This window comes from Alosa alosa, chromosome 12, assembly GCF_017589495.1.
Source record: "Alosa alosa isolate M-15738 ecotype Scorff River chromosome 12, AALO_Geno_1.1, whole genome shotgun sequence".
NCBI classification, from domain to species: domain Eukaryota; kingdom Metazoa; phylum Chordata; class Actinopteri; order Clupeiformes; family Clupeidae; genus Alosa; species Alosa alosa.
This window is the reverse complement of record NC_063200.1, coordinates 7,472,571-7,544,659: the sequence shown is the minus strand read 5'-3', so window position 1 is coordinate 7,544,659 and position 72,089 is coordinate 7,472,571. Positions and strand designations below refer to the sequence as shown.

General features: G+C 45.1%; 2 protein-coding genes across 5 annotated transcripts; one reads left to right on the top strand and one right to left on the bottom strand.

Annotated features, from left to right (window-relative positions):
- Positions 1–26,302: 26,302 nt before the first annotated feature.
- Positions 26,303–33,349, bottom strand: rnf170 (ring finger protein 170). Its single transcript, XM_048259970.1, has 7 exons — positions 33,276–33,349; positions 32,493–32,657; positions 32,226–32,304; positions 31,672–31,780; positions 30,402–30,475; positions 29,879–30,019; positions 26,303–28,352 (listed from the first exon to the last, which is right to left on the bottom strand). The coding sequence occupies exons 2-7, from the start codon at positions 32,630–32,632 to the stop codon at positions 28,077–28,079; spliced, it is 819 nt and encodes a 272-aa protein (XP_048115927.1). The 5' UTR covers positions 32,633–32,657; positions 33,276–33,349; the 3' UTR covers positions 26,303–28,076.
- A 236-nt stretch (positions 33,350–33,585) lies between these two features.
- hook3 (hook microtubule-tethering protein 3) lies at positions 33,586–68,798 on the top strand. Of its 4 annotated transcripts, XM_048258755.1 has the most exons (25): positions 33,586–33,941; positions 44,898–44,983; positions 45,701–45,773; positions 45,923–45,973; positions 46,257–46,389; positions 47,737–47,804; positions 47,925–47,987; positions 48,477–48,560; positions 49,815–49,877; positions 51,970–52,133; positions 53,752–53,892; positions 54,311–54,512; positions 55,395–55,505; positions 56,122–56,206; positions 56,425–56,494; positions 58,508–58,648; positions 58,965–59,052; positions 62,140–62,145; positions 63,121–63,155; positions 63,279–63,361; positions 63,451–63,551; positions 64,016–64,120; positions 64,811–64,882; positions 65,458–65,594; positions 68,044–68,798. In XM_048258755.1, the coding sequence occupies exons 1-25, from the start codon at positions 33,885–33,887 to the stop codon at positions 68,057–68,059; spliced, it is 2,235 nt and encodes a 744-aa protein (XP_048114712.1). In that variant the 5' UTR covers positions 33,586–33,884; the 3' UTR covers positions 68,060–68,798. The 4 variants fall into 4 exon arrangements, with proteins under 4 accessions (XP_048114712.1, XP_048114714.1, XP_048114713.1 ...); XM_048258757.1 differs by lacking the exon at positions 49,815–49,877; XM_048258756.1 differs by lacking the exon at positions 62,140–62,145.
- Positions 68,799–72,089: the final 3,291 nt, after the last annotated feature.

Below are 72,089 nucleotides of genomic sequence, written 5' to 3'. Positions count from 1 at the left end.
CCTAATACCCCACTGGACTGCTAATTTCATTATGCCTTTTTGATGAGAAGGGTCTGCTGTGTTTCTTAGTGGGTCAGTGTCACATGAAATGAACTGTAGCGGCTTGCAGAGAGAGTTTCTAAAGCAGAGGGGTTGTGTGTTTGGGGGGATGTATCTGTTGTTATAATTATCAATGTAGAAATAATAACAGATACATCCCCAAACACACAACACACAAATGTTTATATTAAAAACATAAAAGGGCACGATATGTAAACAAGTTTTCTTTCCTTGAGTTTGTATTGATTGAAATCTGTGTGCATAAAAGTGAGGCATTGGCTAAGAGAGAAGAAATCAAGAGTTCAGATGCCTGTGGGCTAAGGTGGCTCTGCTCAAAGGAGAGTTTATTGTTGGCGTTTTGACAGCTTTTTAAGATAAACTGCCCCCACATTCTCAATCTGTGTGTTTTCCTGGGACTTGATGAGAAAACCATATCAACTGTGTAAAAGCAAAGTAGAAATGAAGATGTTTGGTTTCTAATGAAAATAAATGTGTTGAATGTTGGACTCAGGGATGAGGGGAACCTTATCCTCCACCCAGACAGATACTCAGTCATAATAACAACACATTGGTATTCTAATGACAGTCAAACTCAGACCAGTGAATATTTTCTACTCTAAGTTTGGTTTGAACTTTTATTTTATTTATAGCTCATTTTGTTTTTTTAAAAACTAAAAGCTAAAGCAAAAGCAACAATGAAAAATCCAGAGAATCAAAATGATGGGTTTAGTTAACCCTGATATGAGGACAAGAAGTTATCATCCACTGAGCCTGTAGCTAATTTGGGTCAAGGTGAGATGTGATCTTTTTGTTGGCTGATTGTCCGACTTTTCATGGCATGATAGAGAAATTACAGTAGTTATCTTAACAATATTCACCCAAAACAATCCATCCTTATTCAACTACTGTATATATCCAAACATTGTAACTCTGTTGCAGTTAGGCTACTTGTATATTGCAAATAAGCTTGTGGTTAGCTTTTTCTGGCCAACAAGGCCGTGTCTGAATTAGCCTAGTTGCTGCTGGAGAAGACGCAAAGCCATCCGTGTATGTCTAAGATCACACCTAATCAATTTCAATTCTGTTCAGATGTTGAAGAGCATCACCTTAAAAAGCCAAAGATAATGAGAAACACCGAAAGAGTCTTTTATGAGGTTACTTTATGTCTTAATCCCAACACTTTGGAAATTTAAATATTCCTTTCTATAAATACCTTTTCATGTGTACCTGAGGAGCAAGCTTAGCTAGCATATTGAAATCATTAGCTAAATATTTGCCTTCAGTACTGTTTCTTTTTTCAGATAAACAGAACAACAACAAACTTTATTCACATCAACTTCAAAACAAAGCTCAGCTATTTGACAGGCCCTTTGCTCGAGGAAGACAAATTAATGGCCCGTAGAGTTTTTCTCTCTCCCCCCTCTTCCCTGCTCACCCATTTACAATACAGTTAATACTCTGGACCTTTAAATGATCTCATTACTGGCTTATAGTTTGCCTGCAGTGACGCAAACCATGCATGTCTAATCCCCATTATCATTATCAAGACGAGATGGCTGGCCTTGAGGACTCTGTCATGCATACGGATATGGATGACGTCTCTGGTTTTAATATCTGCCTCTCTGAATGGCATCACCCAGACGGCTTACACACTGACATGGACGAGCGACGGGCGAGTCTCGTCCTGCGTCTCGTCCTGAACGAGTGTTTCTCGCGTTCTGATTATGGAGATAAGAGCAAGGGAGCAGGGAGAGAGGGAGGAGAGGAGAGCAGCAGATCCTGATAGCCTCAGACAACGCAGGGGTTGTCCACCTGCCTGCCTAACACCTCCATCACTGGACCTGCTTTGCTCACTGCTTTTTGCTGTTCTTGTCCATGTTATTGTAGTGGTTCATGAGCAGCTGATACAAGGCAGACTTATCGCCCGCACGTGCGTTTATCGGCGAGCGGACGACATTCGTCTTGCATGGCGCTTTGTTTGAGAACATACCAGAATGTTTATTATAGATAGGCTCTAGGAGACTATTGGCGGGAGGCTGTCGGGACCGTGTCCAGCATCTGCTGTCCCAGGGGGGGCAGTGGGTTGGACAGGGTCCCTGCTGCAGATCCACCAGAATAACTTAAAAGGAAACGAGCAACTTTGAGATCATCCAAATGGACGAAGGAACCAAAAAAAGACCAATAAAAACAGCAAAGCATATTTTACTCTTCACAAAACAAACCCATTTGTGCTGTGATTCAGTGAGCTAAAGAGCGATGCTGTAAACAGCAAGGGCGTAATAAATACCAGAATAAAAAGTGATTTATTGTACATTCACTAAGAACTCCTCTTCCTCTTCCACTTGAACGGCCTTGCATCTGTGAGAAGAGCAATGGAAACACTTCAAATGCTTGTGTATAGTCAATGTGTAATTATTACGTAATGTGTATGGATCCGTGACCCCAGTTCAAGCAGTTAGGGCAACTACCCAATGTGCCCATCTCTCTCTCTCCCTTTCTCTCTCTTTCTCTCCCTCTCTCTCCCTCTCTTTCAATTCAATTCAATTCAAGAAAGCTTTATTGGCATGAACGTTTCAATAACATTATCTCTCTCTCTCTCTCTCTCTCTCTATGAGTTTGCATGGTGGCAGTGTTTGTAATTACCTCAGCAGACGTGGTATCTGTGTGGCAGCGTGCAGCAGTGGGGGCACGGACCTCAGAGACCGGGCCACACGGAGGCAGTTCCCCCTGCTCCAGGCAGGACTGTGGTCAGCATGTGTCAGGATCATTAGCGGCGACGAGAGGGAAAAACAAGGGATGGGGCAGGAGAAGGGGAGGAGAGGAAGAGGAGAGGAGAGGAGAAAAAATGGGGGGAAGAGTGCAGAGTTGGGTCAGTAGGAAGTGACGGAATGAGAGAGAAGAGGGGAGGAGAGGAGATGGGGAGAAAGGAGAGGAGTCGTTTGGGAAAAGGCAAATAGGACAAAGCTTGGTTAATCTACTTGAATGGAGTGATAGAGGATACATATGAAAGGATAAGAAAAAGATGAGAAAAGAGAGAGAAGCTCAGTGTGCAGGAGATTATGAACTGAAGGCAGGGAATGGGGTGATAGAGGCCAGAAGAGTAGAGACAGAGAGATAGAGGGAGACATGAAATAGAATGAGAGAGAAGAGAGAGAGGGAGAAGAAGTGGGGGTGGATGGATAGCGTGGGGGTGGGGGGCGCAGGCTTGGCAGACGGGCTTGTCTGCGGCTGTGTGGGAACATGGGGTTGAGGGCCTGTTTTAGCAGAGATCTGAGATGCTCCAGGACATGCCTGAAATCACATTAAGTTCACACTGGAGCGGGCGGCCAGCGCGCCGCTGTCCTGGCCTGGCCCCATTAAAAAGATGAAGGCGCCTGGCGGAGATGTGACCAGGCTGCCGCTGACGCGGAGGCTTTAAAGGCAGCGACAGATCTGACAGGGGGGGCTTTGAGACGCGCCGACGAGCACAGGTACACGCCACAGCACAAAGAAGGCAGAACAAGGAGGAAACAGCTCATCCAGGCCTTCGTGTCTGCATGCGGGAACACCACTATCTGGCATCTAGACTTGTTGCCTAATGTTAAGTGGTCACACACTCAGACACACACACACTCTTTCTGTCGCACATACACACAAACACACACACTTTCTCTTACACATAGACACAAACGCACACTTTCTCTCACACATAGACATTCACAAACACACACACACACACACACACACACACACATAATATACTCACAAACACACACACCCTGACATTTTCTCTCATTACGCACTATTCAGCTGTGTTTGTGCCACACAGAGAGCAAGTGCACGTCAGAGCCATCAGCGCTCCACGTAGGCTGATGAAATGAAAGGGAAAAGATGTCATTCCCCTCACCTAAACTCCTGCCCCCCTTCAGCCTCCATGTTATCTGAGCCGCACGGTCCATGAAAAGGAGACATGGAAGGAGAAAAAACATGGAGGACGCGTAAGGATCTAAACTTAACACAACCCCATTTCACCCTGCCAAAACAAAGAAGAGGGGAAAAAAGGAAAGATAGAAGAAAAGCCCCCCCCCCCCTCCCCACAACTACCACCACCACCACACATACACAATACATATACCCCCCCCCTCTCCCCACCCCACAACTACCACCACCACCACACATACACAATACATATACCCCCCCCCCCACCCCAACTGCCCACCACCACACATACACATGTATATACCCCCTTATCCCCTACCCACAGCTGCCACCACCACCACACATACACAATACATATGCCCCCCATCCCCCCGCCCACACTACCACCACCACCACACATAAACATATCACCCTCCCAGTAACTACCACCACCACCACACATGCCTGCACACACACATAAAAACAGTTCAAGAGTTCACAGAGATGGACGCTAGTTTGGGGTAGCGTCTGGATGCCAGAGCTGTGCTGTGTTGTGATGTGCTGCGCCGTGTGTCTTGCAGTGGTTAAAATAATGAAGAATGGGATATTTCATCCCTTCTGTCAGGACTGTGGTCGCAGCGCGGGGGAGAACTAGGGCAAGCTGGATGCACATTGGACTGTGGATAATTCCGCCAAAACCCCCGACCCAGGAGTCACTGAGGTGTGGCCGGACGCCGAGGATTTAATTGTACACATAACGTAAATTTGTTTGTCCTCCACCAATAAAGGCGAGCGTCGTGACACAAATATAGATGTTTAACCTCTGGCAAAATGCTGCCATGCACTTGCACACACACACACGCACACATGCATGCACACTTGAGTTCATTTTCACATCTCCTTGTGCATTCATGCCATCATCGAGTCCAGGAGTGGAAGTGCTAATGACAATCCAAAGAGAGCAGAGAGGGAGACGGGGGAGCAGAAGTGTGAGAGGGAGAGCCGGGATCGCCCCGTTGTTTACCATATGAAGGACGCGTTCGCCAATACAGCCTGTTTGGGCCACACTTGTCACATTCATCTGCATGACCTCATGAATAGCCTCTTTCTTTAACCTGGGGGAGAGTTCTCTGAAAGCCAGTAGAAAACACACACACACACACACACACACACACACACACACACACACACACACACGCAAACACTCACAATCATTTACAGTAACACCGGCTTGTGACACGGGGTTCAAAAGGGAACTTGACACAGATTCATTTACAAGTGCTATAGGTTGCAAAGTCATTCATATGCAGCACAGTTTAGATGATAATCCCCTCCCCACTCCTCGACCATTCAGCTAATTAAAAGACATGGCCCTTCCTCCCCCCCCCCCTCGGAGCCATTTTTATGCAATCAGTGTTTTGTGATAAAACGGCCTTCGGGCGGCAGCCAGAATAAGCACAGGGCTCCGGCTCCGAAGCAAAAGGTTAATGCAAATAATGAACCCCCACAGGGCCCGGGTGAGCTTTCCCAGTGCTGGTGTGTGTGTGCGTGTAAGTGTGTGAGTGAGTGTGTGTGTGTGTGTGTGTGTGTGTGTGTGTGTGTGTGTGTGTATGTGTGTGTGTGTGTGAGGTGTGTGTATGTGTGGCCGAGATTAGACTAGACGGGAGCAGTGCTCCAGCCATGCTGACCTGCTGCTGGCACTGATGCCAAGGTAGTAAGGTGCGAGTGGTATGAGGTGACCTTGGTGAACGCCGACAAAAAACAACAAATGGGGGTGGGGGGGTCTACAGAACTAGCATGTTGATGAGCCACCAGTGTCTCCTCTCTCTCTCTCCTCTCTCTCTCTCTCGCTCATCCCCTACCCTCCTCATCCCTGTCCAAATAATTCCCCCTCGCCAGGTTACCTGTGCCGGGGCCATAACAGCCGTAACCCATCCGACAGTCCTCCGCTTCGGTGAGATGTCACATGTGATGATCCTCCAGAGGACAACATGGAGGCCTGACATTCGGTCGTCTCGTGCTCGTGTCCCAGCACGTCTATCTGAGATGTTAACCCACCACATAAATGTCAACGGTGGCCATGGGGGAGCACTGATGTTAGGAGGGCCAAAGCATCCTGGGCTTGAAAACTGATGTCTTTTTTTTCTCTGCCTCTCTTTATTTTGTACTAATAGCTCAGCAGAATCGAGGTCCGGGTGGGTAGTTAAGTGCAGGGTACAAAAGGCCCTGAAACGCAAACTGAAATATTAAAATTTGCTTAAATGTAAGCACTTAATAATTGTCCTAGTTTCTTCAAATATTCACATAATCACCCACACACAGACAAACAAAAAACACACACACACACATTTAGGTATTAATAAATAATTCAGCATCAACATCCACCATAGCCAGTGTGTGCTCACAGTTACTATGGCAGTTACCGTAGCAACAGAATGACACAGACTGACGCAAAGGCACAGATGCCAATACATATGTTTGGTTGTGACATTACAAGTGTTCAGTCTTGGGCTGGTCTGTGTAAACAACTACAAACTTTTAAAATGAAGCAGAATTTCCTCTCGAGAATCATTCACTTATTGAGCCAGAAACTGACAGGCCAGGTAGACAAATATCACTACAAATAATTATTACAACTGATATAGACCCTTTACAGCAGAAAGATTGATGTGATCTAGTACGTTCTAAAAAGGAACCATCTAGTGTTTTAGTGCTTTTAAAAAAAAAAAACTGTATTAAAACTGTATTTCTAGTAACAGCAAAAACATCTACTACTAAAAATGCTACTAATGTAAACATCCGAAAAATGGTTGGTGGTAAATGGTCAAACACATCCCAACCTAACGACTGAACCAAACACATTCTTAAAGGAGTTCCTCCCACCACTTACTTGGCAGTCGGATGGTCGTGACTCACCCCTGTGTAATAGTCTGCATGGGTGTGGATTGCTCCAATCAAAGGCCATTGAGAGTTTGGTGACGGTCTGCGTGGCCGGCGTGCCACCCAGTCGTGTCCACCCCTCCATACCCAACTCTCTCAGGCCGAGGAGTAGAGCCCCGCCATACTGGCACAAGGAGTGCCACAGCACCAGGGCTAGCTTTGACTAATCAGCAATTATTCCAATTAAGCAATTATTTCAATCTTCCCAGCTGTAATTTATGGGTTGAAGTAGAATGGGGTTGAAGTAGATCCTTCAGTATTTCCGGCCAAAAATATTCAACTGAACACAGACATTTTTCTGTCTGAGTGATGGGAAGTGAACGGGGTGACTAAGTTAAGATTTTCCCCAAGTGCATTTCATAAGTGTGTTGTTAATGGCCAACTGTTCAGCACAGTGTGGGGAATCGCCATTCACAGAAATAGCTGGAATTTCCTACAGAAAAATGGGGTAATCATCATCAGAGGAAATTGGTGGTGGCAGTCAGTCATATGTACTGTGGGAGTCCATCGAATGGGAGTCCGTTGAATTTTCTTTCTTAAGTGTGTGTGTGTGTGTGTGCATGTGTGTGTGTGTGTATGTGTGTGTGCATGTGTGTCTGTGTGTACAGTATGTGTGTGTGCATGTGTGTCTGTGTGTACAGTATGTGTGTGTGTGTGCATGTGTGTCTGTGTATGTGTGTGTGCATGTGTGTCTGTGTGTACAGTATGCGTGTGTGTATGTCTGTGTGTGTGTATGTGTGTGTGTATGTGTGTGTGTGTGTGTGCATGTGTGTCTGTGTGTCTGTGTGTGTGTGTGTGTGTGTGTGTGTGTGTGTGTGTGTTCATTTGACACATATGAGATTTCTGTCTTGCCTTAATCCATACTTTCAAATAGTACTGGTACTGGCAATGGTTATGTCTTTAGTAATAACTAAACATATTATGGAATTATTATAATTAACATATGGAATTTGCTTCATAGACAACTAATACAATTGAAAAGTTGATCAGGTAGTACAAACCAAGTGCCAGGCTTTCAGGCAATATTCTACACATGTGAAAAATGATTGGTGTGTTCATTTTGCTCTTGTCATACAGTTAACAGCACTGGTTTTATTGTGACGTGTCAAAACAGCTTGATGCCCAGGAGAGAAGGAAAATATGAGAGCCTCTATCACTGTGGCAACTGATGCCAATATCAGCCGGTCCATATGAGGGGAAAAGAACATTCCTTCTGCATCATTGCACCCAGAATAAACGAGGAGGGGAGGAGGAGGGACTCTAAATGTCATCGGTGATACAACAGAGGAGGTGTACGACAGAGCGAGAGTGAGCGTAAGGGGGGTAGTAAACTACTGACGATGAGTTTGAGATAAGCAAGTGGGCGTGTGTGTGTGTGTGTGTTTGTGTTTGTGTGTAAGTGTGTGTGTGACTACTACTATTTTCTGTAGTTGTACTTGTACGTCTTGACTGGGATTTACAGTGGTTCTAGGTCATTACAGGGATGTATCAATCTGTGTGTGTGTGTGATGAGAGTGTGTGTAAGAGCTAATTGCTTGTGTGTACTGTATGTGTGCAAGAGAGATAGAATTATTAATGTGTGTGTGTGTGAGAGAGAGAGAGAGAGTGCATGTGAGTTTATAGCGTCTGTGTGTGAGGTGTGTGAATTAATAGTGTGTGTGTGTGTGTGTGTGAGAGAGTGAGAGAGAGAGAGAAAGAGAGCGAGAGAGAGAGTTTGTGTGTGAGTTAATAACGTTTGTATGTGAGGGTGTGTGAGTTAATGGTGTGTATGTGTGTGTGTGTGTGTGTGTGTGTGTGTGTTGGCTGGGCTGTGCAGTGGTGCTGGCTCGTCAGCAGGAGTGTAAGAGTGACTCAGCGTCTCTCCTGCCCACCTAACATGAATCAGTCTCCCACTCGCCGGACAGCCCCGGCCAATCAGAGCGGCCGCTCTGCCACTGCTGTCGTCAGAGACCCACTGCTGGAGCGGCCTCCTCACTGACACACTTCCTGTGGAGAGAGAGAGAGAGAGAGAGAGAGAGAGAGAGAGAGAGAGAGAGGAGGGGGGGGGGGGAGGAGAGGGAAGGAGGGAGAGAGGGAGGGAGGGAGAGTGAGTGGGGAAAAAGTGAGAGAACACGCTCAATTCAGCCTGGGCTGTAATGTTGCTCTCTGTGCGTATGAGTGCATGTGCGTAACAGTAAGAGGGGGAGAGAGAGTGGGGAGGGAGGGAAGAAGAGAGAGAGAGAGAGAGAGAGAGAGAGAGAGAGAGAGAGAGAGAGAGAGAGAGAGAGAGAGCAGGATGGAGAGAAAAAGCGCGACTTGCTAAGACTTGTGCTGTGGCAACTGTATTGTTTAATGCCGGGGCTGCCTTGGCTCGGGCTCAGGAAAAGTTTGCCTAACAGGCTTCCGAGAGCGGGTCTGAACACTTCAGAGTTAAACATAGCCCATCACAGGCTCGCCGGGGATAGGTGGCTGCTATTTATACGCGCTGAGCGGCAGTTTCCCTCCACTGGGGGAGGAAGCACCTTAACAGCTCCCAGTGAATCTTCCGCCGCGAGGGCAAAAGTCATGCCAAGTGCCCTTCCTTCTATTGTACCCGGCAACAATCCTCCTCCCCCTCCGCTCCTCATACGCACAGCACTGGCCAGGTTGGCTAAATTACAGAACCTCTACGGTGTCTAATTACAGACAAAAACATAAGAGGATAGTTTTCACGATGTGAGAGTGTACATACATGCGAGAGTGTTGCGGTCAGTAATTTAACATCACCAGCCTCCAATGCTTGTTGTTTTTCTCATTTTCATGGCGGTTGATTCCATCATCCCTTTACAGTAATGGTTTCTAAAACTGACCCAGTTGGCGTGACCCAGGTGGCGTGACTGTAAAAGTGTTTAGGAAACACAATTGCTCAGCGAGAGAAAAAAGTGCTGCTCTTTAATATCTGCTGACAATCAGATCAAGTGATTCTTCTGGCACAGAGTCTGAGGGAGGGAAATTGTTAAAAATGCAAAATGAAGTAAAAAACATGAGCTAATGCATGCCAGTTGCTGGTTCTTCGCAGTTCTTTACAGATGGCGCATCTTGACATCTGTTTGTGAGAGGGAACACTAAAAAATATTACTACTGAGAGGGTTCAATATTATTTATACGGTGGCACTGAGCAACAGGAAGTCCGTATTTGAATAGAGGCTTCTGCCGAAACCAATGGCCGCCTTCGTTCTGGAAATTTTGGTAACGTTTCCGCAAATGTCTCATGCTGGTGGCACAGCGTTTTTCCATTAAGGAGCGCGGAAGTCAAACCGTCGCCAACACGCTTCAGTTTGCTGGGTGCGGAGGCGGCCGCATTTCCAGTCAATAAGCAATTGACCTCCCCAAATTCTGAATGAATAAATTGAATCAAAGATGAAAGTCACTGCAGTGGATAACAAATTGGCGATGCAAAATTGAACCAAACTGGGGAGACAAAGATAGAGAGAGAGAGAGAGAGAGAGAGAGAGAAAGCATCGGCCTGTATGTATCCTGTGGCCGAACAGAGAAGCAGTCTTTGAATCTGCATATGCTTAATAGTTGCCCCTCTTGCATAATATCTCCCTTTACATTGAGCAGACTGAGGCCATTGGGCTGGAGACCCTGAGTGAGAGGAGGTGGCTCTCTGTAGCATGTCGGAGATGCTGTGCGTGACACACATCGGAGGTCTCTCTCCCTCAGGCCAGGCCACTTGGGCTAGAGGGCACCACTGAAGACACTAATCATCCAATGCCAACATCTCCTCTGTCACAAATCATTTGAACAGAGGCGGCTATGGGCTGGTGCACAATGTATATATGAATGCTTGCATAGGAGAGAGAGCGGGGAGGACTTTTGTTTGGCATAGTTTGTGATACATTATGGAAAAAAAAGGGAAAATGTTGTTTGGCCCGTTGTGACGTGATGCAAAGTTACTTGCCCCAACAGGAGTGTGCGTGTGCAGCAGAAAAGCCACGCTTTGATTTGCACGTTGGATGGTGTTCCGCGGGTGGGTGGTTGGAGGATGGAGGGCAATATGTGTGTGTGTGAGTGTGTGTGTGAATGTGTGTGTGTGTGTGTGTGTGTGTGTGTGTGTGTGTGTGTGTGTGGTGATGTTGGGTTGGGTGGGGGTGGTGGGTAAGGCGACGCTCAGAGGAATGGATGTTGACAGTAACCTGCTGAGCGTGCACTGCCTTCCTCATTTTCATTTTCGCAGGGAATCAGACCTCATGCACACCACCAACACACACACACACATACACAGAGAGAGTGAGAGAGAGCGAATGGCAGAGACAAAAAAAGCTTTTGTGGAGACGCGCATACACACACACACACACACACACACACACACACACACACACACACACACAAACGCCCTTCAGTGGCGCTCAAGTGATGTGGGTAATGAAAAATAATACAGCAACCCAACCGTGCTGCCCTGTCAGAGACAAAAGACGAGACGGCATAATCCCTGTAGTTGTCTCGCAGCGTGAGGCCGTCAGTGGCGCGCTCATCAGCCGAGAGGGAGCGCAGCGAGCGTGAGCCGGACACAAGAGGAAGAGACGACGAGACGGGGGCGGGACGGGGTGGGGTGGCGGAGGAGGTCCAGCTCCCGCCGTGAGATCTCGGGGACGCGTGAATCGGTGAGACACGGCGTGGCTGGTCTGGGCCAGCTCTTGAACACTGAGCGGTTTCAGTGCTTGTGTCTTGTGAGGGGAAACCCTGGGAGGGACAGGTTCTGCTGCTGTGACTCCTCTGTGGTAACAGTGTATCTGTTTTCTCTCTCTCTCTCTCTCTTTTTTTGTAGTCTTGTAAGCTTTCATTTGTGTGTGCGTGTAAGTGGTGTGAAAGGGGCTTGAAAGCAATGAAAACACTCCATGACCCCCAACCTCCCACACACACACAAACACACACACAAACACACACACACACACACACCTCTCCATCCACCTCCAGCCCCTGGGCTCTCTAGAGATTGCCTGGGCTGGCTGAGGGCCTGGGGATAGGCCCGGGGCAATGAGTAAGAGGGGGCAGAACAGAGCGCTCATTCAGCAGGCTACTTCAGACGGCCCAAGATGAAAAGGCCTACTGGAGTGGAGAGACCTTTAGGCACTCTCTGCAGGCCACAGGTATACTGTATGTCTGCACGCTTATGTGTGTGTGCGTGTGTTTGTGTGTGGTGAGGTTTCAAAGAGAAAAGAGGAAGGAAAGGCCAACTCCGCGGCATTCACTGCAGAGGAAACAGGACGTGGTCGGAAGATTCACCTCCGAGTCACTTCCTGTGGCTGCTGAGGCTCGCGAGTGATTTGCTGGAACTTAATTTCTCTGAATTAACCCTCCTTTCACCAGTTTTATTTCTTTCGTAATATTTTTCCATTCAGGGAAATCAGTCATTGGGGGTCAGAAGGGGTAAGTCTTCCTCAGGATGCGGACCATTTCATTTGGCAAAGGTTACACAAATTCATCTATTCTCATATTTTGGGAAACCACTGTGCTCCATTGTCTTCCACTGCCTCACGTACAGCACCCTGCTCAGAGCGCTGGCGTACATATGAAAAGCTTGTTCTAATAAACGTGTTGAGAGAGGAAAAGCGCTCCTCGCCTTCTGTAAGACACAGCATTACGGTGAGATTTATTGCCAAACGGCTTCCGTGTCTGTTTTGCAAGTTTTTCTCTGTGGGGGAGAATGTTGTGTCTGCATGTTTGTTCCTTTGGGGGTTTGCTGAAGAGGTGTATAGCTGAGGACAACCGTTTCATGCAGTGCCAACACCATGCCATTTCTATTCAAAACCCGTCTCACTTAATTTAAGTTCTTTAGAGAACTAGGAAGAAGAAAAGACAAAACAAAGGATTAAAGAGAAGAGAAATGGAAAGGGGGAGGATGTTTGGATGAGGAGGAGAAGAAGGAGGAGAAGATAAGCAAATAAAAGAAAAGAGAGGATAAAAACAGAGGGAGGAATAAACATGTGGAGAGAGGATAGATGTAAGAAGAGAGGGAGGGGGGGATTGAATTGAGGAGAGTGTTGAGGGAAATGGAAAGTGCCTAGGGTTGAGGGGCCATCGTGGTGGCAGTGCCAAAGGGGGTTTGCTGATGAGCTGTGCATACAGAAGTCAGATTCAGCATTCACCTTACACACACACACACACACCACACACACACACTCACAATCTCTTTTTCACACACACACACACACACACACACACACACACACACACACACACCATCTCTTTTTCACACACACACACACACACACACACTCACAATCTCTTTTTCACACACACACACACACACACACACACACACACACACACACACACACACACACACACACTCTCTCATCACACACACACACACACACACACACACTTGCTCGGGCCCTCAGCATCACTGGCAGGCATGTCTGAACAAGGCCACAGCACTAACAGACTGGACCACTTGTGCGGAACTAACTTACATGACCTCTCTTATAGCATGCAGCACTTCTTGACTGCGCTAAATTAGTGCAACAAAATTGGTAGCACTTAGGCAATCACAATAATTCTCTATTAAACTCAACACTAAAACGACCTCCTGAGTAGAGCACGTTTTTACAAAATCATCACAAATAAATAATCTTCTGTCATTTATGTTTATATTCAATTGTCTTAGCAGACGCTTTTGTCCAAAACAACGTACATTATATTTTAACCAAGGACCATACAAAACACAAAAACAAGAGGTACTGTAGCTCACCGGAGGGGTGTACCAGTATTCCCACAATGTTTTGTTTTTGTTTAGGGGAACAGGCTGCCTCCCTTAGTTTGTTTCCAGTTTTTGGAGCCTGGGCTGCCCACAGAGACCAGGTATTTTACAGCGTACTCACGGGATAGGAAGCTAGCAGATCGTGAGATGTTTGCTGAATGTGACAAAAAATGTTGTGCTCTTGAAATTGCATATGATTGCTGACTGCACCTTTAATGACTAACCTATAATCAATGAATAAATCCTAACACCAACCCTCTTAAAGCTGCCCTACATAGTTTTTTTTTTTACCTTAAAATAACTTTTTCAAAATCATTTTGATGGTACATTAGCTCTTAATACGCACTATACTCCAGTTCAGACCCGAATGGATGGTGAACAGCCTTGTGCAATGGCATAATCCATAACATCTGCTATGCAAATGATACATTTAACGGGCAGCCGTGGCCCACTGGTTAGCACTCCGGACTTGTAACCGGAGGGTTGCCGGTTCGAGCCCCGACCAGTGGGCCGTGGCTGAAGTGCCCTTGAGCAAGGCACCTAACCCCTCACTGCTCCCCGAGCACCGCTGTTGAAGCCGGCAGCTCACTGCACCGGGATTAGTGTGTGCTTCACCTCACTGTGTGCTGTTTGTGATTCACTAATTCACCGATTGGGTTAAATGCAGAGACCAAATTTCCCTCACGGGATCAAAAAAGTATATATACTTATCACTTTCTGTTGCAATTTGCCTGAATGCGGGCCTATACTACACACAAATACAACTCGCTAATGCTAGAGCTAGTTAAACTTCTCCATCGTTTCAGTTTCATTTGACCTGTCCTTGATCTCTGTTAATTAATCATTTAAGGGGCTGGGACAGTTTAAGAAATATGTTAGGTAGAAGATCGAGTTTTGCCATGTTAACCTTTGCCATGTTAACCTACTTATCGTGACTAAATTCAAGATGGCGTCGAACGGTAAAATTCCTTAAGGTACTGTCTGTATAAATCGTATTGTAAATAATCTACCAGTACTTTTTCAAAGTTCTCCATGTCTCGTTTTAAATGTCAAGACCCTCGGAAGTCTACCAATGAAGTATGGAGCTACTTTGAGCTTCGTAAATGGTGTAAAACAGTGATTTATTTGCATGGCTAGGCGATGCCGAGGCACCACAACCTAAACCCTGTTGGTAGCATTGGCTAACTAGCGCCAGATTTCTGAGTGAAGGGGACAAGCTGAGGTGAGCTATGAGACATACGTTCACACTTGGTATCATGTTTCAAGACACTTTAGGTCAAAATCACACCAGAATTATCCTTTAAGTGCAGTACTAGGCTGAGCGAGTGGAGGAAGAAACCACAGCATGTAAGAAACGAGAGACTAACTTAAAGTTATGTAGGCCTATACAACACACAAATACATTACATTACATTACATTACATTACATTACATTTGGCTTGGGCTTTTTTAACCAAAGCGACTAACAACATGGTAAACAGTAAGTTTTAGAACAATTCTCACAATTTTAGGACAGTTTAAAAAAAAGAACATTAGAGTACAGTAAGAATAAGTCGTCGATTGAGTGCTGTTTTTAACAGTTACTTGTCAGTTTAAAGCGGCTGGTGAGTGCTAGGATCAGTAAGACTTGTTGTAAGTGTTGCTATGAGGTAGATGTTCTCTAAAGAGCTGGGTCTTCAGGAGTTTTTTTGAAAGTGGAAAAGGATGTCCCTGCCCTTGTAGGAACTGGAAGTGTGTTCCACCAAGGAACAACAGATGAGAAAAGTTTGGATTGGCTTGGCGTACCCGGTGGTAGAGCTAGGCGTGGATTCGATCAGAAGGCAGCTTGGTATGGAGGTAGTGTAAAGTCTGTAAGAGGGCATTCAAGTAGGTGGGAGCAGAACCGGAGACTACTTTGTAGAGCAAAGCGTTAGAACTTGAATTTGATCGGGCCGCCATAGGTAGCCAGTGTAGCTGGATGAGCAGGGGGTTACATGTGCCCTTTTGGGTTGGTTGTAGACCAGGCGCCGCCCAGCGTTCTGGATCATCTGAAGTGGTTTCACTGCGCAGGCTGGGAGACCCTGTCAGGAGGGCATTGCAGTAGTCGAAGTGGTGAGATGACTATTGCCTGAAGTTGGGTAGCATCTTGAGTCAACAAGTCCTGATTTTCCGTATGTTGTAGAGTCGCTTAATGACGGCATGACCGAGGCGACTGAGGCAACATGATCTGAAGTTTAGTTGGTTGTCAAGAACAACTCCCTAGATTTCTTGCAGTCCTGGTCGAGTTAAAACAGACAGGGAGTCAAATTTGATGTTGATGTCGTGGTGTATGGTAGGTTTAGCTGGGATGACCAGCAGTTCAGTCTTTGAGAGGTTCAGCTGGAGGTGGTGTGCCTTCATCCATGTAGCTATGTCTGAAAGGCAATCGAGATCCGTGCTGAAACCAGGGGGGGGTAGTCAGGTGGAAAGGACAGAAATATAGAGCTGTGTGTCGTCTGCATAGCAGTGGTATGAATGCTTAACGGATAATCTGTCCCAGGAGGTGGTGTAGATAGCAAGAAGGGGGGGCCCAGCACTGAGCCCTGGGGACCCCTGGTGAGATGGTGAGGTGCAGACTGCTTCAGCCAAGCCATGATCGTTAAAGCGTCCTGTGAGTAAGTTCAAACCAGGATTCAAACCAGGAGATTCCCATGTCAGAGAGTATAGAGGAGAAGGATGTCAGGTGATTAAAGGTGTCCGAAAGTCAAGCAGAATGTCAAAGGTACAAGAATGATGATGACCCGGCGGTGGCCCTGGCTTCTTTTAAGGCTTCTGTTACAGACAGCAGAGCACGTTTGATGGGAAGTGGCAGCTTTTGAACAGACTGATTTGGATCCAGAAGGTTGTTCTGTGAAAGAAGTCAGAGAGACCTGTTTGGAGACTGCTTTCGTTCAATGCCTTTGGATAGGAAAGGCAGTAGTGAGACAGGGCGTAGTTCTCGACTTGAGCAGGGTTGAAGAAGCTTTTCTTAAATAACGGTGTTACCGGACCCATTTTGAGCAGCTGTTGGAAATGTGCCAGAGGTTATGAGCATTGATCACATGTGTGATAGCTGGGCGATAATTGGACTGATGGACTGAAGTAGGCTCGTAGGTATAGGGTCCAGCGAGCATGTGGTAGGACTGACTGCATGTCAGGAGTCTGGACACTTCACTCTCCGGGCGTGAATGCTGAAAAAAGATGTTCCAGCAGTCCCTAGAGGTTGTAGGAGTGCGGTATCTCTGTCAGATCGTTGTGAGTGGGCATGTAGAGAATTGACTGCTGATTGCCGCCACTTTGTTTGTAAAAAAATGAAGCCGAGAGGTATCTGCAGTAAAGGCTGGATGGAGGAGAGGAGGCAGCTGAGGGTTGAGTTCATTTGAAGGTTGAGAAAAGTTTTTAGAGTGTGTCTGGCAGCTGTTGATTTTGTCATGGTAAAAGCAGTCTTAGCAGCAGTGATGCTGGCTGAGAAGGAGGTCAGATTGTCTGGTAGTTTTGAGGAATTAGATCAGCTAGTTTGGATTTGTGCCATTTCCTCTCCAGCTGACTCTGAGTTTAGTGCTACTTTTGATCGGAGGGTATCATTTAGCCATGGATGAAATGTTTTAGGTTGGCAATGGTAGTAAGAGACACTGCTTCGTCTGACAGGTCAGTGTGAGTCGGTGGCTTCATTAACCTCCAGAGAGGAAAGGTGTTGAGTGGAGGTGTAGACGGAGGCAACCACAGAGGAGAATGCGTTGGAGACAGGTTCGGATGTTGCTGGCCGGGAATGTGACCATCGGCTGAAGCGGAGGCTGTTCTGACAGGCTGGCGTTGAACTGGATGAAGAAGTGGTCAGAAAAGATGGAGGAAAGCGTCACCATGAGGGTGTCTGTGCTGCAGTTCAGTGAAGATCAAGTCTCACTCTTGCCAGCTTGTGAGTCGGTGGGCTTTGAACCAGTTGAGGTCAAAGGTGGACCAGGGCAAAAGTCGCTGAGCCTGGGGCATCTAAGTGGATGTTCATATCACCGAGAACAAGAAGCGGGACAGTCATGCTCAGGGATGGAGGAATAGCAGAGTGTCAAGTTAGGTCAATAAAATTAAGCCTAGTTGGCCTAGAGAGGCGGTAGATGACCAGCATTAGAGGAGTTTTGCTGGGGCGATCACTGTGTGATGGCATGGAATTCGAATGAGACATATTTGTTTGAAGGCAGTAGCAGGGGTGAATTTCCCATTTGTTGGAGATCAGCAGGCCAGAGCCCGTCCAGATAGGCGAGGGGGTGTGGGATATGTAGGTTAGTGGAGAGTGCAGCGGGTGGCAGTGTTCTCTGGTTTGATCAGAATCTCAGTGAGCAAGGAGTTCCAATGAAAGGTGGTTGGCATAGCCAGCTGGTCGGTTTTGTTGACTGGGATTGACAACAAGCCCATGGAGAAAGGTTTCTGTTGGTGAGGACGTTTAAGTTCCTGGAGGTTAAGGGATTTCTGCCTTTTGACATTTCTGCCCCTTTTGGCATGATGATGCCGTTTTCTGCAATGGCCCGGGTGATAACAGATATGCGGCACATTTGCCTTTAATCGGTGCCTGTGCTCGGTGAACTTGCACAGGTAAACTTGCTTGTACAACTCGCTAATGTTAAAGCTCTTTGTCGTTCCAGTTTCATTTGCCCTGTTTTTGATCTTTTTGTGCTGAGTTCAGTTTGAGATGCATAGGCTGCTACTTTAAAGCTGTAGTTGGCTAGTCTGACAGATTGAGGGGACTTGGCCAAAATTTTTAATGTTTACATTACCCCACTACCACCGAGCACCCTCTCATCGAGTCCGTGCTCATCAGTGCGCACCAGACTGTGACAGTCAGATCTCACACAGCCCTGCTCTGATTGGACCAGAAGAACCGGGAGCTGTGGATTTTTGCAAAACAAATAACAGGCTCTAGGTTTTGGGTAGAAGTGCGTTTATTTTTTCTAAAACCGGCTGATTTATGTTGTTCTGTCGGAGAATAGTGTCGGTTTCAGTGAATATGATCAAAAATATCTTGCCAACTGCAGCTTTAAAGAGGTCCCTCATTTCTGTAATATAGTGCACTATTTTCTTCCTCTACTCGCTTACATGCCTGCTGACTGTCAGTAATACAAAAATGCGTAAACTAACGGGATAAATGCAAAGAATCCCTCAGACGTAATTGCGCACCTTAGAATAACGTACAGTTTCCTTGTTTCTCCAATTTAGTGCAATAGCCTACTGCTAGTCAGAATACTTGCATGACATCATGTCCGTCATAACCTAGAACTTAGCATACTAGCCTATGACACGGCAACAATTCCACTAAAATACCAGATGTTTTTTATTAATTTGGTGACAATAGTCAAAGATCGATGATCTCTCTGGAATAAATCCATTTTCCAAACGGATCTGATGACTAACGTTAGGCTACTGTTAACCAGCATGCTTGCTTGATCACAGCTGTTTTCCACAGCAAAAAAAGCAAAACGTGTACAGCAAAACGTGTGCAGCATCAGGATTTGCTTGAAGCGACAGTGAGGGTCATTCAAATAATTTCAAAATGTAGGCTAATTTACTCGCATTTGGCAAGGCGAGTGGGTGCCTATTTTAAACCCTATAGCATGTGACGACTCCATAAACACTGTCGCCGTGCTTACGTCATGCCCTCTCAGCCTACCAGTTCCTATGGCCACTTGGCCAGTGCGAATGCAACCGGTTTTGGGGGAGAGTAGTTAGTAGAACTGATTTAGAAGTGGACTGTTCCTATAACCACTTGATCCGAAAGGGGCTTTTGTTACTATCACTGAGTGGCAAAAAGACAAATTGAGTGACAGCATTCCATTTAAATGTCCAGCATAAATGGAAATGGAAAACAGCTGCTATGCTACAGACTGTAGAGTACAAATACAGTGGAGCTCTCTCTGCACAGATTGCTATCCGTGCATTCCCTCTATATTGTAATAGAGTTATGTTTATAGTTTGTAACAAAGACACACATTTATTAACGAGTTCATTTATTATTGTGCTTCTCAACTGTAGGGGGACCCCGAGAGCAAATCTTTTTTAGTGCTGCTTTAACCTAGCCTAGAAATCTAGATGCTGCCAGGGCTAGTCTAGCAACTCTCTGTTGGCTTGTGAGCTCCAGAAATCGAAACTTAATCAGGCCATTGAAATCGTGTATAGAGTCGTTTGGTGGGCTTAACATAATGATTGATGGCAGAGTTGCAACGGTTTGGCTTGAATTCCCTGCTACTTGAAAACAAATATCCTATTGTGTCCTATTGCGTGCAGAGTTTGAAAGACAACTGATTATCCCGCCCCTCGGACTGAGCACTGCGAACGGTGAGTGCCCAGACCCTACATTTTAATGTGGGTCTGGCTCGCCAGGCTAGCTTTAACCAACTAAAGTCCAGTATGTGCTTCATGTACAGTGGAAGATGGATTCTGTGATACAGCATCTACAGCATACACAGCATCTGTGTATAATAAGCACAGAGGTGTCACGAGCATGTAAGGCCCAGGAAGAGGCTGAGCAGAGACCGGACAAAGGGCCGCTATAGGCGGCGAGGCTGGAGCGAGGCTGGGGTTAAGTGCGCTAACCTCACACACGCTCGCACATGTGGCTCCAATCAAGTGTTTGTTTGGAGAAGGACCCCGGTCGACAGGACTCCGTTTCTAAGGAGATGAGGTACATCTGCGGGGACTGGTCCAAATTAGCGGGCGCATCTCACCGACAGCCGCGGAAGAGGGCGAGTTCGCCGAACTGCACGTAGGCTACTTACAGTGTACATGTGAGCGTGCGCGCACAGAACCACCTCGAGGCGTGACATCATCTTGTTGAAAGAAATATATATAAAAAAGATCCCGTTGTTTGGGAGGTCACTCGTTAATATTCCAGGAAGGAAGAGAGCTTGTGTGTGGATAAAGGATACAATTACACAGGTGCGGATTTGTTCCAGCTTGATGTTAACACAGCTCGAATGAATCCAGGGCCGGCTATCTCTCCAGCAGATTAAGGGATCATTCCCATGTCTGCCACTTTCATTAGGCCAGTAAAAGAACAGATTTCGGGAAAGAAAAACATTGCGAGGCTGCCCCCCTCAAGTCACCACCACACACACACCAGCAAACGCACACACACACACAAAAGGACACTGCACAATTAAGGAGGGATACAAGGGCTTTTTGGGAAGGAATGTTTGTTTCCTCTGGAGGAAAAATGACCTCATCGAATGCTAATTCAATTTAGTTTTTAAATTTAGAACATTCTTTATGGCATGTGACATAACCAGAAGAGGGGTAGAAAAACTATGAATGAGTAAGAAGATATTCTGTCATCTGTCAGATACAAGTGGAACTTCAGGGGAGTTAATACAAAAGTAAAAAGCTAATCTGGCCAGAGGTTGTTTGGAAAGCAAAGAAAGAAAGAAACAAACAAACAAAGAAAAAAATACAGACTGACACAAAAGAAAGACTGGAAGAGAAACTGAAAGAAAGGCATGAAACATTTTTGCTTCTTCCTTTTAAAAATACATTTTCATGGAGGTCACTTCACTCCGTAGACGGTCTTGTGGTTGACCCCATAGGTGCTTTACTTCACTCAGTAGGCGGCAGTCTTGTGGTTGACCCCATAGGTGCTTTACTTCACTCGGTAGGTGGCAGTCTTGTGGTTGACCCCATAGGTGCTTCTGCGTCAACACAGAGGAAAGTTTGCATAGGCCTATACAGAGACTCACCACAAGGTACACAACCTGTCCTACCTGTTTGTGGTTTGTGGCGGCAAATTCACAAAGAATTCTCTGTGGTAAATACATCAATGAAATAGAGCTACACAAGAACATATAAAAAATGAAACTGACACTTTCTTTGCCAATTCTGTCTTCTAAAATTCTTCTTGCAGAATAACCAGAGAAGGTGATTAGTCTAATACTGATATGTCAGTGGCAGCATACCATACACAATCTATCTAATATCTAACGAAAAACCCCTAAAGCTCAAATTCTGAATTCCTCTCTAACATAGTGTTGGGAGTTGCCTACTGTAACTGGGTGTTACTCCCCATGGCATAGTTGAGGGTGTTACCCACAGTTGTCTTTTAAGGACATAAATGCTCCAATAGGCAAATAGTGGAACACGGCCTCTGGATGTGAGGCTGAGGCGGAGATGAACTGAAGCCTGAAACAGGCAGCATGGACACGCGTCAGTCAGAATAAACGGCTGACAGGGGATGATTGACAGGTGAGGGGAAAGGCCAAGTGAGCAGCTCACGAATTTACTTCTCAAGCGGGTCTCACATCGCTGCTATGACAACTGAGACAGTCTGCAAGTCATAAACACGATATTTCAACTGACAGCGACCAACACAATAAAGAAAAAAATCAGGAAAGGAGAAAAACAACCAAGCAAGTAGAGCAAATAAATATATACAGACACACACACCTCGATACACACAGACATAACATACACACACATGCATTTAGTTAAAATGATGCGCTTCAAAGTCTGTAATATTCCACAGTCAGTGTAGTTTAGAGAAACAGTATTCTGTTCGATGTCTGTTTTCCGGACGCGGGCAAGCCATGGAGTGCTGGCATCCAGACTACGGCATTACATGAGCACACATGTGTAATTTCATCGCTTTCCGTTTTTTTTAGAGGGCGAGAGACAGAAAGAGGGACACACACACACACACACACACACACACACACACACACACACACACAGTGAGCCATTGTGCTGCACCTCAGTCCAGTGAACGGAAAAAACAGAAAAAAAAGAAAGGAAAGTAAAAACGCCCCGACAGCGATTGATCGCGGAGCCAGCACTGCTCCAGACCTTCGGCAGCTGTGGTCAGAAGCAAGCGTCTGCCGTCCTGTCAGAGCGGAGTGGAGCGGGGGCCCTGTGTGGGCGTTTGGACCGGACGGTGCTCTGCTGTCAGGTCGGACCAGAGGCAGGCCGGGGCCCACGCTCGACTCAGCCTCGGCCAGATGGACAGCAGGGCGTGAGAAGAATCGGACTTCAGAATTTTACTGCCTCCTCTTGGGTGGAACCACTTACGCTCTCTAACTCCCTCTAAAAAACACAGAGGCCAGCCATGCCCAGGCAAGAGTGATCCCACCACTAAACCATCAATCATCACACTTTTTACAGGCTGGCATTGCCATGGATCGGGGGCCCTGGGAAAAAATTGCTCCCTCCCTGCCTTGATTTCTGTCGTCAGTGAAACAGGTCTCATTAAACCAATTATGCCTCACCAGGGACAGAGGTCCAGTCCAGCAGCCGTCCAGCAGTGACCGATTCCAGCCGTGCTCCTGTCGTGCTTGTCCGTCAAGACATCGCAACTCAACACGGAGCTGTGGCGGCGCCGCACAGGCCACGGATCAGATGGCGCAAGAAGCCGAACAGACTCCAGAACAGACTCCAGCATGTGTGTGTGTATGTGTGTGTGTGTGTGTGTGTGTGTGTGTGTGTGTGTGTGTGGAGCAGCGGGGGCCGGGCTCGCTCTCGCTCTCGCCCAGATGAAACGGACTGGACTCTGCGATCAGGCCTCATCTGCTATCTACGTGTCAGGGCAGCGGCGCGGGGGCCCCGGAGAGAGACAGCGGGGAGAGCCGGTCCTGACAGGCGGAGAGAGAGACAAGAGCGGAGCGCAGGCCAGTCGTGCTCTCACCAGCCATCCTCCAGAGTGCACACACACACACGCGCACACACACACATGCAAGCATGCACGCCACACACACACACACACACACACACACACACACAACACACACACACACACACAAGCAAGCACACACACACACACACATGTAGCACGCACACACACACACACACACACACACACACACATGCAAGCATGCACACACACACACACACACACACACACACACAAGCAAGCACACACACCCACACACACACACAACACACACACACACACACACACACACACACACACACACAAGCAAGCACGCACACACACACACGCAAGCAAGCACGCACACACACACACATGCAAGCAAGCACGCACACACACACACAAGCAAGCACACACACACACACACACACACACACACACACATACATGCAAACAAGCACGCACACACACACACATGCAAGCAAGCACGCACACACACACACAAACACACACACACACACACACACACACACACACATGCAAGCAAGCGCACACATGCAAGCATGCACGCTTGCACGCATGCACACACACACACATATGCAAGCAAGCACGCACACAATCAGTGCACAGTGACACACAGACACACTCTCTGTCACACAAGCACAGATTCACTGACTGATTCTCTTTCTAGCGTGCACTCTCTGCCCCTCCCTTCTCTTTCTCTCTCTCTCTCTGTCACACACACACACACACACACACACACACACACACACACACACACACACACACACACACGCACGCACACACGCACGCACACACACACACAGAAAACACACTGGAGCAGTACACTGGGTTCCCTCAAATCAGTACCAGTGCACAATACAAAAGGACTGTTTTGGAAAAAAGAAGAAGTACAAGAAGAAGAAGAAAAAAGACAAAAAAAAAGACAAGATGAACAAGTCACTTCACATTCCAGCTCAATGTCTTGGCTGCGGACCATAACCTGGGGCACGGATAAAACGCTCTGAAGCAACATGAGAGCCCCGATTGGGCAAGAAGGGCAGAAAATGTATGTCAGACCCTTGTCAGAACCGGAACGCGTCTCTGATCATTGACATTTCAAAAACGAGAGGGCTCTTCATTAGACTCCCATAATGCCGTTCACCTCATGGTTCCTAAGCATTTCCCCACTAAGTTAGACTAAATATCCAAGGTCAAGAATAATTCATTCGTTGATTTGAATAAGTGTTTCCATTACAGTTTGTGATTTTTTTTTTACCTTGATGAGAATAGTACAATTTCTAATCAGACTGATGGAAGGTATAAAACAAGCTTTTACATCATGGGGTCCACTCCAAATGCCCTCCCTTCGCTTTAATTCCAAATGGAAGCACATTTAGATAGCCTAATGAGGATGTGTGTAGGAGCTGAGAGGCTAGATTGAGTTGAGTTTGAGTTGAGAGGCTAGTTCCTCTCAGCAGGGAGTAAGCTCTCGAGTTGGTACACGCTCGTTTAAGAGCTTGGGCCCTCTCAAATCAGAGCTTTATAAAAGCCCCCGACCCGCATAAATGCCTGGGCTGGTCTTTCTTGTAGCAGCGGGGGCCATTGCTGAACCGACTAGACTACCAGACAGGCCATTAAAAAGGATCCTGTGGTTGGTGTTGTGCGTCGTGTGACTAACCCTGCTCGTCTGTCGCGAGGGGAAGGCAGTTAGGGCCAGTGGCCAGTGAGCCAGTGGCCTGCTATGCCAGGTATGCACTGCAGCCAAACGGCAGCATCTGACTCAGCCCCCAGTAGTGGAGGAGGTGGCGGCTGGGGGTTAATCAGACAGCTGTGGAAATTTTTCAGACCCACCCCCAAAACTCCAGCAGTGGTCTTTTTTTGTATTTGAGGTGGTTATGGGTTATGATCTATGATCATTCTCTCTCTTGTGGTCTCTAACGGCAAGGAGAGACGCAGACCGCCTACGTGCCCCTTACGTTTGCAAGAAGTCACCTCCAGATGAACCCGGCCTTAACATTTACATTGACCCCCAAGCACATCAATGTCAAGGCTGTTGCTTGATGTGACCTTTGATTAGGAAGTCCTAGCTTCAGTGATAAATAATGAGTGCCTCAGCACAAAGCCAAGTACATGGCGCATATCTGTGAGTGGGGTAGAATCACTGAGTGGACCAGTGTAGGGGAGCGCCTGGTTTTAGGGTGAGTGTGGAGGACCTGTGGTGATGGGTGAGTTTAGAAGGACCTCTAGTGGCTCACGACAAGAGGGGGCTGAGGACTGAGCCATGATGAGTAGCCGTGAGATATGTGACTGGTTATGAGTAACCCGGATGAAAGAGTGATAAAAACGAACGTGGCTGTGCATTTGTCTGGGCCATTTCCACTGTATTTTTTTCAGGTCTGACTGTATCTTTGGGATTCCTCAGCAGCTCAGTTTTAGACCTGATATGGTCAGCTTTGCTGGATTTTTAAAGAGTTTTCATCCACTTTTTGTGTCATGGGTAGGTAAGTTATATTATCACACTGCCATTGTAGACTTTTTTTCTGTGAACATGAAGAGCCTTTGTGTACATGAAGAGCTAACACATCAAACATGATGAACTTATCTGCACAGGTATCTACTGCCACCTGGTGGTGATATTTAATACTACTAAAGTGTTTGCCGTTTACAAGAGTATTTCCTAGTAATAGTTGTATTACAGGTACTACCATTTTACTGGCTACATCTAGAAATTAGGAAAGCCACACCTAAACACCCCAAAGTAATTTTACTCCACATATTTACTCCAATGTAATTCAATAATACAGAATAGCTATAGTTAGAAGATGTACAGTGGTAGGAAGTATAAGATGTAATTAACTGGTCAGTGACATCTGTAATAAGTTATTAAGATACTTAATTCATCTTTCCTCGACAAGACTAGTGGTGAACAGAACTAGTCTCAGGAACAGTTCCATATATGACACAAAAACAACAAACAGTGAGCAGACACTGATACACATAATGCTGACGTAAGGTAGGTCCTAGTGAACGAACACACAAACGAACACACAAACACACGAACGAACACACACACACACACACACACAGAATATATCGTTATAATCTTTATTTCTTGAGAGGATAACAAACATGTTCATATTTAAGGTAATGGGAATATATCAGGCAGTTCTTTTATTTAATCACTGATCCCGTCACCACTGGCTAGACAGAGCTTTCAGCCTGCAAGGAAGCAAGTTGGACTCACAAAACAAATGAGGTTTTTCTTTTCACTGTAAACATTTATTCTGTATCTGACGCATTGTACATTCTAGGTCAATAAAAGAAATGCATAATAGTGCAATGATTCCTTTTTTTCTTTTTAAGAAAACAGGTTTCCCTTTAAGAGGACACTACACTAGGTGCCAGCCACAGAGATGTTTTTTGGGTTTGTTTCACAAGGAACCTCTCCGGAATCCATAACACAAGAAAGCAAATAAACTTCCATGCCTCTTAAGTGTATGACACGCCAACACTGAACGATGATTTGAAATGATATGACCGCTTTGGCAAATGGTGTGCTGTTACCGAGGATTAAAATACCCTTTCAAGGACACGCTGCTGAAGAGCGCATTCAGGTTTGAAGAGAGGATGACAAAATTGTGCATGACAGAGAGAGGTGACACCCTGAGATTGGGTGAGGAAGGGCAAGCTCTTGGTTTGGCACCCAACGACAACAGGGGAAGGGGAGGACATACACACACAAAGGTTTAGCTCAAGGCAACTGGATAGATTACCACTGTCTGGTATCCATCTTCTTAAAACAATAACCAACAATGCTAAACATCAACATAAATATAACAACGAAAAGAGAGAAGGAAGACATGCTTAAGAAAGTAAGAGCAGAGTGGAAAAGAGAGAGAGAGAGAGAGAGAGAGAGAGAGAGAGAGAAAGAGAAATCAAGGAACAAAAGAAAAGGGAAAGGAAAGGAAGAAAGAAACAGCAAGAAAAGAGGACAGAGCGGGCAACTGACTGAAGAAAACAATAAAAATGGACTTAAAGAAAGGCATCGACAAAAAATCCTATTCCACCATACAAGAGACAACACAATAATGAACATGACGTCTGTCTGAGGTCCTGACACACTGGACATCTGAACGAGTGCACAGGCTTGGCTCTTGAACAGAACAGTTTCTTCCTCCTAATTTCCCTTCTAAATCTTATAGACAAGAGCACATTTCCAGTTTAGAGTAGGACTCAGAAAAGGTAACTATTACATACGTCCATAAAGGACACCTGCACATATTGCATTTCCTTTAAAGTTGCGATGTTAAATTGATATGTTGTAGTTAAACTCAAGGCTACTGAACTTTCACCTTTTTACACGGCCCTCAGCTTTAAAAAAATATAGTTGAGGGCACTTGAGATGACAAGTCGTTATTATCGACATTCGTTTCTCGATAACTGATATATCTGTCCACACTAGCACACAGCCACACACAAGCAGAAAAGTCTGTCCACATGTCCCACATCCAAGGAGAAACTGTGATCTGTTCTTTTGGGACAGTTCATGTAGGGAATGCCAAGGATGATGATGGCCATGCAGCACACATGACACACACACAATGCAGCAATACAAACAAACACAAAGCTAGCTAGCTAGCACCCTGACCCACGCCACATCCGCCAACACACACATGCCACACACTAGGCCACAGGAAGACCCAGCACACTCAGCCTTCTCTACCAATGTCTCTGACCTGATGTAAGGGCAAGCTATGATGTATCCATGAGTGCACGTGTGTATGAATGAGTGCAGGTGCTGTGTTGGGGTGTGTGCGTGTGTGTGTGTGTGTGTGTGCGCGTGTGTGTGTCTCTTCACACGCATCATCCTCCTCCGCCCAGCCGCTGGGTCACCACCTCGCGGTACATGATTGAGATGTAGATGAAGAGGAGCAGAATGACGAAGAAGTCGTCCATGAAGCCCAGCAGGCCGAAGAGCGCCTCGGGGATGAAGTCCAGCGGCGAGGCCAGGTACGTGAGCGCCCCCACCAGGCACAGCAGGATGCGAAGCCGGAACATCCAGAACAGACCGCCCACCGAGAACATCTCCCGGAAGGCGTGGCGCAGCAGCGTGGGCACGTCCCGCAAACGGTCCATCAGCTACGGGAGGGCAGGAGGGACAATAGGGACAGAGCAGGAGAGGAGTGTAGAGAGAACAAGAGACAAGATTTAATTTAAAGGTGCCATGTGTAATGTCCGCCAAAAATCAATTCATACTCCACATTCCATAAAAGATGGGGGCAGTATACCTCCAGAAAGTGAGCTGGTTTACCCTAGAGTAACAACCGAGACTCGTGTATTGCAGTTTGGCTAGTGGTTATGTTGTCCGCATACTGCCTCCCATGGCCGAAACTGGTATTATGACACCTGTCGGGCTGTGGCTAGTAATTTAGCATGCTAATTCAGGTTGATATCTCTGCAGCACTATACCTTGTTATTTTTTTAATGACATCATCGCCCTTATTTCTTCTCATTCTTTTGATGCGTGTAGCTCATCTTTTGGATATTTTTACCTCAATTCTTACACATGGCACCTTTAAAGGCAAAAGGAGGCAGGAAGCAGAAAAGACGAAGAGAGAAGAAGAGAGGAGAGGAGAGACCTGGGGCACGTTCAATCACGCCATTTCTCACAGGTTTTGCTACATTTTCCACACTGAATGACATGTTTACTCAAAACGGTGTGCAAAGATGCGAAACAGGCTATGAGGTACATTTTTTGTTGGTAGGTGTGTCAGATGTGTTATCCCATCACTAATGTTGTGTATATATAAAACATGTTGTATTAAAAAACAAGTGTGCACAGTCTAGCCACCTACAGTCATTTAGAGATGAAGGATGACTCCATAAAAAGAAAGAGGAGTGGTGGTGTGGCATTTAATGACCTAAGGTAAGGTCTTGGTGCATTATCTGAAGGACTGACCAAGGAAAACATGGTCTAATAGTGAAAGGCACATATGAAGCACAGCTGAAGACGCACTGTCACAAGATGTAAGCAGCAACTCCTCTGCAGGATAAATGTCTTTAGGTTTTTTATTCAGTCATTCAAATATTATTGGGATAAGTGTTGCTTTTTTTCAGGCTATGTTTTCGATGGTAACCCATTGTCAGTCAATAGTGAAAGTAATTAACTGTGTATAACTGTTTTGTCGTTGACATTGACACCACGGTGAAGTTAGTTTCACTTTGCCTATGAGTTCAAATAATAGACGAGTGCAGATGCATGTAGGCTATACTCTGCTAGGTTTTAATAAAGCATGGTTTAGTGGAATACCTGTTCCATACGGTCTTGCGTGCAAGCAGATTCCTTCAAATGCGCCACTGACTATCAAAATACCGATGCACTGTGCAACTACCAAAGCACCGAAGCAGTGCAACTTCAAGCTGTGAAGTTGCACTGCTTGCTGTTAAAGGGAATGACAGATGTCATTTTCATTGGTTTAAAGGATGTTACACCCAAAACACACCCATGACTGATTAAGAAACATAAGACCAACCTTTTTGCGCCAGCGCCGACATTTGATATTCGATAACAAAACCACCCTCAATGTGGACCTGACAAACCCCGAAATTGCCCTAGAAGTCCTGACCGACCCCCACTCCTACCCATGACCACACACGGCACTCACTGATCTGGGCTGTCCGGAGAACCTGCGGTTGTAGTCCGTGAGGTCCTGCAGGATGAGGTTGGCCTCGGGCTGCCCATCATCCGGAAGATCGGAGGGGGCAGCCTGCTCCGTCCCGTGGAAGAGCGGAAAAATCAGCGTCACCTGAACACACAACAGCGAGAAGGAAGTCAGTTTACAAAACACAGTATACACAAACACAGACACTCACCCACGGAGGTAAACCATGGACTGAATGTAGGAGGCAACAGTGTATCTACATTACTTAACCCTTAAAGGTGTAGGTTTTTGAACGTTCTAAGTTCCGCAACAATTGAAGGTTCTAAAATTCTATGTTGAATTCAATGAACCCAGATATTCTTTAGAACGTTCATTTCTCAACATTCCCGTCACACCAGTGTGACGGTACTCCTTTAAGGGTTAAAAATACATCTTAACAGCTTAACTCTGTGAGACTCTCAAATCCAAAACAAATTCAGTGAAATCCAGAGTGCATGGTGGTGGAAGTGAACTTGAGTCTTCTTACCGTTTGTCTACATATAGGACAGCTGATTGGCCCCAGCCATGTCCCATACCGCCAGTATGCAATGACGCAGGAGCCTATAGACCAGACCAACAGAGAGGGCAGGATGCTGATCAATCGGAAATCCACAAAACGCCATCCCCATGAGCTGACCCCCCCCCTTCCTTCTGCAGCCTCCACCCATGACATGCAGACGCCAATCAATTCATTACAGTGCTCAGGTATATGACTAACAGCGCCATGTCATGGTACAAGATTCCTAAACACGGTTTCATACAAGCTTGTAGTTGTGAATCAACAGCGGTGTTAAGAGGTCAGTTATTTTTTTAGATAGATAGATAGATAGATAGATAGATACTTTATTGATCTCCAGGGGAAATTCAAGCCCACTTAGCATTTAGCAAATGGCAGCTGCATTGCTAGCTGTATATTTTGCATTGTGAAATTAGTGGTTTATTTTTGTGGGTAGCTGTGTAATGACTACGATATGGTCAACATGACCTAACTCCTTACTTACAGGTATTACAGGCGATTCTAAGCCATCTCTAATCGGTCACATTCAGGGTATATCTTATGGTATGATCCACTGGCTGTCCATTCTCTGAGTACACTGTAAAATACCCACGGCCCTAATTCAAATGCTCGGCAAAGTGCAGAGTCTACGCCCAAAGTTCTTGTGCATGAACTAACAGCATCATGTGGTGTCAGGCAGCTTTTAGCTGGCCCACAGCTGTTTTTGTGCTTAGATTCTTTCTCATGGTATTAAAAGTGTAAATAGATCTTAACAGTTATTAAGCAAGCTTTAGTTAGACTTTAGACTTTGCACTTGGCCCAGCGTTTTAAATTAGGGCCCCCAGTCTTTGTACGCACTGAAGGGACAGGTGCGCTCCCTCTCTGGTGTTTGGTTAAAATACAACGGAAGTCGCTTTGGACAAAATAAAGAATTCTGTGAGAGCTATACCCACAAAAACAATCCACTTTTACAAAGAATGCACAGCTAACAATGCAACAACATTCTTCCACTTAAATTCAATTCTATCTATCCAATCATTCAGAATCAAAAATCATAATCGTCCGTAATACACTCTAGATCAGTTTGCGGGCATGATGGAGCAGTAGTAACGTGACCAACTGACAATCGGTCAACCCGGGTTTGATTCCAGCCATTGTGAGTCTGTGTCATTTTGGATAAAAGTGTCTGCTATCAGTCAACTTTAACTTTTAACTACGACAGTGTCTCATATAGTGTATGCTCTGCTCTTGCTAAACTCACCACAGAAGAGGTGGCCGCAGTTGGTTTCCACTGGCAGAGAGGCCTGCTGCAGGCATACTGGACATGACATGTCCGTGTAGAACTGGTGCCTGGGCTCTGGCGGTGTCTCCTGCATGAAGGAAAACACCCGTACGTCACACTCAGGCTCAGGCTACACAAGATCAATGTACAGGATCACATAGCACACACATACATGTACATTATTAGGGCATCTATGAATTAGCTCAATATAAACAATAATTAAGGTTTTAGGGGCTCGCTGAAACCATGATAATAGGGTAACAATATACTTGTAATGTAAGCGTTCACACACATCTATATATTCCAACAGGTGCCAGAGACTAAACGATGCAAAATTAAAAGGACCACACCTTTAAGAGCAAAAAAGACAATGTGCGGATATGCACCATAAACTTGACCATGAATGTAAGTGACACAAATATCACTTTTATAGGTTGTGGTATAGTGGCTTTAAAAATAGGCGAGAGTAAATGAGGGCAAGCTGGGACCACAGCTTGTCACTTGAGTGGAGCAAGAGTGAAAAGAGGTTTCACCTGATCTGTCTGTAGCTGCTGTCGAACTGCACGTACATGCTCTTGATTTTCTGGGTGGATTCTCTGTTGTTGTTCATTCCTTTGTGAAAATGTGGGGGAGAGAACAGTGCAAACAAAGAGATAAAGAGAGATTATCTGGCCCTAATTGTTACACCAATTGGATGTGTTTAAAACCTGTATTACCGTATTATGAGTATTTTTGTAAGTGGTATTGACAAAAAACAGAACATGTTTTTCGCTGACACAAGTAATGCTTCTAAAACTTACCTGCACAGCAGCGTAGCCAATCCACCCAGAAAGGTGACGCTCAATACAACAACAAAGAGGACGGGATTGCTAACCCCCTCGATTAGAGAGTCTTCATCTTGTAGTAGACGACTTGCATGCAGGCACTGGTTTTCTTCCATTCCAACGGATCATAATCTGTGACTCCTGATGCATGCATGAAAACAAATAATAGGGAGGTCAACTTTGTGATAATCCCTTATCGTTATCCACCTTGTTGGTTGACTGGGTAAACTATCACTAAACTACTAAATTAATATGAAATTTAATTTCGGATTATATCTCCGCAGCCCATCAACACTATCAGTGATTTGTGGCGACATCGCAGTCTCATGTTACAGATTAATGTTAATTGTCTAACATTAATGCACAGTAAAATTGTCTGATTTGCCATGCCTGTGTCCAAGTTCAATAATTTATTGCCATGTCCATTCAAGTTTTATTGACATGACGAAACCACGTTCTACTCTAGCGCTATCTGGATATGTTTCAACATGTTAGCTACGTTAATTCTTAACTAATGCGGTCCTCTGCCATCCCTAGAAGATTAACCTGGCTAAATAAGTTAGCTAGCACATATCAATAGCCTCCTCCTCCAGACAGGCTGGCTGTCAGCTGTTGCAAGCTAATGTAACTGATTACTGTCTGCGACAGTGTGCCAGTTCACAAAAGTATGCAGACATCATTCGTCTGAATACAACAGGAATTTGTATTACTAAAGTACACGTTCATATTTTCAATTTCACACACACAAAAAAAACATACCTTGAATCTTCTAACGTACAATCTTTGGTACAATATTTTCGGAGCTGTGTTTCCGCATTCCTCTGAAGGACCCCTGGTTTGGTGGTTGTGCCAGAGATGTTAGTAGTTGTGCTGTTATTTGGTAAAATGTGTTAAAATGAAAGCGATAAGAATATCATTTGAATTAGAAATATATTTCTTACGCGCACATATGAAGTACATTAGATGACAAAGGTTATTATCTGAAATGACGTGTTTCTCTTCATTTGGATTCTATACAGGCGCAAGGCTGACCATATTCTGCAGGGTGGCATCTTAAGGACCCCGACTGGGTTGGAAAAAGCTGTAGAGGGATAAACCGGCGGGGTGGATATATGTGTGTTCGCGTTTTTGTTCTTAACAATTATTTAATTCCCTTTTCGAAACTGCGGACTGACACACAAGTGGAAGGCAAATTGGGGTGTATTCCGTCGTGTACCACTTTGACGAGATCGTACTAATTCGTCACGTTGTTCTGATCAAACCGATCAGATCAGACGTCTTCGGATATTGTCCTGTGTGGATACGTTACCCATTAGGATAAAGACAGCCAGCAATCAAACTAGTGCAGTGGTTTAATCTAAACAGACGATGAGTACCCTGGAATCTGTGGATCGAGTCGAGTTGTGCGAGAGTCTGTTGACATGGGTGAGTGTATTCGAATGCTGCTTGGCATTTTAATGATTTCTAACTGTCCAGACGAATATGCCTAACTGGGATAGCAAGCTAACGGTAACACCAGTTAGCTACCTACCTTATTTGTCTTGATGAGTACACTGTATCAGTCACACAGGCCAAATGCATTTTTGTGTTCAAAGCTAACTTATCAACCTAGGCTTATCGCATTTTATCTGGCGCAATCATTTTACGCAGTTTTCCCCTTCTCAAACACCGAGAAGGATACTTTGCCAGCTGTTTTTCAGGCAGACATTCACATTAGTTACAGTATCTTACTATATCACTGTTGGCTTGTAACGTTATCCAGATCAACAATATGACTCTGTATAGTCATTTAACAGGAGATCTCGGAAGCGAAAAGTCTTAAAGAGAAATTATGATCCCCAAAGCCTAAGTAATAAATCTTGTGACAGTGCGTTATGTAATCGCAGAAATGTCAATGGGATGATGTTAGGACGCAATGTTAGATAACGCAATGTGCTAAGTTTGATGTCCAAGTGTGTGATCGCTTAATTTGCTACATTTGAGGGTTGCCCACTCTATGCAAGCTATGTTACATTCCTACTGTATCTCTACTGGCAGAAATCCTCAGCATGTCAAATTGTCGTGTGTTCTGTTGTCATACTACGCCAAAACCTGATTTCGACATGTTTCTAGACAGAGTAAACGCGTTTCCCAAACCCATACCCGCTCCCAACTAAGTTTTGATTTCATGATATGCCTATACTCCTGTTAGCTATTTCATAAACTGTGACTTAAGAGTAGATACCAGAGAACACCCATTTCAGCCTTTGGATCGCATCCAACGTACTGTTGTTTTCTTGTTTTCTTGTTTTTATGGAATCACCTCTACATCCCAAGTCCCAAAACTGCTGTCGTCTTCAGTGCTTCCATAAGATTTTTTTCCAAAAGATTTTTACCTGAACATTTTGAACAGTAAGGCTGCTGCCTATGCTGTCAATCAGGAACTCTACATTCCTAAGGCTCTGTTTAATCACATCACTCTAATCAGGAGGTACAAATAGGTGACTCTAGGACTAGAGTTCTCAGTCTTTGGTAGTCAGATTAGTTTCTGCACATCTTTGCTCTAGCTTCCTGCTAATATCTGTCAAAATTCAAAACCCCAGTCAGTGGTCAGTGTTAAACACACAGTTGTACTGTGGACAAACTAAGGCTACTGAGGGGACTGAAAGGGGACCGTGCCTGACTGGACACACAGCAACAGGAGATAGCCCTGACTGACAGCAGTACAGAAAGGGATGTCAACAAGCCTTCTGTGTAGAAAACCCAGGAACATGGCCCAAGGCTGCACTTATCACTTCATCCCTCTCTCTCCCTCTCCCTCCCTCTCTCTCTCTCTCCGTCCTCTGTGTTTGTGTCTCGCCCATGCTTTCCCCTTGTCTCTTTCTCACTCCTGTTGTTAATGTCCTCTCAATAACAAAAGGTGAGAGAAGAAAGAACAGCTGCATTAAGTGGATGGACAGTGGTGAGCAAACTGTTGTTTCGCACCACCAGGAACCACTCTCTGCCTCTAGACACATGAATAAGGAAACATGTTTGCCAACAGCTTAGGTAATGGATAATGGCTGTGCTGTCGGTGCACGTTGTGATGCCTCAGCTAAAGGAGATGGACATAGAAACTGCTGCTGTGGACTTGCTGATTCACACCCTGAAATGTCAAAGGCAGCACAGGCTGGCACCAGGAGGGGATTAAGGGCAAATGACAGACAGTGGGGGTGGATGATGTGATGGTCAGTAGATTCATTCATTCTTTCTCTCTCTCTGTCTGTCTCTCTCTCTTTCTTTCTCTCTCTCTCTCTCTCTCTCTGTCTCTCTCTCTTTCTTTCTCTCTCTCTCTCTCTCTCTCTCTCTCTCTCTCTGTCTCTCTCTCTCTCTTTCTTTCTCTCTCTCTCTCTCTCTCTCTCTGTCTCTCTCTCTCTCTCTCTCTCTTCCCTCATTATGGCGCTAGAACAGATGATTAAATTAAGGCCTGGGTGATTGTATGGTGTTTCCATGAGACTACAACATCTCTTGTTATCTTCTCTGAGACATCTCTTGTCGTAGAACTTGCTTTGACATCTCTTGAATAACCTCATCTTCTCCCCCTCCTTCAATCTGTCAGTGAGACAATCCTCTGGGAGGGGCAGGTGTGGAGATAATTAGAGTTCATTTGCTCTTCAAAAGTGTTTTTAGACTGGTGAGGTAGATTAGAACGTTTGTGCTTCAGTGCCGAAGGGAGGGGTGTGCAGGTGAAGTGAACAGGTTCCTCGGTCGCTGTCTGATGACAGTGGCAGCCGTGAGAATGCATTGCTGCTTCTTATCACAGCTGTGCTACAGATCAGAAAGTAGGCCAAAATGCAAGTCATGCATTGCACTAGTTTGTTCATGTGAAAAGGATGTGTCTTGTTCCTGTGGTGGAGGTGAACGGAGTGAACGTCCCCTGAGCAGTGGGAGTGTGTGGTGACTCATGAGTGGTTCTCGAGTTTCCTGTCTGAAATGTTTGTGTTCTCTGAAGGTTTCTCATTCCCATCCACAAATAGAGTGTCTGGTGTGCACACACAACTCATAACCCATCCACAACCCCTAGCACTCTGTCAATGACCTTTCTCTAGCTCCAGCGATGGGCTATCGCTCATCTACATGCTGGCCACACACACACATACTCCAGCTGGCAGGCAGAGCTGAGTGAGCATATGGCTTGGGAGCCGGCTAATAGACCTGCACTGGGACCGCTGTGTGATGCAACAGGCTTGGCCCAGGGCCGCGCCATGCCCCGCAGGGACCGGCTAAATGGTCAGATCGATCCAAACCACCATATCACGCTTGTCCTCATCCATCTGTCATTCAGAATAAGGGGAAAAATGAAACCGTGTGCACTCACTTTTATTCATTGGCATCGTTTTCAGGACCCTAGAAGAGTTAGCTGTGAGCAACTCTTAACTTGGCTTAGCTAGAGACTGGCTGTTTGTCAACAGCAGATTGGTCATAAATGTTGCAGTAATGAGCCTGACAGATCGCTGAGGTGGAATGTGTGTGAGGACCTCTCTGAAGTTGTTGTTGTTTGTTGGTTGAAACGTGTGGTCAAGCATTCAAGTTTGAATTTTCAAATGTTGCCCTCTTGACTAGATTTGTTTATTTGACTCTTCATTTGTCTGTCTCGAGACAGAACACTGAACAAAAAGACAAAGTTATATTCTTGCAGTGTGCAATAGCAAGGAAGCTTGATTAGTTGAATTATTGCTGTTTTTATTGGAGTTATGCATGGAAATCACTTTTCTCGCGTCTCGACAGCCCCTCTGACCTCAACCGAAGCCCCTGGCAACAGTGCAACGGGCGCTGTGTCGCCTAACAGTGTCCACCTTGTTTGCTGAGAAGAAAGGGCTGGCGAGTTGCAGCCAGAGGCCACTGTACAGTAGGCTGAGCACACTCAGTGGAGGCAGAGAGCCAGAGCGAGGCATTGGGCTGTGGAGAAGGGTGCACCAGAAGCTCGGACCTGTGGTCTGTTCAGAGATGAGTGGTGCAGTGGGAACCCAGGATCCTTCTGTTTTTCTGTCTGGCACACCAAAAGAAGCTTGTGCTCTTTGTTCATATAACACTGCTATAACAATTCTTTTTTTTTTTTAAACAATTGAATAAGCCTAAGGTTTCTACTCAACAGACATGGAGGTTTTTGAGAAGCATGATGGCCTAGTATCCATAAGCTTTTCAGGCTGATGAGCCGTGGTTTTGTTTTGGATAGTAGGTGTTATTGTCCATTGTTTATGTCATCTCAGCAGGTGTTAATGGCTGCCCGTTGGGTTTTACCGTTGGTTTTCCCTGAGGATGTTTTACAACGCTAGTCTGTGAAGAGCACATACACCCTTCTTGGCCCATTGGCGTGTGAAGACAGGGAATAGCTTCTCCTCTACAGCTGGACATAATGTGGTCTGCTCGCATTCCACACATAGCTGTGAGCAGCGTTTAGGGAATGAGAATCTCACTGAGCGTCACAGCAGACCTCTCCAGACAACTCATGGAGAGAGCCGTAGAGCTGACCAGCTAACCCCAGAGACCAATTAAGATACGCTGTTAGCCACACCTCATAATGGAGTGAAGTTGAAGAGTGACTAAACCTAAAGCTAACAAGCTAATTTCACTCATGGGCAACTTACACAAGAATGTTTCGGAAGTAACTGAGACAGTTGGCAAGAAGACTGTGTCAGGACACACTGTCACACAAGGCCTGTTCATCAGGATTTCTCATTATCTGTTCTTGTCCATTTTTGCACTCCTAATCCCAATCCTGGAGTTCTGGGCTGCTTGCTCTGACCATCAGGGTTTGCAGGCTGTATTTTTGGTAATTTTCCTAAGAGCTGGCCAGCCCCACCCTCCCACGCTGCTCCCTCTCAGTGTGTTTCCTCACATTCAGAGGAGATTATGGGTGTAGACTTCCTCTCTTGCGTCATGAACTTGAGCGTTCCTTTTAGCCACATAGGCAGGTTTATGTAGGCTCTGTTTTGGGGGCCTCTTTTAATTTCAGTTTTATTGTGTTTATGTGTTTTAGTGAGTAGTAGTTAAAATGCTGTGGTTGAGTGCGTCCTGTTTATAGGTCTTAGCCTAAGTAACATTTGTGAAGGGTCCAATCACTGACACCACTGCACATTTAGTGCTGAATGGCTGCCAGCAGGCTGGGCCTGAAGGATAAATCCTCAAGAGTCTGGGGAAGATTTGGGGGATTATTTGGTCAATGGTCCAATCTCCCTGGAGTATCAACCCCTCTGCCTGGGTTTTGACCAACGTCCTTGTTTGGATATTATGCCCAGGATTTGAATGGTCATTTAAAGTTCTTTTATTCGCCAGGACATCACCATGATATTGTGACCATGTGCCCTCCTGCACAGTTGTTTTGCACCACAACCACTTTTGGTTTGGTCACTGCTTTTGAGTATGGTATTTTGGGAATGGCTTGCCGTCTTTGTCGAACAGATATCAATTTGTCCCCTTGACCTTGACCCAAGTCTACATAGTCTACGTAAAGTGTACATTAATGGTTGGAGACTCTCTTCCGGGGAATGCCCTCAGCCCTCTGTTGTTCTAGTGTTCGTATGTATTTCAGGAGAGGCTCCACTTAGACTCCTGAAGGCTTCAATTGTAGCCTTCTCCTGAGCAGGCTCTCTGTCACTCACGCGGTTAGTGTTTCCCAACCAGCATGTGAGGGCTAAATTTAAAGCCTTGGCAATTCGGTCACCACGTAACGGCCTCTACGAGCGGACTTGCCTGGCCGAAGAGAGGCTGGCCTCTTTCCAGATCAGTCTGATATTTAAACCAAACAAAAAAAGCCCTTAAGCTAATTAGCTATGTTCTAAACCTCTCCCAAAAGAATAGCGAACTCAATACTGATGGCATGGACTTAGCATTTAAAACAGGCCATGTGTTTTACATTGTGTATGGACTAATCCTTATGTAATGTGTAGGCCTACATGGCTGGTCGAAGCTGTACTTGAGCAGTTTCAAGCAGGTCTTTCCACGGTTTAATTATACCATTCAGTGCATTTTGCTGTGAAGTGTTGAGCTCTGTGTCATCTGCCCTTGGACTTGTTTGTGGCGGTGAAGAGGCTGTGCAGTGATGAGGGCGAGCTGAAGCGGCTAGCGTGCCACTCAAGCGCGTAAATGATTTCCATGGAGGTCGCGCTGGTCGATTCTGCAGGAATTTGCGCTGGCCCCTGCCTTCATTCATGGACTAAGGCAAATTAATTGGGAGCCGCTGCGAGGTTATGGCAGTATATTCATTAGTGCACATTCCCACTTCCTGGGACCTTGCATGGTTGTGTAAATATTGAAAAACACACACACACACACACACACACACACACACACACACACACACACACAGTGGGATGGTATTTAGGTTCACAGAACGCCATTTCCCTCCAATCTCGGCTTCTACAGCACATTCATCCTGCTTCTCCCACACATAACATTCTACCTGTCCTGAGGCCTGAACATACATCAGTCTGGCCTCCCTGCACCAGCCGACTGCACTGCGTCGATAGGAATCATTCCCATCCCATTCCCATCCCATTCCCAGTGTTTGCAGACCCAGAGAACCAGCCTGAGTGGAAGCCGATGAACGTGGGTGGCGGGAAGAGCGGGTCCGTCGTCGGTACTGGCCCGTGCCGAATGAGCCAGTCCCATCAGTCAGTCCCAGAGCCACCCAGGATCAGGCTGAGCGTGAAATGGAACAGGCAGGCTGAAAGTGGAGCAGATCAGGGGCAGGAGGGGGTGTAGAATGGCGTGGGGGATGGAGGGATTCCCCCAGCTGCTTCCAGAGGCAGCCAGGCAATGATAACATGTCTGACACACACACACACACACACACACACACACACACACACACACAGACTCAGACTCAGAGAAGCCTCGCTTCAGACACCTGCAATTTTAATCAGCTAGGCCTTTGTGTCTATCACCACCGTAGCTGCTTCATAGGAGGTGTGTGTGTGATTATGGCTTTCTTGAGCGTCAGAATGAATTAATATGCAAGTGCTCAGCAAGAGCTGAAGTCTGACACTATAGACATGATATTCCTACTGTTATTATACGGCCCTTCACAATGCTAGTAGAACGCTCCATTGACTTGAATGGGATTTCCCAACGTTCTACGGTAAAATATTTTTATGTAACCGCTGCAAACATATAATTACCGCTGTCAATGGCAACGGGTTTTGTGCTTCTGATTTACATCTTTCATATCACTCCACAAGTAGTCCGGTCACTTCTTGCAAAAGTGAAAGCAGATGGTTGATCAGCTATGTTCTAAATAATGTTTGATTCAAGTTCAGCGTGTGTTGCGAACTATTTGTTTCTCAGCAAAAGCCACAGCGAAATGGTAACAAATAAATGTCAGAGACATGTGGAGTTTATTTTTTCGTTTTGGCAAGTAGCCGTATAATAAGCGGGATAATGTATAGAACGCCGGTCATTATCTAATTTCTGGGTTCTCAGATTAGGCATTATCAGAAAATAAGTCCCTTCAGGATGAAGCAAGTCCTGTAGCTACAAGTCATGTTCGCCCTGTCGGGACTTATTTTCTGATAATGACTGGCGTTCTATACATTATCCCTTACTAATAATAGGCCTAAATCTCCTTCATAGTTGAATAAGCTTGCCAATTTGCGGCAAAGATGGCTAACCATACCCAAAATGGCATTAAAGGTACCCATTTAGTGGGCAGGTCTATGATAGAATGGCAGGACTGACGGCGTGGAGCTGGGCTGACGTGGCCAGTGACTCATGTGCCAGACACAGAGTGCTGTTGTGGCAAGATGCTGGAGCAGCAGAGTGCCCTCTCCTTCCTGCTGATGGATGAGATGCCATCCCAGTGTGCTCCTTTGGGAAGTGGGCTTCTCCCTGAAAGAGAGTGTGTGTGTGTGTGTGTGTGTGTGTGTGTGTGTGTGTGTGTGTGTGTGTGTGTGTGTGTGGTCACTTATGAGCGATATATGGGCTTTGACGCAGTACGAGATCCTGGGAATTGGCCCCAACAAGGTCTCTCAGCCCAGAGGGTCATCTCACTCTGAGCGGCCTAGGAGAAATGTCCAGTGTGACGTGAGGTTGCCATGTGCCTGGCCCCTGCATCAGCATCCTTTGTTTTACTGAATGCACTCAGGTGACTGCGCCCCCCAAGCGTGCGCCATTTTTGTTTTGAGTGAAAAATGATTGTTGAAGAATGCCTGTGAGTTGAGTGTGTTGCACCGAGAATTCCATGACTAGACATTCAGCAGTGGAAGTCTCCTGAACGGTCTGCTTTCTCTGTCATAATACCCTTCCGCCCCTCCCTCTCTCTCACTTCTGTTTTCAAAACAAAGCCCCCTCTTTCTTCCTCTCTGCTCTGAGCTCTACTGAGTTGGTCTGGCTTTACTGTATGTTTCTCTCTTTGTGTGTGTGTGTGTGTGTGTGTGTGTGTGTGTGTGTGTGTGTGTGTGTGTGTGTGTGGGGGAAAGAAATATGTAGAGTGAGTGTGACTGTGATTATGTGATTGAGAGCGAGGAGAGAGAGAAAGAAAGTGCATGAGTGTGTGAGTGAGCGAGAGAGAAAGGGAAAGAGGGAGCGAGAGGGAAAGAGAGAGAGAGAGAGAGAGGGAAAGAGAGGCCCCATCCCAGTTCATGGCAAGTGGAACAGCTCGTTGCTGGTGTTACGTAAGTGCCGGAGTCGAGTGTTTGGGTTCATGCCTCTTTGGCCACGTGCCTGAACTTAATGCCGTGGCCCGGAGTCCCAGCTGCAGCTGACGCCGCTAGCCAGCAGAGCAGAGCAGAGCAGAGCAGAGCAGAGCAGCGGAGAGCAGAGCAGGGGAGAGGAGAGGAGGAGAGGAGAGGGGAGGAGGAGAGGAGAGGAGAGGAGAGGGAGGGAGGAGGAGGAGGAGTGGTGGAGAGGAGAGGGTGGAGAGGGAGGAGAGAGGAGGGAGGTGGAGGAGGAGAGGAGAGGAGAGGAGAGGAGAGGAGAGGAGAGCCCTCCCTGTCTGCTACTCCCTGGCCTCCCTCCCTCTCCCTCTCCTGCTCCACTCCTCCCTCTCCTCTCTCCTCTCCTCCTCTCCACCCCTCTCCTCTCCTCCTCTCCTCCCTCCTCTCCTCTCCTCTACACCCAGCTCTAGCCTTCTGATGTGGCAGAGTGGGGGGTGTGGGGGGGTAGGCTGCTATTTCACATGGAAATTTCCCATAGTGTTAAGAAACAAGATGTCTGCACCAACAGCATTCTAATGAAGTGAATGTAGGACAGGTTTGCAGGTGGAATTAAATGAAAAAAAAAAAGGCTCTGGTTAGTGTTTGTGGGCAGTGAGTGTTAAGGTGAATCAGTGTGGGGGGTGAGTAGAACTTTCAGTTGGGGGTTCCTGTTTGACGTAAGCATGAGAATTGCCACCCACATTTCTCTGGTAGATGCCACTTCTGCCCCTTTGTTGTTATAGACTTTTCCTTTGAGATCACTGGCCCTAACTATAGCCTAGGAACTGAAAAAAGCCTCCTGCTATCCAGGCCTGGCTTTTTTTAACATCAGCTGACTGGTCAGGTGAATGAGCCACAGTCAGACGGGTTGAGTCGGCCTCAGCCAGACAGCCCACCTGCTGAGTGACCGGGTAAAGCTGGCGCGGCAAAGCCTGCAGGTCGACTCCTGTCACGACAGGGTTTGGTTGAGAGACTCTCTGAAGGAGTGTGTCTGTTTGAGGAGTGCTGGGCTCTTTCCTTACTCTGACTTCTGTAGTTGTAGTGTTGTTTGTAGTTGTAGTGTTGTTTGTAGTTGTAGTGTTGTTTGTAGTTGTTGTTGTTGTAGTGTTTTTGATTTTACACTCCACCATGTTTATTTCTTTTGGTTAAACTGTGTACAAATGAAGGGGGTTTGAAGATGGCCTCTGCTGCTCTGTGCATTTGGTGTTCCTCCCCACTTTCCCCCCCTGCTGGATCTGAACCCTTTTAAGTATCTTGTAAAACTGGTGAGTACAGATGGAATATCCAGAGGTCTACAGATGTTTTCCAGGTCTTTGGAGTGTGTGTGTGTGTGTGGAGACTGGAAGAAGAGTGTTTGTCTAAATAACACCCTTAGGGTTGTTCTAGGGGCACTGCTAGGCCTCTCATGTTGGTACACAGTAATGCACTGGGACACACACACACACACACACACACACACACACACACACACACACACACACACACACCCTCCAGCAGTTTGATACCACACACTTGCCTTGCTGAGGTCCAGGCCCAGGCAGGAAGGCAGAGAAGGAGCAAGAATGAGTTTGCCAGAGAAGGAAAGAGAGGAATGAAGGGAGAATGGAATGAGGGAGGGAGAGAGGGAGGGAGAAGGGGCTACATTTCTTTTCTTCTGCAGCCCTGAGCAGTGTTCCAACTTTCCATTGGGCAGCCATGAGCACGTGCGGTGGGACAAGGAGTTCCCAGCATTGTGTGTGTGTGTGTGTGTGTGTGAGAGAGAGAGTGTGTGTGTAAGAGTGAGAGCAGGACAAAGGGACACTGAGCAGCTACTGTTTTGAAGAAATGACCACTCGTCTTAATCCTGTTGCTCACACACTGCTACTAGTCATCATAAGATGACAGCAGAGAGAGAGAGAGAGAGGTAGGTGGGAGGTGAAGTCAGGGACAGAACAGCTGTGTTTATTCTGCGCCACTGAGAGCGAGGGAGAGAATGAGTTGTCAGTAAGAACCGGACGTGGTGTCTGCACTCTGAGGAAATTGGAAGCCTTAAGATTAGAGGAAGCCCCTGGCCTGTCTTTAAAAGGGGGAAAGGGCAGCCGCAATCTCTCCACAGCTACTGCTTTATCTCATCACTTCAGATCTCTCATGTCCTCCTTTATTTTATTGAAACGATCCTACTGTGCCTCTAACAGTATGTGTGTAGTAGATACTTTTTATGCCACTTATGGGATATATTACACACACACACACACACACACACAGAGGTATACAGAATTAGATGTTACTATTGTACCACAAAAAAAACTTCTTGTAAAAGGCAGAGTTGCTGTACTTACACCTGATTTTAATGTCTGTACATGGTGTACTGTTGTGGTTGGCCAGTAAGGAACAATGGGGCAATGGCTGCATGCAGACACTTGACCAAACTTAAAATGGGAAGCATTACGTTTCAGAAATTAACATGCACTCTTAGCATGCAATCAGTCTTGCACAGACAGGAAGGCTTATGTGATAGTGTTGTTTGATTGCATGTAGCCTAATGTCCATACATAGCTCATGGTGTCCCTTACATTCAAGTGTGTGTATGGGGTGTGATTATCTGCCCTGCCTGCTTAATAACCTTACCTTCATTGTATAATATGATCTAAGAATGTACTCACAATGTTGAAGATAGGGAAGTGTTTGTTGAAGTTTAAACTTTGGTTTTGTATACCCATGTGTGACTATCTTGTTTCTGTGTCTCCCTCAGATTCAGACGTTTGGAGTGGAGGCGGCGTGTAAAACAGTGGAGGATCTGACCAGTGGGGTGGTCATGGCCCAGGTCCTGCAGAAGATGTGAGTCTGGAGCTCTCTGCTGCCCAACAGTCACTGACTATTCCTCCAATGGGGTCACAACTCTGTCTGAAAGCAACCAGTCAGCAGGGCCTTTGACCTGATAGGACCACTGTCTCCAACCAGTCTTTACCACCCTATGGATTGCCAGTGGGACTCAACATAAAGCTTTAAAGTTTAAAAGTTATTTACTTCAAGCAATTAATTAAAGGTCATAACAAATTAAGGTTTAATAAGGAAATGTCACATACCTGAGGGCAGCTGTAGCCTCTTCTGTGAGTGGATGTGCAGTCACTGTCTGTTTGTTTTTGATGGTGTTGTGGGCGGATTTCTTAAGCACTGCCCGTGGTTGATGTTTATATGCTGTGGCTTTCACAGCACTGTGTGTAAGTATCCTGTTTAATGTGTAGTTGAGTTGGTGGAATTCACCATTCAAGGTGGTGTGTTGTAGCAGAGGGGTGGGAGGGGCTGGTGATGATGGGCTTTTACACGCTGTGTGACAAAACTTCTGATGCAATACAACAGCTGTCACTACAAATGATCTGATCAAGATGTAATGGTGTTTTGATTTTTTTTTTAATTGGTGATTTCCTGTTGTGTTGTGTTACTAAATTCAAGGCCTCAGTTCCCCAACATGCTCACACAAGTCTAAATCACATGCCTCTCTCTCTCTCTCTCTCTCTCTCTCTGCCTCTGTCTCTGTCTCTCTCTTTCTCTTAGCGATCATGTGTATTTCAATGACAACTGGATAAGCCGGATTAAGCCTGAAGTGGGGGATAATTGGAGATTAAAGGTATGCCATACGTCAGTCTCCATTTTCACAGAAACCAGTATTATTTTCTGGCCGCCCTAGTCTCAACCCGTGTTGTGAACTCACTCGAACACTCTCTCTTCTCTCCCTCCCTCTGTTTTTTTTGTCATTCTCTGTCTCTCTCCATTCAGATCAGCAACCTAAAGAAAATCTTAAAAGGAATCTTGGACTACAACCAGGAGGTGAGAGTGAAGCGTGTGTTTGCATGTAGCATATTCAACGACTAGCAGACCAGACGCCTAAATGAATTGTTCCCACACTATGTGTTCTTCTGTCTGCTGACCACAAGCTCACCTCTTGTGGGTCCCCTTCTCTCTTTTCCTCTTCACTGACCTCTGTGTTCTCACTCTTTCTTTCATCCCTCTCGTGTCTTCACTCATCGGTGCGCTCCTGGGTTGCATCTCCTCTCCTCTCCTCTCCTCTCCTCTCCTCCTCTCCTCTCCTCTCCTCTCCTCTCCTCTCCAGATCCTTGGCCAGCAGATTAATGACTTCACACTCCCAGATGTCAACCTCATCGGCGAGCACTCAGACGCAGCCGAACTGGGCAGGATGCTGCAGCTCATCCTGGGCTGTGCAGTCAACTGTGAACAGAAGCAAGGTGTGGAATCTGTGTGTGTGTGTGTGTGTGTGTTTGTCTGTCTCTCTGTATATCTTTTAGAGTTTGTGTCTTTGGGCTGGAGCTGTTGAATCTTGTGTGCCTGTCTGGAATTGTGTTTGCTTTTTTGTGTGTGCGCTTTGTGTGTGCGTGTGCGTGTGTCTGTCTGTGTGTGCGTGTGTCTGTCTGTCTGTGTGTATGTCTCTGTATGTTTTGAGCATGTGTGTTTATGCGTACGTGTCTGTGTTTTAGGTATGTCTGTGTGTCTATGTGCTTATCAGTATGTGAGGGAGTGTGTGTGTGTGATTGATTTTTGGATGTCAGGGTTGGTTTGCAGTGGTGTGCTTGCTTAATGAGCTCCATGTCTGTTGGTGAGCATTGCTGCCTGCGCGCTCAGGGCTTCTGTGTGTAGCAACGCTTTGATGAAGCTGAGGAGGAGCTCCCTGGTGGTTTAGCTCTCCTGCAGACAGCAAGTGAAAAATAAAAGAAAGCGAGGACCGTTGTGTCCATATTTAGATTCCAGCAAGTCTCCTTAATACTAACATAATCACAAACACGCCCAGTACCACGAAGGACAAAAGATAGATATATAGATAGAAAAATAAATAAATAAATAAAAACAGGCTACAAAGCAAAATATAGCCTCATAATGGAATGCACTTAGGATTCATGCAGTATCTTTGCGATGTTTGTGAAATGTATGAAGACCCGTTTCCATAGACGAGAAGCAATTTATTTTTATTTTCAATGAAACGTTACATTTAGTTTAAATCAAAATTCCTTTGCGATTGAGATCTCCTTTAAGTGATTCTGCATGTGCATTTCAAAGCGTTGCGGCATGGAGTGATACAAACAGCTGCTTTACGATTGTTTGTGAATAGGTCTTGGTGAGTTAGGAGTCCTCTCGTCTACTTCTAAGCTGTCCCAGACTTCTTAGAAGACTACTTTTAACACTAAAATGCTTTTGAGAATTACTCTTAGTCAAACAAATTATGAGTCCTAAAGTTATGACTGACATGATGCCCCTAACTTCACTAGTTAGGAGCTTCTTTTAACCTTAAGATTCTTTGTGAATATGGGCCCTGATCTCCATAGCAACACATTTTCGATCAGCTTTGGAAAGGTGGAGCTGGTGAAATGCTGCTGGCTGGACACACACTCTCTGTAAACACCCTCCGGCTCCCAACCCAGCCAGGCGATGCAAGGTGATGCTGACGGGTGGGACGCACAGGCAGTGGCGCACACAGAGTTTACTGACATGAAATGAGAGAGGTGGAGGAGGGTTGTGGAGTCGACTGGTATTGAGTTCATGATGCCAAAAGCCATCTCCATTTTGGGCTGTTTTCACAGAGTACATCCAGACAATCATGATGATGGAAGAGTCTGTGCAGCATGTTGTCATGACAGCCATCCAGGAGGTATGTCTTTTTCCCCCACAGTGCATTGAGAGGGGGGTCAGGGGGACAGTGTACTGTTACATCATTAATGTCACTGAAATTAATGAATACATTTATAAATCAAATGATTTTCTGCCATAGCTGATGAGCAAAGAGACGCCGGTCACAGGAGGAAGTGATACCTACGCTGATCTTGACAGACAGGTAAACAAACATGACCCCTGTTCTGGCACCTGGGTTTTATTTGCTCTCGTTCACTATCACAACTTGTTTTGTTTGGAGCTAAATTATTTATTCAGAAGAAAATGACATTAGAGACCTTTGCGACTAGGGGTGGGACAAAATATCAGTATGGCAATATTTTCGTATGACTTCTTTTTGTGTTGTGTTATGGATACACTGCCACCACATACAGTTACTTAAATATTAAATCAATGTTTAAACTGTGTCTAGAAATGTGTCTAGAAATGCTGAAATATGCAGTTTTCTGAGAAACATGTTTGTTAGTATGGTGTGAATGTTTTACGATTGGCAACAGACAGCCTATTGTTAACTAATTTAGTTTTTAGGCTATGTTTAATAAAGCTTGGTTAGTGAGAGTGTGTCTCTTAATGCAGCAGGGGTTATAATGGCTCCAGACAACCTTATAGCGGTGTGTGTTGTGTGACGATCCTGTGTTCCTACATCCTGTAGCTCAAGAAGACGGTGGAGGAGCTAAACGATGCTCTGTCCACCAAAGAGGAGATTGCCCAGCGCTGCCACGAGCTAGACATGCAGGTACAGGCCGTTTACTTACACACAAACACACACACACACACACACACCTGGGACACGGCATACATTCACACCTTGGCTAAACAGAAGAATGTTTTTTTTCCAAATGGGAAGTTTCACTTGAGAATGTCTTATGATGAATAAGAAAAATAATATTAAAGTTGAAATAATAGCAATGGGGTCTATATCTGTCAGTAGCACAACAACGGTTACTGTGTATGTTAACTGGTATAATTTCTATTCTTTTACATGATGTACATGGTGTAACTCCTGGACTCAAAGGTAGTTGCCAATATCTATCATTCAGGAAATGGTGGTAGGCAATGACCAGGCTGGACATTTCATACATAATCAAGGATAAGATTACAAGTGTCTTAAACTCTGTGCAGTGGGTGACACACTGACATTAAGCTAATGTAGTGAATTTCCTGGTAATTGGTAAAGCTGAGTCCTGTGTGTGATAAAAACATGTTAATGTTAAAAAAAGACACTTTCACAAGTAAGCAAAATGAGATCCTGAATTTACACAATGATGTAATGGATTCATTTTGTTTGATGAACAAACTCAAATGTGGAAAGACGTTGGTGTTTCTCCCATTTGGGAAGCAGACTCTTCTTAGGCATAGGGCCACTCTGGCTGCTCTTCTACACACTTCACTTTCCATTCTCCTCATTTTCAAATATGTAGAACTCACACCAAACCCATCCATGGTCCACACCTATTATTTATTTTACACTTTTTATTTCCTTACGGAATGACACTTGTTTTTTCCTTCATTTCCATCAGGCCATGCATTTAGGATAGTTATGAGCTTTTAGACTGGTGGCTCCCTGTTCTCACATAGGTAGCCGTGTAGCTGGTGCGCTTGAGCTGCAAATGAAACCTGCCCCCGTGCAGCATGTAACGCAGCATTACACCTAGCTTGTGCTGTTCCATCATGTCAGTACTGAGAGACTGGGGTGACGGCTCACCAGTGCCATAAATGAGCAAGTCAAGAACTGATGATTTGAAAAACAGAAGAAAAAAAAAAAACCCCACACACATCAAAAACCTCTGAGCACACATCCTTTCCCAGTTCCTGGATAGCTCGTCCAATTCCAGTCTCACGCTTTATAAAGGCACAAGCAGTCCCACAGTATCCCACTGCCTCGTTGTCCTGTAGAGTGTAAGGCCTTGTGTAGGAGTTGTTTTTTTTCCCTGTCTTTCTTTTGTGTGTAATTTTTTTTTTTCTCTGACCTCTGATCTTGCCTTTAAAGGCCTACCTCGTTCAAGAAGAACGTGATAGACTGAGGTTAGAGTATATTGAACTAGAAGAAAGGGTAAATCTTGCTTTTCTTTTTTGAAATACTGTCTTCTTCTGTTCATTCCGTTCCTCCCTTCCTGCAATTCACGCTCGCTCTCTCTCTGTGGCGTTAACGTTGTCTGATGGCCCTGGATTTGCTGTCTGCTTCCATAACAGCACCCCTGAGTGGCGTGGAGGCTCCCTAACTCTGTGTGCGTGTGTGTGTCTGGTTATCCACTGCTTGGTCCTAACTCTGCTGAGTGGTCACACGCACACAAGAGGACTAATGCCCCCCCACCTCCCTCACCTTAACCTACCTGTCTGGGTTCCCATGGCAACGGCTCAAAGTGCTTAGCAACGGTCACCTTGGCAGCCGCAGCATAGATGCCACGTGTGGAGAGTGCAGACGATGCCTAGAAGTCGCTTTTTATTGGCACCAGCATATTATTGATTTATTCCACCAGCATATTATTGATTTATTCCATCAGCATATTATTGATTTATTACATGTTTTCCTTAAGTTTTGAAATTGTTCATAATGTGCTTTGTCCTCAAAGTTCTTGGACAGATGGCATTTAAATATATTTTCACAAAATCAACAGCTTTTGCTGTCTTGCTTTATTTTTAGTGAGCAATTCACTCTGGACACTCCAGTTATATCCTGAGAGTTTAATAAGTCAGAGTTTAATCAGTCATTTTACAGACAGAAAGACAGCATTAACTCCATGTTAGGCCAGTTCACTGTTGGGGTTATTAACCATGAACCTACGAGTCCGTTTCAGAACGGCAAAAACTGATATCTACTAATTATACCTTATATTAACCTTATATTACTAATATAATCTTATAAAACAATCTAGTTGGTATTGTTTTTAGTATAAAGATCTGTGAAAAATGTACTTGCCCCATGGACAGATACATTTTATCTTAAATTTACTTACCCCATGGACAAATAAATTTACTTGTCTTAATTTAAGAACATTTTTACTTATTTTAAGTCGAATAAGTTTATGAGAGCTCAAAGTCTGCATCTACTAAAAACAATACCAACTAGATTTATGTTAATATAAGATTATAAGACTTGGTTAGATATCGTTTTTTGCAGTGAATCATCTTTAGAATCTCTTGGAAAGCAAAGGCACTTTTTAGTTCGCCTGTTTGCAGTCCCCTCGGGAGACTGGGGATGGGTTTGTACTCCCAGCACTGCCGCTTTGCTTTGGTGTGGAATCTCACCCTGCTTCCCATGTTTGGACAGAGCCTCATAAAAACTGCATGATGCCCTGGTTGGCTCGAGACGAGTTTGAGTTTTGGTTGTGGTTTTGCGTTTCTCCCAGTTTTGTTGGAAATGTGCTTGCTTTTACATTCATTGTTTTGACATTATTCATCCTTCATGTTAAGTTGTTTAAATATGTGTTTGCTATAACCAGGCTGATTTCAAAGTAGGCCTTAGATAGATTGGATGCAATGTTTCTGGCTACTGGGTATTCTGTGGGTTACCAGTCAATCATTAATCTTATAATAAATTCCTGCGTCTTTACCCAAAAGACATTATGTTGATTGAGAGGTTAACCTCTTCATACCACAATGGATGTTTTACTTCAGTCTGGTATTAGCCTTGTGGAGGCATGGGCAGTGTTCCATAGCATTATATACTTTAAAGTAGTAGATCACAGGATAAGATTATGGAGGGAGGAGAGAACTACTCGTTCACTGTAGAATGCATAGTTCTGTTTGTGCTGAGACTTCGGTAGGTAGAAAGTAACAGAATATTCCATCTGGACTCTAGAAATGGCCTTCAAAGGCTATCTAATGCTAGTACACAGACAGAGGTAGTTTTTTCAGCTACCACTATGAATCACTTCTATTCTGAACAATTCTTTTCTTTTCTCTCTCTCTCTCTCTCTCTCTATCTCTCCATCATGCTCTCTCTCTCCTCTCTCTCTATCTCTCCATCATTCTCTCTCTCTCTCTATCTCTCCATCATTCTCTCTCTCTCTATCTCTCCATCTCTTCTCTCTATCTCTCCATCATTTCTCTCTCTCTCTCTCTCTCTCCTCTATCTCTCCATCATTCTCTCTCTCTTTCTCTCTCTGTCTCTCTCTCTCCTCGTCCTCCATCCTCGGGCTCAGGTGGCGGGGTTGCAGGAGGAGAAGAGCAGCCTGCTGGCGGAGAACCAGGTGCTGATGGAGCGGCTCAACCAGTCCGACTCCATCGAGGACCTGAACAGCCCCGCCGGCCGCAGACACCTGCAGCTGCAGACCCAGCTGGAGCAGCTGCAGGAGGAGACCTTCAGGTGAGACGGGGGTGCGGGATCAGAAGATCAGGTGAGATGGGGGGGAGGAGGGGGGCAGTGTGGGGATGAACAAGAGCTCAGGTGAGACGGTGGAGTGGATTTGAGATTATGTGTGAAGAGGGGAAAGAGAGATTTGGAGTGGAGGAAGGAGAGCGCATGAGCTGAAGTGAACAGGAAGAGGAGCAGAAAGACGAGGGAGGTGTGGCGTGGTTGCTCAAACAAGCTGCTGTTTGTGTGGGGAAACAGACAGAATATGGAGAGGAACTGAGATCTACACTGAGAACACACGGGACTAGTACCCAGACAGTTCATGTTGCCCGACCCTTTGCCCAAATAAATATTCATGGTCTCTTTCAGGAAAGGGAGGGGTGTGTGTCTGTGTGCGCGGGCATGCCTGTGTGTTTTTAGTATATTTTTTTGGCCTTTTATGCCTTTAATTGACAGGATAGTAGAGAATGACAGGAAGTGAGAGAGAGTCGGGTGGGATCCGGAAAGTCCCACGGGGCGGGAATCGAACCCAGGTCGCCGGCGTACGGTGCAGGTGCCCCAGCCAATTGCGCCACGGCTGGGGCCATGTGTGTTTTTATAATGAAGAGGCCTTTTTGATTTGTTACCATGTACGAAACATAAATTTAATGCATTGTATGAGAGTTAGCCCAAGGCTAATTCACGTCTGCAGTCCCATAACTTGAAGCCAAATCCAGTGATGTGTTTTAAAAGGGGGAAAAAAAGCACCCGATCAATAAATTGTGTGGTTATGCTACCATGGCACGATTTGTCTGCCACATGTAATTGTAAACGTGCTGGGGCTTTGGTGTGGGGTTTTAACCTTGCAATCGCTTCAGGCAACATCGTCTCGGCGCTAAAAAGTGTGTTGGGAGCCATAACTCACTGCGGGGAATCGATGCTGGGAAGATATTGATTTCTCCCTCTCTCCGTCCATGTCTCGCCCGAGGCGCAGCTCTGCGGCGCTCTGTTGTCGACAGATTAAAACCCCATAAAGGCTAATGTAATTGGGCTGTTTCATGCGCTGCTGCATGTTCGATGGGCAGAGCCAGACGCTAACTGCGGCTTTCCCAGCAGGCTTAGCATGTGCGAGGCGTCTCAGCTCAGCTGCGACCTGCAGCCTCTGCCGCATGCCCTGCAGCACTGGTCTCTCAGCTCTACCCTGATGCTGCCCCAGTGGAGGTAAAGGCTCTACTGCCACCACCACTATTACCCCCACCACCACCACCACCACTACCTCCACCACCCCCGAACCTCTCACCTGCTCTGGGGCAACATCTGGGTCCTGCCTGGGCACTGTGTCTTTCCACTCACGACCATCTCCTGTCTAGTCATCCGCGTGATGGTGCTTTTGTATTTGGTGATGTGACAACATGCACATGAGTTTTGTTTGTAGGCATTGGTGGCCCTTATATCTCTCTAGACGTACACGCTCAGAAGGGTCCTCTTGGCATCTTTCGGTTTGCACAGTTTCCGTCGGTCCCTCACAGATGCACAGTGGTGTGGCAATATGACGCTCTTAGTGTGATGACCTGCTCATTTGTCTGAACTATGTCCAAACAAGACCATGTCTACCTGCTGACCTTCTGACCTTTGACCTGTGGGTGTACAGGTTGGAGGCAGCCAAGGACGACTACAGGATCCGCTGTGAGGAGCTGGAGAAGGAGCTGCTGGAGCTAAGGGGCCAGAACGAGGACCTGACCTCCCTGGCCGACGAGGCACAGTCGCTCAAGGACGAGATGGATGTGCTCAGGTGAGGGGTTAAAGGTCATGCCAGGGATCTGGAGGTGTTGTGCATATTTTAATATAGCACAACGTTTGTAATAAGGATGGGTAAGATGAAGATTTTGTCACATATATTTAGTGTCCATTTAAATTGCTGTAACACTATCTCTCATAAAGTCTAGATTAGATTAAACTTAATTGCCATTTAGCAGAGTACAGGTACAGAGCCAATGCAATGCAGTTGACATCCAAAAGAAGCATATAAGAAGCATTTAATGATTTTTTTTAAAAAAAAATTTTTTAATGAAGAAGCACAAAAGAAGCATTTAATAAATTATCAGAAAATAATTCCTTTCCGTTGCGGTTTCCCACAACTTTTGTCGCTGTCTTTCTGGCCTCTAATGACCCGTCTCTCTCCCTCTCTGCTTGCTCCACCTGATGGACAGGCACTCCTCTGATAAGGTGTCCAAGCTGGAGGGGATGGTGGACTCGTACAAGAAGAAGCTGGAGGACATGGGGGACCTGCGGCGGCAGATGAAGCTGCTGGAGGAGAAGAACAACGTGTACATGCAGAACACCGTCAGCCTGGAGGAGGAGCTGAAGAAGGCCAACGCCACACGCGGTCAGCTGGAGACCTACAAGAGACAGGTCAACACTCTCCCACACACACACACACACACACACACACACACACGAACACACATATGCAGCTGGAGACCTACAAGAGACAGGTCAACACTCTCCCACACACACACACACACACATCGAACACACAGACACACACACTACACATATCGAACACACATACTGTATGCAGCTGGAGACCTACAAAAGACAGGTCAATACTCTTACACACACACACACACACACACACACACACACACACATATCGAACACACATACTGTATGCAGCTGGAGACCTACAAAAGACAGGTCAATACTCTTTTACACACACACACACACACACACACACACACACACCACACCACACATATCGAACACACATATGTAACATATGCATGGCAGGTTAGCTGCTTAAAGGTGCCATGTGTAATGTCCAGCAAAAAATCAATTCATACTCCACATTCCGTAAAAGATGGGGGCAGTATACCTCCAGAAAGTGAGTTGGTCTAACCTTGAGTAACAACCGAGACACGTGTATTGCAGTTTGGCTGGCGGTTATGTTGCCCGCATACCGCCTCCCATGGCCGAAACTGGTATTATGACACCTGTCGGGGTGTGGCTAGTAATTTAGCATACTAATTCAGGTATATATCTCTGCTGCACTATACCTTGTCATTTTTTTAATGACATCATCGCCCTTATTTCTTCTCATTCTTTTGATGCGTATGGCTCATTTTTTGGATATTTTTACCTCAATTCTTACACATGGCACCTTTAAAGACATGTAATGTGTGCAAGCATACAGTACACACACACACACACAGAGGTGCTTTTCAGCACCTTACTCATTTAGCACAGGCGTCCAGGTGTGCTGTAATGAATGTGTCCCTCTCTGTGGTGGAGCAGGTGGTGGAGCTGCAGAACAGACTGTCCGAGGAGTCCAAAAAGGCGGACAAGATGGAGTTTGAGTACAAACGTCTCAAGGAGAAGGTTGACTCCCTCCAGAAAGAGAAAGATGTATGTCCCAAATGCATTGCTGTTACCATTTGTGTGTGATCTAGGCTTTTCAGTGAAGCTAATTTGTAATCGCTTGCTAGATCTCACACAATGTTTTTGTGAAGTGTCAGAGTTGTGTCCCCATGAGCACATATTTGTGCTGACTGTAGGTATGATTCAGGTGTAACAGGCTTCTCCTGTCGCCAGTGAGGGAAGTGCAGCCATTGAATGTGGGGAATGTTGTGTGTTGGACATGCCTGTTCCCAGGGAAGATAACAGGCCCTCCTGTCTGCAATCTTTGATCTTGGCACATACAGTGCTAGGGGTGCATTTTGCTCCAAAATAAAAACATCAGAAATGTACAGGTTGACGTTTGTTTGAACAAACTAACCAAAAGCAGGAAGCAGCTGGGGCACATCTGAGGTAGGTGTGTGTGTGTGTGTGTGTGTGTGTGTGTGTCCGTGACCATAACAGGAAGGCAGAGGTGCTTCACTGATAAGCGCTGAACTCTCTTCCAGCAGGTTTTGATTAAATAAGGGCTTGTATTTTGCCTCTACTTCCTGGTCACTCTTTGTTATCAATTCCTGTCCTCCCTTTTCACCAGACTTTCACTCCTGCCATTTTTTGTCCTCTTTAGCGCATGCGGACAGAGAGAGATTCGCTGAAGGAGACCATTGAGGAGCTGCGTTGTGTCCAGGCCCAGGAAGGCCAGCTCACAGCAGGTGAAGTCCCTCGCGCTCTCCACTGCAGCACTTTTCAACAGCACACCTCCCCTATCTGACTCAAGTACTTACGTGTCTTATGAAAAAATCCAAAAAGTCAAAATGGGTGCCGTGCAATTATTCTCCAAGGACACACACACACACACACACAAACAAACAAACAAACAAACAAACAAACACGTCTGGCTATATGGCTGACTGTACACATCTTTCCACAGGCATGGGTCTAATGGGCAGTAATGAGGGCTCCGATTCACTGGCTGCTGAAATCATGACGCCAGAAATCCGGTATGTCCTCATTTTTTTTAACATTTTTTATACATTTCTTTATTTCTCCCTCTGTCTCTTTCTATCTCTCTTTCTTACTGTCCTTTTCTCCGGAACATTCTTGAGCCTCCCACCGAGGCCTCACGGGGACGCCAGCCCCCCATCTCCCATTCCGCTCAGGCGCTCTTTAATCACACCCAGAGGGATGCTGCCGACATCATCACCTCACATCTTGCACGTATTAACATGTATTTATGTTGTTAAAAAAGGATTTAACATGGGGAGTTCGTATTATTGTTTTATAACTCCAGAGGAAGTTGTTTGGTAAGCGTGCACCGTTAAATTATGTTTGAAGTGAGGCCGCTAGCCACTCTGTGTGTGTGTGTGAGAGAGGGAGAGGGAGAGAATGGAGCTTTTTCATTAGAACCTTTCATAAAGCCAGTGTGCTCCTGGCTGATGAGCTTTATTATGAAACCTCTTCATAGCGAAGGCTCTCTGCTCTCCTTCCCCAGTTAAGTGGTTTTCATTTCGTGGGCCATCTCCTTCCTTTAGGCCCTTCCTCTGTGTGACGTTTCCTCTCTCTCCCCCAACCCGCGGGCCTCGGCGTCTCTTCCGCTTTCAGCGACTGTTTTGTCCACTGTTTTCTGTTTTGTGTGCAATCATTGAGGCATATTGTGTGTTGTGTGTTCGTGTGTGTGTGTGTGTGTGTGTGTATGTGTGTGTGTTTGTGTATGTGTGTTCCTTTCTGTCCTTGTGGCCTTATGGCCTTGTAACTCGAGTGCTGCTCTCCAGATGCTGACGAGGCCGCCTAACCTCACTTGCTTTTCATTCGCCTTTGGTGATGACCGTGACCTGTCTGTACACACACACACAAGCACGCACACACACCTGCTCTGAAAATCAAACTATGGAAACATTAAACACCATTTCCTCAAACTCTAAACAACTTAAATTGGGCCTAAAGCTACATTGGCGCTGTCATGCATTAAACACGCAGCTTTAGAAACGTCTCATGCTGACATGGTTTTGTCATTGATTCTGTCCAAAGTCCAACACATGACATTGCTCATGTGAATTCCTCTCACTTGCGTTTCATCACACACATGGAACTCCACTCGTTGAAGTAGGAAAGGACAGAGTGCTCGTTGGGGCTGTCACTTTACGTTCGAAAATTTTCCAAGATTGCACAATTTCGATTGGACCAAACAACACAAGTTTTGAAAACTAAAATAGGGAATCGATTTTAACCAAATATAAAAGAATTCCGAAGTGCAGAAAGCATTGCGAAAGCTAAAAAGAAAATTCCCACCAATTTTACGCACCAGGAACAGCTGTTTCAATCAGCTGCTGTGCTGCTCGTGTTTTGCCAAAAAATGGAGGACAACGCGATCAACTCCAGCGACATGTAGAGCGAGTGATAGGCCCTAATAAGCTGAGGAGTTCGGATGTGGAAGTACTTCGGTTTTTTGGTATATCAAACTATGGAGAAGAACAAAGCGGTAGGCTACACAAACTGTGCAATCGAGTTCTACGTAGGTGAAATTTGTTTGACATTTCTAATCGTAAACACAGACACAGCTACGTTGAAGCCTGCAATCATGTCACTGATGTAATGGCAGTCCACTCTGCTCACTGGTTTTCGAGAATGTTGCACTTCTGTTTGTCATTGTGCATGAAACTTCGCCAATAAATCATTAGAAATATTGCTGGCTTGCGTCTACAAGCGCCCTTTTTGTTCGTCCTAATGCAGTTGTTTGTGGATTGGCCTATATTTGGCGTTGAAAATGGAAACGTCTTTAGACATAAAAAAAATAAATTTTACAATCGATTCAATTAACACTTATGTCTCAAAAATCGAGCAGGATTTTTTCACAAAAGTGACAGCCCTAGTGCTCGTAGATGGACTTTATTTAATTGTCAACTAGTCAAACCCGAGTTTTTCACTTGTGTTGTGTTGTCTTGTAGTAAATTGAGAAGCCTTGGCAGTATGGCGTAAGACGTAAGTTTTAACATCTTGTGTGTGTGTGTGTGTGGGGAGAGACTCATCAGACTCCAGCATGAGAATAAGATGCTGAAGATCAACCAAGAGGGCTCGGACAATGAGAAGATCGCTCTTCTGCAGAGCCTGCTGGAGGATGCAAACAGCAGGAAAAATGAGCTGGAGACAGAAAACAGGCATGCAAACACACACACACACACACGCCACACACACACACACACACACACACACACACACACACACGCACAAAAGCACACACACCTTATTTATGTGTGGACAGTACAAATAAGTTGCCTGTCCACATGTTTGTATGCTTGTGACCTTTTGAGCAAATCTGGACCAAGATGGAGATGGTGAGTGAAGCCCTCATGCTCACAAATGTGCAGATACCAGTAGTATGAATGCTTTGCGTTTTTAAATGAGCAATGACACTTTTGTATGCTCTTCTCTGAGAGATGGTTATGGGTATTGACTGCTGCCCTCTGTGTCCAGGCTGGCCAACCAGAGACTGCTGGAGGGGCAGGGCCAGGTGGAGGAGCTCCAGAAGACCCTCCAGGAGCAGGGTCTCAAAGCTGATGATGTGAGTCCTCTCAATGACCCCCTGCTTAGCGGCGCGCGCACACACACACACACACACACACACACACACACACACACACACACACAGCTCAGCTGACATTGAATGGAGCCTTACACCTACATGATCGCAACAGTATTCATACTTTACCTTCAACAGTCAAACTCGTTAAACAAATGCACTCTTCCAAATTCACTTTGTGTGACACCCACGTATGATAATCAGTCTCACTCGTCTCTTCACGTCTCTGAGCCACTGAGCCACTCACACTTGCTGTTTGCGCCACATGTATGGCTGTTGGAGATCTGTCCCCTCACACTAAACCTGCTCAATAGTAATACTCTATACATACATGTACAGCAGTGGTCACCAACCTTTTTGAGCCCAAGATTCCTGACCTCGCCCTGAACAAAGCCAAGATCTACCTTGAGCATCAAAAGAGAATCAAAGCTAAAATACTTTAAAATTAAATAAATTTTAAATTTAAGGCCTTTACTTAGGCAAATGTATCAGGTCAAAAATATCACATCCTCCACCCCCTTATAGGCTACAGGTGTCAATGAGGTAACAACACTTAACAGTCTTTACTTACATGATTTTGGTTTTGATTTCCTAATAGGAGTGAGTGTTTGTGACAACACGTCATGATAAATTTGATAATGTTTGATCGCTGTTTTGATATGAAGCACCTTTCACGTAATGAATGCACACTCTAGAAAGTGAAAGCAACCTAAGCCTAGGCCTACAATGCGCTCCGTGTCTGTAGCTGTCTGTGCACGTCCGCAATCCATTACATTCTTCAAATGGAGAACAAATTCCTGACAGTTCCTGATCGCTAAACTTTCGTTTTCATTTTCTGTCAGTTAGCAGTTGATGTAGAAGCACCTAGCATAATTTGACTTCAGCGGTGACAAGTCCTGTTGCGAGAGAGAGAGAGCGCACCTGCAAAGTGGTGTGCACGTGTGTGTGTCTGCATGGGGTTACGTTCGGTTCAAGTCAGAAGTTGGTCTGTCCGGTCCCACATTCACGCCACTCCATTATTAGATTAACGTTATCAGACAGCGCTGTAAAATGTGTGCAGGAATTTCTCGCATTATGATGGCTAGAGTTGCGGGTCTTGAATAAATCATGCGCAATACCCGCAATCCCACGCTGAAATGTAGGCCTTGTAAACGTTGGCGAACATGCAGGAATTTGGTGACTGTGTTTTTATTTTTTCTGTTATTCTCGGGATCTACTGGGCAAGTCCGAAAGATCTACAGGTCGATCGCGATCGACGGGTTGGTGACCACTGATGTACAGTATATACTGAAATCTCATAACAGAGTAAGGGGGTTTAAGGAATGCATGATCATGTACATGCTTTATGTAGGTGTGTTTGAGATGGATGAGCCCATAGTCCTGTGTTGCTTTGGTGGAATGTGACTGTTGAATGTGAAAGGTGCAGTGTAAAGTTAATCAGACATCCTGAGAGAACCCTAACCCTGTGCTCCATTATGGATTGACTGATAACTCTAACTGCTTCATCATCTGTGTCACTGTGTACCTGTGTGCATGTGGCCCTTACTAACATACTCACATGTCTGCTCTGTCTGTGTGTGTGTCTGTGTGTGTCTGTGTGTGTGTGTGTGTGTGTGTGTGTGTGTGTGTGTGTGTGTGTGTGTGTGTGTGTGTGTGTGTGTGTGTGTGTGTGTGTGTGTGTGTAGTCTGTCTCCCTCTGTAACGTCATACGTGTTATATCGTGGAATTTGAAGGTCACGCTGTATGGAGGTGAAGGGCCAGCCCAAGCGTGTGTGTCTCCACTCTCATTCAAATACATGCACTTCATTACGCCCTGATGGCTTCTCTCACTGGTCTGTTTACTGCTATTCGGGTCCCTCCCTCTGTTTACAGGTCATGGAGGTGAAGGGCATACAGCCATCATACAGGTCATCATACAGGTCATCATACAGGTCACTCATACAGGTCACTCATACAGGTCATCATACAGGTCATCATACAGGTCATCATACAGGTCACTCATACAGGTCATCATACAGGTCATCATACAGGTCACTCATACAGGTCATCATACAGGTCATCATACAGGTCATCATACAGGTCACTATACAGGTCATCATACAGGTCATCATACAGGTCACCATACAGGTCATCATACAGGTACAGGTCATCATACAGGTCATCATACAGCTCATCATACAGCTCACCATACAGGTCATCATACAGGTCATCATACAGGTCATCATACAGCTCACCATACAGGTCATCATACAGGTCACTCATACAGCTCATCATACAGGTCATCATACAGCTCACCATACAGGTCATCATACAGGTCACTCATACAGCTCATCATACAGGTCATCATACAGCTCATCATACAGCTCATCATACAGCTCATCATACAGGTCATCATTCATACAGCTCATTACAGCTCATCATTGCTCATCATACAGGTCATGATGGTCATCATACAGCTCATTTCATCATACAGGTCATCATACAGCTCATCATACAGGTCATCATACAGGTCATCATACAGGTCATCATACAGCTCATCATACAGGTCATCATACAGGTCACTCATACAGCTCATCATACAGGTCATCATACAGGTCATCATACAGGTCATCATACAGGTCATCATACAGGTCATCATACAGGTCACCATACAGGTCACCATACAGGTCACCATACAGGTCATCATACAGCTCATCATACAGGTCATCATACAGCTCATCATACAGCTCATCATACAGCTCATCATACAGGTCATCATACAGGTCATCATACAGGTCATCATACAGGTCATCATCCATCTCTCCCGTTTTTTTCCTTTCGTTTTTTTTTTTTTTTTTTTTTTTTTGTGTTGCCGGGTGATGGACTGCTTTTCAATACATGCCACTTTTTTCTTTCTCCTTTCTTTTCCCTCCCCACTCTCTCTCTCTCTCTCTCTCTCTCTCTCACTTTTTTTCTCTCTCTTTTCCCTTCTCTCTCTCTCTCCCTCTCTCTCTCCCTCTCTCTCTCTCTCTCTCTCTCTCTCTCTCTCTCTCTCTCTCTTCCTGTCTTCATCATCGTGTGCATCCTCAGGCCATTGTAAGTATGGTGCGCGGCTCCACGTGCGGTTCCTGCTGCATCTTCTCTCTGTGTGTCTGAGCTTGGGGGGCTAACAGATGCTGGGTGGCCTAGCAGGGTGAATCAGTGGGAGGAGTGCAGGGCATGGCTCTGGGGTGGGGTCGGGACATGTTGTCTGTTGAGAGTTGCACCTCAAGTGTCTGTCTGGACCTTGCCTTGGACCTTAAGTCCTGAAATAGCCCCTGAAGTTTTTTTTTTTCTTCTCGTTTTTTTTGTGTGGATTGATCTTTTTTGTCTGTTTGTGGTTTGTTTGTGGTCGCACCCATCCTAATTCCTCTGAAGCTTAAAGTATATTCTGGAGTTTAGCCTACCTGGTAATGTGATTGCCAGTGCATGGCTTCAGCTATGTTGATTAAGAGTGATTTTGGCAGTCATGTAACAATTGAATCAACAAGTTCTTGATTATTATTATTCAAACCTCACACGGAACTAGTTGCTTTTCAATTACCACTGTTTTCTCTGTGGGAGAAAAGTTACTTAGAATGAAATGTTGCATCATTCCCTGGATGTTTCTCACGCAATTCCTCGGGCTTGATCGAATAGTTGCAATCAACCCCAAGATGAGCTATTTTTGTCTCATTGAATTTGCTCATAATCAAAACTTCCCTCACTGAATACAAATTCGTGTCACAGTGCCCTCTGCTGGTCATTTGCCTTAAAAGCTTGGTAATTTCCATGTATTCCTTAACAAGCTTCCATATGGTGTCTGAAGGGTTTTGCAAAGGGTTTGGTAATAACTTGTTCCCTGTGATTTGTATTTAATATGAAGACCTAAATTACACGGTTAAGTTGGCGTAAGCCGTTTATGTTTATGTGGGATTTTCCCACTTTATCATCCCAGCAGAGGGCATTAATGCATCTTGAGTATGTCTGTGGGTCCCACACTCTGCATGTGTTCATATGAGCTATGTATGTCTTCTCATCCGCTTCTTTCAGGCGATCATGCTGAAGAAGAAGTTTGATGAGCAATTGTAAGTGCGCTGATTTTAGTGCTTTCAAGGGTTTCTAGTGTCCTTTAGGAAACGTAGCGTCTTGGCTACCTGTACCCCCCTCCCCATGTGTAACTTTTAGTTTGGTGTCTGGTGTCTCAACAGGATTAAACTGAAAGAGGTGACCAGTGAACTTCAGAAGAAGAACACCCACATCGAAGACATGGAATCAAAGAGCAGCCAGACCTGTAAGTGGAGAGAGAATCTATCTTTTGTGTTACGGAAATGAATACGCACCGCCACCTCCTCATCCGTGTGGTTCCTTCATGTGTTGTAGCTCAAAAGGTGGAGGAGCTGGAAGAGGCCTTGAAGAAGAAAGATGAGGACATGAAACAGATGGAGGAGAGATATAAGAAATATCTGGAGAAGGCCAAGAGTGTAAATATCTCCTTTTCCACCTCAGCCAATGTTATTCCCATAAATGTAGTATGAAATACAGGTCAAGTCTCTCAACTTTCAACCTTTCAACCATCTCAACTCTTAAAGTGATGGTACATGGGTTTTGAGCAATGTTGCTTGTCAACCACATAACTGGTTCATGATCATGATAATTTGCCTGCTGATTATTAAAGCTTTCCAGAAACAAATGTTGCCCAATATCAATGGGAACATGCCAGAATAACAATATTTGAAACATTACCCAGCAACATTGCTAATGGATCATAACCGGTATCAACGTTTGCTCAGCCCAGAGAAATTAATGCTTAGCACTGTCCATTTACATGTACTTTCTTGATGACTGTCGACTTGATGGATTGACTGTCTTCATTAATCGACTGTGTTACTGAATTAATTGATTGAGGATTTAATTAGCTGTTTGTATGTCATATTTAAAATGGCAGGTTATCCGGACTCTGGATCCCAAACAGAACCAAGGTTCGGCTCCCGAGGTTCAGGCCCTGAAGAACCAGCTGCAGGAGCGGGAGAGGATGCTACACTCCCTGGAGGTGAGCTCGAGCTGCCACGCCTCATTTAGGGATTTAATCCCAAGAGGCGGTGGTAGTGTAGTGGTTAAGGAGCTGGGCTAACGTGCAGTAGCCTGAAAGTTGGGGTTAAGTTAGGCACTTAACCCCAAGTTGCTCCGGGGACAATGTGATCACTTGTAATACAGCTGACATATGTAAGTCACTTTGTTCAAGAAGTGTCTGCTAAATGTAATGTAAATGTAAAAATTAAAAAGAGGCTGTAGGTTCCAGTGATCTTAGAACTTCTAAGGACCGTTGTAGGTTGTAGGCTTATACCAGCATATCGTGACAGCAGGATCCAGTGGTTTTGGGAAAAGCTAAGGTGTATTGTGTTGTACACATACAGTAAAGGCACAGCAACAAGACATTAAATTTTAAGTTATTCATAGACAATCATTCCTCCGGCAAGAAATATTTTTCTTCTTTTCTTCTGTCGGGATGATTGCCAAGCAACACTGAGAAGCATCAACTCCAACATTTATATCAATTTGTGGCGCAGTAATTTAGAATGAAATGTGATCAACGTGAAGACTTTTGTTTTTAAAACAGCATCGAATGCAATTCAGCCAATCATAATCAAGGAGTGGGACTGTCAGTCATAGAATATGCAGTGTACAGGACTCAGTTCCATTAATGCTAAGGTAATCCTCGCTCTCTCTGCCTCCCTCACAGAAAGAATACGATAAGACAAAAACACAGCGGGACCAGGAAGAGAAGCTGATCGTGTCAGCGTGGTACAACATGGTATGCATTCCCACACATCGGTCAGGAGAATGGGTCATTATGTCGATACAGTATTTAACTGTAGCAAAGGAAGAGCCTCAGCTGATACTGGGGTTTCAGCACTGACCATTTCTGTGTAATACACAAGTACAACCACTACAGTCGTGTATATAAGGCATGTCGATTTGTCACAACTGAATGTGAGTTTTTGCCACTAGATGGCGCTCACCACCCTTGCTTTGGGGAGAGGAGAATATGTGGGGAAGAATGCATTGCATCTCAGTTCTGCATATCAGTACCCTGCCACCTGAAGATCCTTTCCCACTGTATATTTATGTGTGATCCTGTTTGTGGATATAAACGTAGTTAAGAAAAATGGTAATACTTCACTAGGAATGTCTACCTACAGAGATTCAAGGTCAGTATGTGAAATTGTTTATTTACTGGAAATAATTTTAACCAAAGTATTTTTCTTACCCATTTTTTCTCTCTCTCTCTCTCTCGCTCGCTCTCTCTCTCTCGCTTGCTCGCGCTCTCTCACTCTCACTCTCTCTCTCTCTCTCTCTCTCTCTCGCTCGCTCGTGCTCTCTCTGCAGGGCATGGCCCTCCAAAAGAAGGCGGCGGAAGACCGACTGGCCAGCACAGGCTCAGGTCAGTCGTTCCTGGCCCGCCAGCGGCAGGCCACCAACACGCGTCGTACCTACCCTGGCCACGTGCAGCCCACCTCAGCCAGGTAGATCCAGCGGCCAACATCTCTGCTTCTCAACCCCCACCCACCCCCCCTCACAACCCCCCCCTCCCCCCCGAGGAGATGACCACATCACCTCAGTTTCTCAGTCCTTTCCCAACACACCCCCGCTAACAGCGTTAGCTAACTGTTACAGGGTTAACCCCACATGCCTGCACCCAAACCCTACCCTCCAGTGTTACTATATCCCTCTTATTGTTAGCTGGTGCCTCCATTTGTATCTCCCTGTCACTTGGGATGTAAGTAGAGATGCCATCTGGTTTCACTGATTGATCTTCTTTTTGGTTTTGCTTGTTATTTTGTTTCGTATAGGACATAGTGTTCTTTGTGAAAAGGCAGAACATGTGACAACCTGCTGTGCTTTTAGCTCCCTGACAAAAAAAAAAAAGAAACTTCTCTCCTGTCAAGCTCTGTGGTGTTTTTTTTTTTTATTTAAAAGTGTTTCTGTAAAGGACGTGGTGCAGTATTTATAGAGATGTAGTTACTGATATTGAAAGTGCTCTGTAAATGTTGTTCTGTTACCCATTCTGTAGTAGTGCATGGGGGGAATTAATCAAATTGTGACTGTTACACAGCAATCAGCTCTCATATTATACAATGATGTAATAGCTAAGGAGAAGTTACTGAAGTGTTCTTGTAAAGTTTGAAGCGAGGGCTCACCATGGATGAGTTTTATAAACAGTGTTCGGTATTGACAGTTTGTTTGCATATTATGCAGTGTAATTTTTTTTTTTTTTTTTCAAGAAAGAGACCCAACATATCATCCTGTGATCTCAAAGTTTATTTATGCTTTTTTTTTTTTTTTCAAGTGTGCATCTCTGCTTAACATCCCTTTAGGTCAAACCTACCAGGGGAGATGTGCATCTTCTCTCCTCAGTGTTATGGTTTAGTGTGTATTATCCTGTCCTGTGCGGTTTCTCCTTTAGTGCCCATTTGATGTTGTCTGAACAGTGAGGCCCACTAGAGGTGGGTGCTGTGAGAAACAGACGATGGCTGTCTTGTCTGACTTAAGTTAGTATTCTATCCTGTCTTGGTGTTTTGATAATGTTTGTTAGTATGTAACCTCTTTTGATTTTTGGCAAAAACGTTTTAAAAGAAAACAAAAAAGGTGTCGAGGAGGAGGAATGAACCATTATCTATGCAGCGGACTCTTGAGTGTAAACAAGGTTCTTGTAGCCATGGCGAGGAAGATGGCCAACCTGGACGATTTTTATAGTGACTGTGGCATAAAGGAGTGGGGAATTCCATCTTTCAGATTCAGAATTTCACAGGAGATGCAATAAATACACATGCATATAAACATACATGTTTTATCTGAAGGAATTCAACCACTTATTGCAATTTGGAATGTTCTTGATGGGAGGAAGAGGATGTCTTCATTGGCTCTGAGTCTTATGGACCTTGTATGTATATCGTCGTCCATCTTTTACGTGCTCTGTACTTTTCAATAGGCCCTGATGTGAATCTGTCAAATGTTCATTTCTTTTTTCTAACTGCGCGGTAGGGGAGGTTTTGTATTCCTAATTCTGCATTTTCAGGCTTGTGTGTCATTTTAGAAACTGTTGGTTGCACCCACCAACTGCGTAACTCACTATGCCTTACGGCTGTGCTAACATCAGCTGCTGCTACCGCATACTTGAAGATTTACAATCCCAGCCACCCAGTGTTCCCCCAAAACTACCCCTCTGCCTGACAGACCTGCTGTTGTGGGGATTTAATGGAGTTTGAGCTCTGATGGTTGCACCGCAGGCAAAGAGCCACTCTGGAACTTTCCATGAGGCCACCGGATTTTATGACCACGATTTTGTAAACTCATTCCTCCAATTGTGTCCGATTGCATGTCTTATTTCAATAACTTGATTAACAACAAGGGTAGGATATGATTACGGGAAAGGGGCAAGAAGTTCTGGGAGATGTTACCAAGGTCACAATGACATGCCAGACTATTCACTTTTTTTGTGATAGTCCTGGAAATGACTAATGTTCTTTTTTTAATTATCATCTTAATTATCTTTCTCAAAGCTCATGCCATTATTTCCCCTTTGCTGGAAGCAGCCACTGTTGATGCATAACCCTCTACCAGCTCTGTCCTGCTAATGAACTCATTCCCACTCCTGCCATGTCATTGCACTAATTAATTACCCAAGTCTTCGGTCCGGCACTGTCGCCTAGCAACAGAGTCAGGCACTGGACAAACACAGGTGACCGCAACCCCAGTAACAGCCAAAGACTGATCAAATGGTTGTTTGATCAAATGATTTAACGATTGATCACTTGATTAAGATTACTGATTGATTACTGATTGATTGAATGATCAATCGGTCTCTTGGCAAATTTGAAAAACGCTTGGTGATTGACAATCTCTGTCTTCCTCCTCTCACTCTTTCTCTTCCTGCCTGTCCCTCTCTGTCTTTCTCTCTTTTTACCTCCACAGTGATGTGATTGCATGACCGGCAGGGCGAGCTTGGAAGTGGGTGCATGACCGTGCTGCTTGCATGACTTAATTTGCGTTGAGCCTGCAGAAATAACCCAATCAACACTAACCCTCCCACAGCCTCTCCCCCCTCCTACCCCCCACGCTTCTTCCCACCTGTCATGTGGACCGCCGGGGTGGGGGAGGAGATTCAGTCGTAAGTCTGGATGTTCAGGAGACCCCCCTACCCCCCCCCTGAAACAAATCTATAATTCCTCCCACCCCGCAACACCTTCCTGGGCCCTTACCATTTCTACAGGGACAGATGGGCTTGCAAGGCACTGTCTTGGGCTGGAGTGAGAGGCGCAGGCGAGGTGTATGTATAGGGAGAGCAGGAAGTAGGTTTTTGTTTTGCCTACTTCCAAGATGGCCCCTGACCAGGTTTGACAGATCCAGAGGTGGCAGAATGAACTAGGAGGGAATGGGTTCATGTTAGCCTCCTACACTACCTAGATGACCACTTTGACTATTTTCGAGTAGTCGGCTGGACACCTTAATGAAACTGCTCAGAGAAGCAAGTGAAAGGGTCTGGGACTGAGTTGTCAGCAAATGATCAAGCAGAAACCTTTTTGCTAATATGAAATTAAATGAAGACCACATGATTCCTGTATTTTCCAATTCAAAGCCCTTTCTAATCAATTTTCCTTATTTGTTTTGCCACTATGTTATTTAATTTAACTGTTATGCCTTTTATGCAATACAGAGTGTTACTTTTATGCTTTCTTTGTGTCTCCTTCCCAAAACCCTTTTGAACAAACTGCTCTGAAGATAGCAGTGTGAGATTTTAAGAAGAGATTGGAGTCCATGAACATAAAGTAAGCCTTCACAAGCAGAAGATCTATTTATTTATCCTGTTTTTGTTTGTATTTTATTTACACACTCAGTATTGACTTTAGATTCATTCATATCATTGGATATGAAAATTTAGGCAGGGGGTGTGGAGGCCGTTCTGTAAGATGCATTTGGTGTTTTTAAGAAGAGTGCACAGCTGTATTTGGTAAATCAAATAGTTTTAAGTATTATTCTCTACGTTTTGAGGGTTTGTGTTTTGTGTTTTGTGAAGGCGTAAACACAGAGTCTGGAAGTTTTCCAGTGTCCTAGTCTCTATGTTTGAGAGTGTCTACTCGTAAAGTTGCATATGCATATGCAGCCTTCTTACATATGTCAAAAGAGAAGAGTCTGAAGAGGATGTCTTTCTCAAATTATCATTTAATACTCTCAAGTGCTTTTTGACACCCCAGAATTCAGTAGGGATGCAAAGTTTGAGGTCATTGGTACCAGCATACCTCTGACACATCAGTGAAACTAGTCTACATCGATTGTCTGTTCTCTCTGCTTCTCCCCTTTCAGATTATAGCAAACTCTGTTCATGTTATGCAATAGATATTCAGACTCTGTGTAATGTATAAGACTTGTGTTGGCAGACATGTTATGACTTATGGAAATCTGTTCAATTTTTAAGTAATTTGTTTTTAATAAACTGTTTGTCAGGTGTGGCAAAAGTTTAAATGTCTCATGGACATAATCTGTATCAGTGGTCAGAGATTCCCAGTCAACTTTTAGCTCTGAAATCCATGTTAGGCCTTTCACTACCGTCCACAGTGGAAATCTGCTTGTCTGCTACCCAGTCCAGGAAACCTCAGTCAAACATTAAAAAGCAGGTTGATGTCTAATTAACTAAGGTTGTAATCTATCAACAGGTTTTAATGGTGGCTGTATTTTTTTGATTAATCAGGAGATTCCTTACTCAGTAGCAAATAATCTTCCATTTGCCAAGTTTTATATTGCTTGTATACAATATGTAAATAATGTATGTCTGAAACAGTGGTGGAAGACCTGACTATTAGACACAACATAGGAAAACAAAACAATCTCATGATTGAGTTTGGTGGATTTCATTGTATATCTCCATTAAGAAACATGTTGACAAAAACGTGCTTCCTATGCTGCAAAAATGTACAGTTGTTAATCCAGTTGTAAATAAAGCTTGTATAAAACTTGTGCTTTAAGTTTAATGTATCTTTTCCTTCTCCACTATAAAAACTGATAATTTGTTATTATATGTAGATCTGCAGATCCCACACTTGCATACCAGACTATACTAGGCTCCTGGCAGACATGGGCAGTATTTTAATTAAATGTATATGAAATATGTATTTAATTACTTTGAAGGATTGTATTTATAGTATTTAAAATACTTATTATATAAAAAACTAATTTCTTTCTCAAATAAGCTGATGTCATCACTCGGTTAAGTATATAGCCTACCTATAACCATGCCCGTAAGCTATGCTTATAGTCTGGGAGCCAAAGGCCAGAATCTTGGTGAACCTGGTTTTGTCGGTTAAAGGTTTTTTCTTTGCTGTGTCTTGTCGCCTTGGGTTTACGCCATACAAATGGGGAGGGTGCCCAGTGATCTCTCTTGGGCAATACACTATTCTCAGCTCTACAGTTATCCTTTTTCCTGCAGTGGTATGCTACACTGTGACCAACTTAAAATGGTTAGACCCAACGTTTTCAATAATATTTTCAATACACCTTGTTTCTTTTAAAAGTTTGAATATGATTATTGTGTGGGTATTTTTGTATTTTCAAATGACAAAATACTTTTTAATACATTTTATTGTGTTACATTTCATGAGCCAGTATTTGTAGTTTGTAACAATAGTTTTGGATGTTTTTGTGCCCACCTCTGGCAGCTGGCAGAATTCAGTGTATATATAAATCAACCATATCGTTTACTTACCTGAACTTAACTTAACATTTGACAGCATTTTGAAAACCATATAGGCCTATTGGACTTTTGATTACCGATGCTTATCAGTTGTGTAGCCATGGCTTAATTTTCCTGGCAGTGCTATTCATAGTAAAATAAGCTCACTAAACCTCAGTGTATCAATAGCATGACTAAAGAAAACATAAAGGAAGCAACAAAATAATTGGCATTTATAGACAGTTAAAGTTACAGCAGGATCATTCCGCAATACTGTGCCTTTCACACAGACCATCTCCTGAGGAAGCGCCAAGGAAGTGGAGAAATCTGGGTAAACAAACAAAATGATATGGGTGTGGGGGCTAGATCTGTATCTCCTCAACCCTCCACAAGTGCAACAGGAAACTTTCTTTTATTCATTAGGTCTAACTTCTAAGCTCAAACGCAATTTGCGGCCTACCAGTATTATGCCAAAGTGATGCTCAATCGGTCATTTTGGCTAAACCATGACAGTAGGCCTACAGGCTGATATTACATCCACTAAAACGTTTAATCTCTTCTTTTCTTTCATGTCTGGTTCGCCGACTTCAATGTGAAACCATGCAAAAATGTTCACGGCGTGAATCACCTCAACATATGATTAATGTTTTAAAGTTAATGGTTGGCCTAATGCACAAAGCAGGTTTGGCGTCTCTGTTACGATCGTTTCCCACAGGCGGGAAGAGATGCAGGCCTTGAGTGTGTGCCTCCGGATGGATTTATTGCTTTCATGTGTGCTGTTGGAGCCGTCGCTGCGTCTAACTGCATGAGTCGACCCATTCAACACAATATGAGAAGGACAAGGCAATTCGACGAGGTAATGAACTTCTAGCCGGCGTGCCAGGTAAGGACAGACATGATGATGAGTAGGCTAACGCATGACCACAACTGACAACTGCAGGCTCCAAGGCAGATGCTATGGAGACACATTTGTGGTGCTGACGTTCATGTTTACAAAAGACTGCTTAGCTATTTAGAAAAAACAGGATAAATTATATGAGGACTTCAGTCTGCAAAACTCACAATTTCCGTTGGAATCAATAAGGTATCTATCTATTTCTAGCGAGCCAACTTCATAATGAGCTTGGTTGAGAAGCCACTTTTGTAGAGATATATCTGCTTGCCTGATGATATTACTGGCCATAGTAGAACTAAATAAGGTTAGCCTACTCTGGCATTTTTTTTTTTTTTTTTATGTTTATAGTCTGTAGAACAGACCTCTAGTAAATGTGTGCTTTGTTTCTCAAGCCTCTTT

Bases quoted from the DNA above. Each gene is read 5' to 3' on its own strand.
- rnf170 (XM_048259970.1), bottom strand. From the start codon at position 32,632: ATGGAAGAAAACCAGTGCCTGCATGCAAGTCGTCTACTACAAGATGAA. The intron at 32,305-32,492 runs GTAAGTTTTAGA...ATTTTCACAAAG, and splicing joins TTGGCTACGCTGCTGTGCAG to GAATGAACAACAACAGAGAA. The intron at 30,020-30,401 runs GTAAGAAGACTC...TTGTGTGTTCAG, and splicing joins GTCCTATATGTAGACAAACG to GTGACGCTGATTTTTCCGCT.
- hook3 (XM_048258755.1), top strand. From the start codon at position 33,885: ATGAGTACCCTGGAATCTGTGGATCGAGTCGAGTTGTGCGAGAGTCTG. The intron at 45,774-45,922 runs GTATGCCATACG...CTCTCCATTCAG, and splicing joins GGGATAATTGGAGATTAAAG to ATCAGCAACCTAAAGAAAAT. The intron at 45,974-46,256 runs GTGAGAGTGAAG...TCTCCTCTCCAG, and splicing joins TCTTGGACTACAACCAGGAG to ATCCTTGGCCAGCAGATTAA.